Source organism: Crassostrea angulata, chromosome 4 (assembly GCF_025612915.1).
Source record: "Crassostrea angulata isolate pt1a10 chromosome 4, ASM2561291v2, whole genome shotgun sequence".
Taxonomy (NCBI): domain Eukaryota; kingdom Metazoa; phylum Mollusca; class Bivalvia; order Ostreida; family Ostreidae; genus Magallana; species Magallana angulata.
In genome coordinates, this window is record NC_069114.1 from 14,485,113 (window position 1) to 14,557,201 (window position 72,089).

The window sequence follows — 72,089 nt, forward strand, 5'->3', positions numbered from 1 at the left end:
GGGTCTTCCGTTGAAAACGGAAGACCCTAATAAAAAAACCCAATAGAATAACAAGAGGGTCTTCCGTTGAAAACGGAAGACCCTAATAATAATAATAATAATAAGAAAAGTGAAAAAAACCCGAAGAATAATAGAAGGGTCTTCCGCTGAAGACGGAAGACCCTAATAATAATAGAAAGAAACAGTAGAAAAACAAGAGGGTCTTCCGTTGGAAACGGAAGACCCTAATAAGGAAAAGAAACAATAGAATAACAAGAGGGTCTTCCGTCGGAAACGGAAACGGAAGACCCTAATACGTTTTTTTTCAATATCTAAACATACAGGAATTAACGGGGAAAGTGTCCTGGATGCGGTATGACTAAATTGCTTTTATCAGCGTTGGTGTACGCAAGTTCAATAGCATTAAGTAATTCTTCGAATTCCATGTTTGCATACATTACATTATAAGTGATCAGTAGCGCAGTAATTGAGAGTTGTACAAATTCGATATTGTTGATAAAAGCAGCTGTGTCTTTGATAGAGGTTGATTGTTTTTGTTCGATGGGGATAAGAATGTAATCACAGTATGCCCCATTTTTTTTCTTGTTGGTGTATTGTGTTGCATTATTGCATTGAGCAATAATTGGCCGTCAGGGGGGAAGCCGTTTGATGCTATTTAGAGTGCATTTCGGACGTTGTCCTGAATTTTTGTGTATTTTACGGAGCAGGTAGAAATGACCACATTCAAGTCGCAGCTTTTGTTCTTTAAGAAATCGTACACTATCTTTATCTATGGAGCCCTTTGCGTGCATTTCATCAGTTCTCTTTTGAATTAGATCGTGCAAGTGTTGTAAGTCATGTTTTGGTACTAGCATGCAATGTTTTGGGAGTAATTCACGCTCCGCCTCAGATAAATACCGACTTCTGTCTATTATAATGATAGTATTACTTATGTCAGCCTTCTTTAAGACAATATTGAAATTGATCTTAAGCGAAGGGAGTGCGTTCAATTCGCTATTTGTCAAATTTTTCGGAGTGTTTTGATTTTGATAGAAGACAATTCTAACTTCGTTTTGTCAATGTATTGTTCAAGCACATTACAAGTTGTTAGGGGTTGGTTCCTCGACGATTTTCTAAACGGTTGAAGTTATGAGACCGCACCGGTTTCAAAGTGATATTTGCATCCTAATTTTCTATCAAACTCATCAAAATCGTTCAAAATACGACTCTTTACTTTCTTTTGTTTTGGCATAGGAATACATTTGAGCCCTTTGGCAAGTAATGAATATTTTTTGTCTTTGAGCTTATGTCTGGATAGGTTTAAGACAAAGAACTAGGTACGGTTGTAATAGTATAAATGCCTAAAATTCCAACATTTTTCAAGTTGTTTATGAAAAGTAAATAAATGCATAATTACGAATATGATGTCAAGTGTAAGCTATAAATCCATAAAAATAATCGTTCAAAGCGTTGCTAAGCAACACCAGCATCCGCTAAATACACGATGTTTACCGGAAATTAACATATTCAAGTCAATTTTTACTATAAAATTTGAAAATGTATATAGAGCGCAGGCCTCGAGCAAAACGAAACATGATTCATTGAAATATAATTAAAAAGAGAAAAGATTTAAACATAATTACATTTTGCTCGAGGCCTGCGCTGATAGTTAAATTTCCCGTCTTGTGACGAGTTTTAGTGGTGGTTTCAGTCGGGTAGATGGGTTATTTACGCCGTATAATTAATTATCGATGACGACAATCAGACAAGATAAGATAAATTTATCTTCAGTAACTTTCATTACAAAAAATGATATCTTTAATAAGTTCTGGTAAATTATTATCATGAAATGAATATAGGACGTGATCATTTTTGTTTTCACTTTAGGTCTACCGTCAACTGTATTTAGGCCTACCGTATACTGTTGTTTTCCTATTGTTTTCCCCGTACTTGTAAGTTTTGTATAATTTTCCTCATTCACACTACATACTTTGAGCTTCTTGAAACGATTCTTCGATATGGCAAATGATTAAAAACAAGATAAATATTCGCCAGACTTCACTATCGAGCTCTCGAAAGGCCTTAGCTTCGGTAACAAAGTAGCACTTTTTTCCACCGCATAATATTCCTATTTGTTTACACAACACAAGAGAACATCATTACTTCAACAATAAGTCCCGTATTTTTATAGAAATGTTCGGTGAATGATCCATTCACTCCGAAAATATCAGTAAATTTAATTTGAAGCATTTCAAACGCATTTACAGAACAAGTTTGTTTACATGACGTCACATTCTTTTAATAAGGCGGGTCGTAAGTGAAAGAAATTAGGCTTAGCGATTTTTTTTACTCGACATTGTGAGTGGACTCCCGACTTCATCAAACAAAAGGTTGCTGATGTAGACTGTGATATACAATAAAATATTTAAAATAAGTTTACATGACACATCTTCAATGCTTAAATTAATTCAGCTGACAAGTACCGGTAATTGATGATAATCATATTAAGGTCCTATAGGCCTACGGTCTGACATTCACACCTTGCAGCGATCACGTCGTGCGTTAAATTTAGTCAAATATTTTCTTTTTTTGTCAGTTTTACTATTTTCTGCATCAGTGAATATAATTTTTTGCAAGCACAGGTTTATTAAGGTCTTCCGTTTTCCAACGGAAGACCTTATTGTTTTCGTACGGTTTCTTTTTCCCTATTAAGGTCTTCCGTTTTCCAACGGAAGACCTTATTGTTTTCGTTCGGTTTCTTTTTCCCTATTATTATTATTTTTTTTCTTACAAAATTTGTGCAGGCGATTTCTCGAAAATGGCTTAGCCAATTTTCGTGAAACTTTCAGATCTAATAGATATTAATCCGAACTTAATATACTTTTTTTTTATTTTGGTGACGTCATTTCCGTTCTTGAGAAAATGACGTTTTAGCGATTTTCAGAGGGTCGGCTTGTCCAGGGATCTCCTCCTAAACGGTAAAAGATATTGAGTTCAAACTTTCAGGGATTGTAGACAAGAGATTGTAGATGTGCTATTTGGCGTTCATATTTGTCATGCTCAAAAGGCGTTTAAGCTCGCCTGGTCCCGAAAATTGAGACTAAAAAAAACGTCGTAATTTTTAATGGTTTTCTTTGTTTATTTCTTTTCTTAAAAATATTTTGTTAACACTTGTAATGCAAAAAAGATTTCTATTTACAAGACCTTTCATTTGATATCAAGAAAAAGGGGCTGGCTCCTCAAATTAAAAGACCAAAGGGCTCTAAAGTCTTTCATCTGTAGCTCTTTACTGAGTGATATTTTGTGAACAGTTATAGAAGCAAATGTGTTTATCTTACAGTTATGTATCCAATAAATGTAATGATTTTATCATGTGTTACGTAATTAGGGGTTTTTAGGGGCCAAAAGTCCAGAATTTTGATCACCCATATCTCAGTAAGGAAAAATATTTTGAAATAAAGTATAGAAGTAAAGATGCTCAAAATGATGTACTAAATAAGATGCAATTTTCAAAATTTCGTTAAATGGCCCCTATAAGGAGTTATGGGATCGGCCCCTAAAACGTTCTTTCCCAATATCTCAAGAACGGTAACGAATTTCTAAACACTTGTTGAACAAAATGTGTTGAGATTTAAATGACCTTTAATTTGATATCAAGAAAAAGGGGCTGGTCCCTCAAATTAAGGTACCAAAGGGCTCTAAAGTCTTTCATATGTAGCCCTTTACTGAGGGATATTTTGTGAAAGGATATAGAAGCAAATATGTTTATCTTACAGTTATGTATCCAAGCAATGTAATGATTTTATCGTGTGTTACGTAATTAGGGGTTTTTAGGGGCGAAAAGTCCAAAATTTTGATCATCCATATCTCAGAAAGGAAATATATTTTGAAATGCAGTATAGAAGTAAAGATAGTCAAAATGATGTACTAAATATGCAATTGTCAAAATTTCGTTTAATGGCCCCTATAAGGAGTTAAGGGATCGGCCCCTTAAACGTTCTTTCCCATATATCTCAAGAACGGTAACAAATCTCTGAACACTTGTGTCACAAAATGTGTTGAAATTTAAATGACCTTTTATTTGATTTCAAGAAAAAGGGGCTGGCCCCTCAAATTAGGAGACCAAAGGGCTCTAAAGTCTTTCATCTGTACCTCTTTACTGAGGGATATTTTGTGAAAGGCTATAGAAGCAAATATGTTTATCTTACAATTATGTATCCAAGCAATGTAATGTCATGTGTTATGTAATGAGGGTTTTTAGGGGTCGAGAGTCCAAAACTATGACAACCTATATCTCAAAAAGAAAAAATATTTTGAAATGCAGTTTAGAAGAAAAGATGCTAAAAATGATGTACTTAACAACATGCAATCTTCAAAATTTGGTTCAGCGGCTCCAATAAGGAGATAAGGGACCGGCCCCTAAAACTTTTTCTTCTAAGATATCTAAAGAACAGTGACGTTTAAACACTTGTTGAACAAAGCTCTTACACCTGTAACAAAATAGTATCTGGTCCCCCAGAATGTAGACCCTGTTTTTTATTCTAAATCATGTTTAGTTATTATTTTTTTTCTTACAAATTTTGTGCACGCCATTTCTCAGCAACGGCTCATTTAATTTTTATGAAACTTTCAGATCTGATAGGTATTGATCTGAACCTTGTTGCAAATTTTTTTCATTGATGACGTCACTTCCGTTTTTGAGATATCGTCGATTTTATGATTTTTATAGGGGTATTTTGTCGGCGGAACTCCTCTTTAACTATTGCAGATATAAAGTTGAAATTTTCAGGGTTGGTAGACAAAAGACTGAAGTTGTGCATGAAGGTCTTAAATCATTTTTATCTTGAAAAGCGCCGACGCCTGGACCCGAAAATTGAGATTAAAAAAACGTCGTGAATTTTCGTGCTTTTCTTTCTTTATCTCTTTTCTGGAAAATATTCTATTAAAACATGTAATGTAAAAAAGGTTTATATTTACAAGACCTTTCATTTGATACCAAGAAAAAGGGGCTGGTCCCTTATATTAGGGACCTAGAGAGCTCTAAAATCTTTCATCTATAGCACTTTACTGAGGTATATTTTGTAATGAACTATAGAAGCAAATATGTTTTCTTACAGTTATGAAGCCCAAGAGCATAACGATTTTTTCATGTGTTACGTAATTAGGGGTTTTAAGGGGTTAAAAGTCCAAAACTTTGATCACCTATATCTCAAAAAGTAAAAATATTTTGAAATGCAGTATAGAATAAAAGATGCTCAAAATGATGAAACTAACAACATGCAACCTTCAAAAGTTGGTTCAGCGGCCCCAATAAGGAGATAAGGGACCGGCCCCTAAAACGTTTTTCTCAGATATCTCAAAAACGGTAACGAATTTCTTAACAACTGTTGAGCAAAATGTCTTTAAAATTAAATGACCATTCATTTGATACCAAGAAAAAGGGGCTGGCCCCTAATATTAGGGATCTAAAAGGGCTCTTAAGTCTTTTTCTATAACTCTTTACCGAGCTATATTTTGTAATGTATTATAGAAGCAAATATATTTATCTTACAACCTTTATCTTGCAACCTTCAAACTTTGGTACAGTGGCCCAAATAAGGAAAAATGGACCCGCCCCTAAAACGTTTTTTCTCAGATATATCAAGAATGGTGACGAATTTCTAAACACTCTAAACAGACGGAAGACCTCCTCGTTGCTCGCAACGAGATCGTGTCTAGTTATTATTATTTTTCTTTTTTTTTCTTACAAATTTTGTGCCCGCGATATCTCAAAAACGTCTCGGCTGATTTTCATGAAACTTTCAGATCTAATAGATATTGATCTTAACTTAATATACATTTTTTTATTTTGATGACGTCATTTCCGTTCTAAAGATAGTGACGTTTTAGCGATTTTCAGAGGGTCGGCTTGTCCAGGGACCTACTCCTAAACGGTAAAAGATATTGAGTTCAAACTTTCAGGGATTGTAGAGAATAAATTGTAGATGTGCCATTTGGCATTCATATTTGTCATGCTCAAAAGGCGTTAAAGCTCGCTTGGTCCCGAAAATTGAGACTAAAAAAAAGTTATAATTTTTCATGGTTTTCTTTGTTTATCTCTCTTTTGAAAAATATTTTGTTAAAACATGTATTGCAATTTTTTTTCATATTTACAAGACCTTTCATTTGATATCAAGAAAAAGGGGCTGGTTTCTCAAATTAGGGGACAAAAGGGCCCAAAAGTCTTTCATCTCTAGCTATTTACTGAGAGATATTTTGTGAAATGTTATAGAAGCAAATATGTTTGTCGCACAGTTATATATCCAAGCAATGTAATTATTTTATTATGTGTTACGTAATTAAGGGTTTATAGGAGCCAAAAGTCCAAAATTTTGATCACCCATATCTCAGAAAGGAAGAATATTTTGTAATGCAGTACAGAAGAACAGTTGTTTAAAATTATGTTCTTAACAATATGTGACCTTCAAAATTTCGTCAAACGGCCCCTATAAGGAGTTTAGGGATCTGCCCCTTAATCCTTCTCTGTCATATATCTCCAGAACGGTAACGAGTTTCTAAACACTTGTTGACAAAATGTGTTTAGAATTAAATGTCCTTTCATTTGATATAAGGAAAAAGGGACTGGCCCCTTAAATTAGGGGATCAAAGAGCTCTAAAATCTTCTATCTATAGCCCTTTAATGAGAGCCATTTTGTGAAAGGTTAATAAAGCTAGATTTGGTATAATACGTTTATATATCCTAATAATATAATGATTTTCTCTTGCGTTACCCAATTAAGGTTTTTAGGGACCAGAGGTAAAAAAGTTTAATCTTTTCTATCTTAATTGGAAGAAATGCAAGTATTTAAAAAAAGCAATGTCAGAGAACTTATAAACAGCGATACAATAAAGCCTTAGTACTTCACTCCTTTTTCCAGAACATGTTTTGTTGTCGAAAATCAAATCGATAATGTCATATTCCCTTCTAAAAATCGGACGGAAGACCTCCTCGTTGCTCGCAACGAGATCGTGTCTAGTTTACTTTATGTTCTTATATGTGCGCTGTACAAATAATATTTGTACCGATGAAGCCGATGATAGTCTACAAACGCATACTCATGTGTTGAAAGCGTTATACTTACCATTAGTATTTAAAATAAATAAAATCCATGCAAACAAGACTTTATTGCTTCTGTATTGTTGAACAAGCATACAAACATGAGAGAGAGAGAGAGAGAGAGAGAGAGAGAGAGAGAGAGAGAGAGAGAGAGAGAGAGAGAGAGAGAGAGAGAGAGAGAGTTTCTTTTAAACAACGTACACTGTAGTATAAGTAACAATTTAACTTCACAGAGGCTGTACAATCATGACATCAAACATCACAAATACTACAAAAATCGTCGTCATTATTAGAGGCATTTTTCTTGAAATGAAAAACAATTGAGCAGACTGATTTGATTGACAGGTGAAACTGTTTAGTTAGATGGATTGATGCATTATTTATGGATAATTGTAAAGATTTCAAAATATTTCATATCAATGTATTGCACATTTGAGAGTAAAATGACTATCATTTATCAAAAACTAATGCAATAGTTTGTTTCTTTCTTGGAACAAATGATACCTAAAATATTATACGGCGCGCAGTAAAAATTGTACATCACATGTAAGTAATAAAGAAAGAAAATATTTAAACTCATTCTAAATATATGAAACTTTATATTATTCTCTTGAATAAAGAACAAATGTCTGTAATCATGTCTTTATATAGTTTTGATAACTGTAAATGTTATAAAAAGAGTAAGCTATATGTATGTCTTTCGTTATGATTCTACATGCTATGTACTCGCTGTTATAACCGACCAATCTGCATGCTATTAAAGTTCGATACAATTAATTCATTGAATAAATAAACTGAATATACTACTTTTATAAATCAAGAGTATGTTTTGGACCATTTTCCCGTACATTTTATGTCACATACTGTATATTCCTTATTTTACGTGAGTACTTCATTCCGCGACTCAACTGTTTTGAATCAAATCGCAAGAATATAAAATCGCGAACACCAAACTTTTATCATAGTTTCAATTAGTTTACATCTGTCCGAAAATTAAAAGCGAGATTTTAAAACCCGCGATATGTGCTTCTTGTGATTTTACGCAAAAATTAATTCCTCGAGTTTCATTAGGAACATTATACAAAAAGTGCCTGTTTGTAAGAGTAATAGTTGAAATTGACACCCTTATAAACTATTGTCAACGCAAAGCGAGGTTGACAATGGTGTTCGAGGGGTGCCAGTTTCAACTGTTACCCTCCCAAACAGGCACTTTTTATTTTAATATACTGATAGTCTTTATTTTAGAGAAAATTTTACTACTTTTATAATAGAAATGACATGAATTCTATCGTGAATGTGCGAACCGTACGCACATAATTTACGCGCATGTAACAATTCGTTGTGTACCCGTTGCCAAGTGTGTTGCTGACGCTGAGGGTAATAGAACGGATTATCAACTGCGTCTAAATCATACAGATTTAAGTATTTAACATGAAGATATAATAAACAGTATTTAGCTACTGACTTTAATTTGAGGTTTGGTTGTTAATATCCCGAAAGGCTAGTTACATGTAAATCTGCATGCAAATGTATTTTGCAATTTTTTTTTTTACAAAAACCAATTGTTTTTTAAATATGTGTAATGGAAAAGAAAGTTCCCGCAGGTAAGTGTTGATTTAAATTATATAGAAATATCAACGGTAATTACTCATCGCAACTTTGTTTGCCTTTCGGAAATAACAAAACAAAACAAAAAATAAATAAATAAAACGTTTAAGTTAATCGATTACGGTGACGCTTTTTATTTTCTCTTTCCATGTCTCATTACAGGGGACACAAAAAATCTGAATACGAGCGATGAAAAAAGACAAACGGATTGTTTATGGCATAAATGCATTTATACTCAACGATTTTAGGCATGCATATCTCAAACAAAACTCATCGTTGATGATAGAGAATGCGAAGACGCAAACACCCAATAACAAAAACAAGCTGTTACCTTTTCAAAAAAATCCCGATTTTGTATTTTTAAACTACACTGCGAGCCTAAATCCTAACGAAACTAGTTTGGATGCAAATTGAAATAAGGAAATTAATCAGATTATGTTTAATTGTTAAAGACTTCAATAATTTACAATATTTATTATTTATTTTTTTTTTAAATATCAACCCTTTCAAAAGAGACAGTATAAATGATGTAACGTAATAGTAAAGGCAGATGTGTTAATATTGATTTAAAAATGGAGCACTATAATTTGAACTTTCCAGAAACACACGAGATATTGGACTTTTTATTTACTGTGAATAGATATGTTAATAATTATGTGTATATAATAATGGTCATTATACAACTTACCGTCTTATTGAAAGTTACCATTATAATGTGATTCATATGAATTTCATTGCTTACGTGTATAACGTTACGATGCTAAATGCGACGTCATTATAACGTGACTAAAATGACACACTACTTGAGCAGTGGCACACACAAAAACTATGAAGAAATTATCAAAACTGTTCTATTTTATGAAGTTACATATTAATGTCTACCTTTTAGTAAAATATCGTTTGATTTAGAGATAGGGCCATCTTTGGCATATACCGTACCTAGTTCTTTGCCTGACTACGCTAGATTTTAGTTTGATTTGTCAATTTTGAGGTTTCCAGCGTAAGACTTGATTAGTTGTTTTGATTTAGAATCTTTTTGTTGTTCCGGTACATACTTTCCCCGAATAGAGACCCCTTTTTCACTACATAGAATCGATTGGAAATAAATAGTCACCCTGCACGCCAGCAGAGAAAATGTCGGAAAAAATATTTTTTTACATTTATAAATGTAATGCGACCCCTTTTTTATTAGCATACATAGTACAATTCCTAAAGATGTAGCTAGATGTCGCTATACACTTGAAATATCATTCACACACACACACACACACACACATACTGGTTTATATCACATAACGAGGTATAGATTTCCATGAAAACGTTCAGAGGTATATGCTTTCTACTGAAGTTACCGATAACTGCCATAGTAGATTTAGTTCGAATCAAACATTAAATTTCATCGATCATCCATAATTTTTAGAATTCTCAACGATAACCTTGCAATACAAATAGAAATTTTCTATACAACCCGAGGTATTCCTTTAATGGTCATGCCCAAATATGGTATATACCTCAGAATGTATATATTCTGTTTCTACTTTTTTCACATTTACTCAAATTATTAACGTTGTTTTAAATAAAAGGAAGATGCTGATGTTTTAATAGTCATGGTCGACTGATATAAATCCAACAACTATAACTCTCGCGAATTATTCTTTGATTTATTTACTTTGCATGCAATATTCGCAAAATTCACAAAAACGGCATTCATGATACTCTAAAACGCATACAAGCTGAAATTTGATAGCACTGAAGAATTATAAGGGCAGCAATTTTAATGTTTTGTTCAGAATGGGTTGTAGCGACGCGAAAAGTAATAACGAAAAATGTAATAAATTCCAATTATTACATTTTGCGTTGCGATAAGCGCAAAATGTAATAAAGTTTGGGCTTCTTTTCCAGAGATACTAGTTTTCTATTTTCTATTTATAATACTATGCAATGTATTTATGAATCCATTTTGAAATGGGTATATTAGAGGTAACCACGAGTGCAATTATGTGTTGATATCGTAAAATAACAGAATATATCTGATTGGAGCTAGTCATCATTATATAGTAATGACCGTTGATTGAATGAAAATGGCAAGCAAAAGCTATTTTGATGGCATGTCAAAATTGCGATGTAACATGCACAGCAAATAAATCTTTTTTTGTGTGGTTTTTTTTTTTGCAAATATCATGATTAGGGCAATACCAAGGTTAATTTTGAGAACATGTCAGTTATGATTTAAAGATCATCGTACAATAAAAGTTACACTGATATGGAGTAAATTCAAGACCTGAAACGTTTTCAACCTACAGTAAATGTTATTTTATTCCCTAAAATATATTCAAAATGAGTATACAGTATAAAGATGGATTCAATCTAGATCAGTATGCATTCACTAAGACCAAGAGTGACACATTCGCTGTTGATATCTCCTTTGGTATCTATGATCAACATTAGCTGTAACATTATATTGTTATATTTACAAATTGCAAATTAAGCTATAGTTAGTCCACTTTCTATCATAAGATTTTGCGTTATTATATTTTGCATCGAGATCAACACAAAATGTAATATCGAAAAATGTAAATATGGGGGGGGGGGGGGTGTTTATGTATCATCTCAATCTCTTACAGAAATCATATGTATGCTAATAAACAGTTTAAGTTTTTAACGACTTGATTAATCCTACTTCATTTATTTAATGAATAAGGGATCATTCTTTGAATACTATGAGGTAATAATTTCGGTCGGGGCGTGATCAAACCCAATAATGCCCGAAGGGCTTTATGATAAATTCGATCACGCCCCGACTGAAATTATCCCTTTTATAATATTCAAAGAATGAATCATTATTGCTTATAGTTATACAATTTTTAGCCATTGTACGATTAAATGTGTGAATATAAATTAGCAATGGCGCCTCAATTTGGCGTCATTGGAAGTTATATGGGTTATATAGTAAAAATTCGATACGTAATGGTATAATAGGCAAAGACACTTGAGAATGTAAATATATACTGCAAGATGTTTACATGTGATTTATTGACCAGCGAGCCTAAATAGTACATATTTTTAAAGAGACTTTCTATCACAACCAGATGATAAATGGAGGATTTCCTGTGAAACTGCAAATGTAGACATGTCCTTTTTCATTACTAAGGTTCAGGAAAATCTCAATTGGAATATGATAATCATAGGAGTTGCTTTAATGAACTCTTTCTCTAATTTCTGCAATACTTGTCATTCTTTTTAGATTAAAAGTGCATTATTCAAAATAAAACAGAATCAGAATTTCATGTGAATATGCATTTTAACTTTACAATAACTAAACATATCTGCGAATTAAAAACAATGATTCTAGAGATCTTAACACAAACTCCTTAAAAAGTAAAATAAACAACCAGGACTGATGGACTTTTTGATAGACAAGAGTAAATCTTTTTACCCTGTAAATTCTTGCAAAAAGTATAAGGTCAAAAAATTGTCTTGAAGCAAGTATAACAATTCTTTCTTTCTTTTTTTATCTTTATTAATTCATCAAAATGACTTTGTCATTATAAACAAAATACATACGTGCAACGAAAAGAAAATCATCCAATATATTTTCACTTATTAATAAGTAAAATACAGCTTTGTTAAATGAATAAACAATATTTCAAAGGAATTAATTCCCGTTTTTTTTAATCTTTATTAATTCATTGAAATTACTTTGTCGTTATTTAGAAAAAATACATACGTGCAAAGAAAAGAAAATTATCCAATGTATTTTCACTTATCAATAAGTAAAATACAGCTTTGTTAAATGAATAAACAATCTTTCAAAGGAATTAATTCCCAGTTTAAAAACAATCAATTTTTTGAAAATTTCAATAAATTTGAACAGTGATGTTTACACACTAAAAAAGCAAGGTGATTCTTCAAGTTCTAACACAAAATCACTTCTTTGTGTATAAAATTGAATTGTTTTTAAACCAAACAGGCCAACAGGCATTAACGGTCACCTGAGTAACTAGCCCAGACACAGACCTCAATAAAGGAATATCATATATGCATGTAATTAAACTACATTCTGGAGTAAAAAAACTAATATAAAATTTACAACTGAATTCAGTTTTCTTTCAGATGTGTGGAAGTAAAGATTTTCTTTTTAGCATTTTGGCCCTGCTGACCAAGGACACAGTGTGGAAGAGAAATGAAATTACCATTTATGTTCCCCTTACCCAAATTATACATCATATCGAAAGAATTTGGAAAAATTAGGCCATGTAGTTTGAAAGAAATTAAAATTCTTAATTGTCAGCACAAAATGAACACCACATGACGACAAACAAAATCCAATTGCAAAAAGTCCTAAAAAAATGTTCCCACAATTCTTGCAAGGCTTCTTTATTGAATTTGCTTCCTCTTCCTCTCGACATACAGTTTTACCTTTAATGAAATGCAAAATCATTTTTGAATTCATTTATTCATTCAACAGTTAAAAAACAAATGAGTATAGGGTATAAGTTAAAAATGTGAACTTGTGAAAAAGTTCATAAATAAATCCAATATATATGAATTTACATGTATCTCAATTTTGAAGTGTTTCTCAAATTAAAATTTTTTACTGATACCCAAATTAGCACTTTCAGCGATTCTTTAATAAATACACATATACCTCAATTTGCATTATGGGTGTTTCCCAAATATAGACACACATATGCCTCACTTTGTATTAAGTGAATTTCCCAAATAGAGACACATATACCTCACTATGCATTATCAGTGTTTCCCAAATATATACACACATACATGTATACCTCACTATGCATTATGGATGTTTCCCCAATATAGACATATATACCTCACTATGCATTAGTGGTGTTTCCCCAATATACACACACATATACCTCACTATGCTTTGTGGGAATTTCCCAAAAAGAGACACATATACCTCACTATGCATTATCAGTGTTTCCCCAATATATACACATATACCTCACCATGCATTATGGATGTTTCCCAAATATAGACATATATACCTCACTATGCATTAGTGGTGTTTCCCCAATATACACACACATATACCTCACTATGCTTTGTGGGAATTTCCCAAAAAGAGACACATATACCTCACTATGCATTATCAGTGTTTCCCCAATATATACACACAAATACCTCACTATGCATTATGGATCTTTCCCCAATATAGACATATATATATCTCACTATGCATTATGAGTGTTTCCCCAATTTAAACACACATATTCCTCACTACGCATAATGAATGTTTCTCCAATATAAACACACATATACCTCACTATGCACTATGGATGTTTCCCCAATATAGACAAACATATACCTCACTATGCATTATGGGACAGGGTGTTTCCAAATATAAACACACATATACCTCACTATGCATTATCAGTGTTTCCAAATATAGATACGCAGACACTGCATCAGTTTTTTCTAGTATTCACACATACCTTCCTACAAATTATCAGTGATTTCTCATTATAGACACAGATGTAGACTACCTTAAATTTAAGTGTTCTTGAAACTGTTCTATTTTTAATTCTCTACAAATTGGATGCCAATGAAAATGAATAAAACCACAGTTCTTGAATGAAACTACAGTTCTAAATATTCAAGTCATATCACAAGAGTCATACTTGGGAAATGTTAAAAAAAAATCAGCATTAGAATCTTTAAATTCATGGTGTTTGTATTGACATATGCTCTGAAAAAGGACACTTGCGCTTTTACCTGTTGGGAGTTTTGAAGGCTTAGGACCAGTTTTCTATTTTCTAGCTCGTTCTTTCCCAACATGATCATCCCCATCTTCATCATTATGATCATCATTGCCATCATGTTCATCACTCACATCTTTGTCTACAACATACAGCTACGAAATATAATTGTTTTCTATTCAAAATAAACTGATACTCCACCAAGCATTATTAGTTTTTCTTAAAAATAAATACACATATACCTCACTATGCATTATGAATAATTCCTCAAAATAGACACACATATACCTCAATATGCATTCTCAGTGTTTCTCTAATATTGATACACATATACCTCACTATGCATTATGGATGTTTCCCTAATATAGACAGACATATATCTCAGTGTGTATTATAGGCGCTTCCCCAATATAAACACACATATATATCTCACTATGCATTTTGGGTGTTTCCCCAATAAAAACACATATACCTCACTATGCATTATGGGTGTTTCCCTAATATAATCACACATATATCTCACTATGCATTATCAGTATTTCCCTAAAATTAACACACATATACCTGACTACATGTATGTATTATGGATATTTATCCAATAAAGACACACACATACCTCATTGTGGGTGTTTCCCAAATATAGACATATATACTTCACTATGCATTATGTTTGTTTCCCCCATTTGAATATAAACATAGATACCTCACTATGCATTGTGGGTGTTTCCCCAATATAAACACACATATATACCTCACTATGCATTATCAGCGTTTCCAAATATAGATACGCAGACACTGCCTCAGTGTTTTCTAGTATACACACATAGGCACCTTACTACAAATTACAGATATTTCTCAATTATAGACACACATGCAGACTACCTTTAATTTAACTGTTCTTGAAGCTTTGTTTTACAATATTCTACAAAAACTGATGCCAATGACAATGAATAAAACCACAGTTCTTGAATGAAACTACAGTTCTAAACATTCCATTCATATCACAAAATCATACTTTGAAAATGTAGAAAGTTTTTCAGCATAAGGATCTTCAAATTCATTGTGTTTGTATTGTGACATATGCTTTGAAAAAGGACTCTTGTGCTTTTACCTGTTGGGAGTTTTGAAGGCTTGGGTCCAGTTTTCTTTTTTCTGGCTCTTTCTTTTCCAACATCATCATCATCATCATCATCATCATCATCATCATCATCATCATCATTTGAATATATGTCTACAATTAAAAGAAACAAATGGAGTTATGTTAATAATATCAACAAAATACAGACACTAGGTTAAAGGAATTTTCAAATGACAGTTTTTGATCATATTAGTCAACTCATTTTCTTATCTGCGACTTTTAATTTTAAAATAACACTTCTTTGTTATATTAGCCAACTAATTTTCTTATCTGACTATTATCTTTTAATTTCATTTCCTATTACAAGTTTACTTGCAATAAAAATATTAACCTTCACAGGCAATTTCATCTAAGGACTTTCCACTAAATTTAGAAATGTATCCATTGTCAAATGCAGTCAAAAATGTCCCCATTCTACATATATGTAGCAATATGTAGTGTTTCATTTGGCAGTCTATAAATAGATTTAAGATTTTGAATGTAGAATTAGATTAAACATCACAGACCCATAAAATTAGCGATTTTGCATGACATCAACTTATACAAGATGGCAATACCTTCTTCTTATTGTGTCCTCCTATAATGTGGATTTAAACAAGTACATACTTTGAGAAATGAAATCCCATTAAATTACAAAAATATATACATGCATTGAATTCAGCTGCAGAGAAAAAGCAAAGAAATTTTTTTCCATTAATAAAAAGCTCCAACACATCAAGAGAAAAATCTGCACAGAAAGAACAAGATTCTGAATATTCAAAATCTGAATCAAATGCTAAAAGCCCAATTGGAAATTCATCATCCATGCTAGCTATATTTACTCATTATACATGGTTGCTCTTGATCATTTTATCTACAAACAAGAAATTAAACCATCTGTTGAATATTATAACAATTAAAACATTTAAGTATGTATCAAATAAAATGTTACAAATGTGAGGTGCATAGCTCACTTCTCTTCAATAAAAATGGCTTTAATAAGAGGCAAATTTCAAATTTCTGCCTATCTACCATCAACAAACCTACATGTAGTACTTAACAAACAAAAGGCCCACAGGTCTTGACAGCCACATGAACACCATAGCCTTTAGATTGATCTGCCAGAGGGTCTAATATTTATGCATGTTAAATTTCATTTTGAATTCTAAAAGTCTTTGATGTTTGAAAAACATTTCCTAATCCTTAAAAAGGAGCGGGAAGTTGGAAGAGTCTCAAACTATTCATATCCTAGCAAAATACGCCAAAAATTGTAAACTTTTGGTACAAAGAGGCTTTTAATGGCCAATCTTTCTTATATTCAGTATTATTTCAATATACATGTTACATGCATTTTTTATTAACAATGCATTTAGTTTATTTCCAAAGACTGTAAAAGTAAAAAATAATATACCAGTACTTTGAAATTCAATGCATTTTCACTCTCTGGCCAATTAACATATGCTACAAAATGGAAGTTGAAAAAATCGCAATACATGACGGTGTTTTCGGAGTCCGCCTGTTTAAGCTAACTTTGCATGCAAGTACAGTAAACTTAGGGAGGAAATTAAAAATATATATTATTGTTATAAAAATTACAGCCTGATTATTTTGAACCAAATCTGAAAAGAATAATGAGAAAAAAAAACTCTGTAGATATTGCATATTGTCACCCCATTAAGTTTTAAAATGGGAAAACACACTGGTCAACAAACAGGGACCGTGTTAGGGGGGAAGATACAGCCTAGTATATGTGTTTTGACATTTCTTTTAAACTTAGAAATACATAACTCTCTCTCTCTCTCTCTCTCTCTCTCTCTCTCTCTCTCTCTCTCTCTCAATCTCTCTCTCTCTCTCAATCTCTCAAAACTCTTTGATGTTAGTTGATAATTGTCAAAATATCACTTAATTGACAAGGTAACATGTTGTGTGTAATTTTTGCTGAGCTGCTCTCGCCACAACGGTCCGTAAAACATATTATGCATCTAAATGCATTCGTCTATTAAAGCTTTGCAATGTGGGGAGGAGCTTAAAATCAACAGGGATCGAATGTAATCAGTAAAGTCGTACCATATATTCTGCTGTGTATCTATCAATAAGTCAGACTCCGCCACTACATCTTGGGGCTATCCCGTAATTTATTGTAAATAATTGTAATCCCGATCCCGTTTCAAAATAAAATAAAGACAATTTATCGCGAAGGGGGGGGGGGGGGGGAATTATCATCTGAAATCTTGACAAGCTAAAAAAAGTTATTTCCCAAAATCATGAAATCCTTAATCCGTGTGAGAGGGGGGGGGGGGGGGGGGGGTGTTGTATATCAATAACTCAAAAAAATCTTACCTACAAAAACATTTTCACAAGATAATGAAATTCCTAATCCGGTAATTATTAATTTTTCCTTATATTCATTTCAATTCCTTACATTCTACCGGAAGCTTCCTGGTAATTTCTTTAAGAAAAATTATGTTTGCTGAGAGAAAAAAGTGGGGGAGGGGTTGGACTAGCCCCTCCTTGATGCAATGTGCGTTATGGTTAGATCTAACTTTGCAAAAAACATTGAGTTACTTTTTTGTAATTTTTCAAATAGTGCCACACAAAAGAAAACCAGTCACCTTTTATATTTGCATAACAAGTGATTAGTACCAGGAATCTTAACAAGCAAAAAAAAAAAGGTATCCTTATGGTTCCGACGCCTATGGTTAAAACATCTTAATGACAAAATTTATGCCTTTTTCATACATCATCCGAATAATGAAAGTGTTCATTGTTATTTACATGTATCATTAACTTGATTTGATCAATATGAAGCATTTCCAAATGTAGGAATATACTATTATTTGTTTGCGACAAAATATTCTCTGGTTGAATTCACCTGGTAGGGATGGTTTTGAGGTTTTTCACATTCCAACATTCTACTTACCACGCATTCATCGTTTGATAAAAATATCCCATATCTTCTAAAACCAGTTTAGCAACAATAAAGGAAACGTAACTTTCGAAAAGGATTAAAAATCCATTATCATAACTGTAAACATCACAACCATCAATAATATCAAAATCCTTTAAAACTAAAAAACACGATGATTGCAAAACGAATATACCAAACATGCACATCATTTGTTTGTGAATCTGAAAATTAATAGTTAAAAGGATGGAATTAGTTTTGTGAACACTGTTTGCATTTGGTAGAGAGAGAGAAAGAGAGAGAGAGAGAGAGAGAGAGAGAGAGAGAGAGAGTTTGTAAAATATCAAAATCGTTAAAATGCCAGGAAAACTAAAGATATATCGAACTATATTCTATGTTGAAATACTCTTATCATATCCATGTAAATTCTTACTTCTTTCTTTTATATTCATATCTTTCCTTACAATATAATTATATCATTATACTTAATCATCACATGCATGGATCACTATTTGAGTCTCATGAGAGAGAGAGAGAGAGAGAGAGAGAGAGAGAAAGAGAGAGAGAGATTAAGCTGCCTTGCAATTTTGTTAAATTCTATCATTATGTTGCTGGGTTTTTTGCTGTTGTTATCTTCAATTTAACACAATATCTGCTGATATATATCCTCGCTTAATAATTCAAACATCATTTCTGCATTGTAGAAGAACTTATAAAGTAATTTTGGTTATTCACAACTTAAGTTTTATTTATCAAACTTAAGATTTTTTTTAAAATCAAGATGAATCAATTAAAAACTCACAGCCATGTCCATTTTCATCAATAATGTTTTTGTTTCATTGTATGCAATGACTGTTTAGTACTGTGAATGTCATCTGCGTTCATTAGTTAAAAAAGCACGTTTATCTATTTATCATGAGAAGAAAATCGCTTTCATGATGCAAGTTAAATCAATGTCATGTAGAGGCAATTCGAATTTTCTCATACGCGCAATTCATGAAAACTACTATATATTGTAATGTATAGAACTATATATCTTGAAAACTTTAAAATTAAACCAATTTTTCATAAATTCATATTGCTTTAACCCCTTTTTGTAATGAAGAACATGAAATATGTTTTAAATCTTACCTAAGTTTTAACAACGGACATGATAGAGAAATAGACGTGTTTGTTGCTTTTCAAAAATCGTTCCTGTTTTATTTTAATTATCTTATAGCATTTTGCACCTAAGCATTTTTAACATTAAATACGTTTCTTGTTAGAAAAAGAATAAGAGATAGAATCTTTCACATGTACTTACCTATTTATCTGAATTTGTGCCACGATGTAATCCAATCAAAATGTCCGAGACTCTCGAATGTAGTGTTTTGATTTCCGAGTAATGTTAAACAGCCAATCAAATTTTCAGCCAATCAGAGGCCTTGTTTGACAAAGTGTGTGCTCAAAGTTGAAAATGACAAAATACGACCCGATGTTGATGGAACACACACCTACCAACCATTTGACGTCCTACCGAGGTTATTGCTTAATTTAAACCACGTAATCCCTGCATGCTGTACACGCATAAAATGAGGTATACATTCCGAGGTTACGGGAAAAGTACCTCGGTATTTAACACATACCTCAATACGTTGGTGTGTAAACAGAAACAATACCTCGGAAGTGTACATAGACAAACACACACACACACACACACACACACACACACACACACACACACACACACACACACACACACACACACACACACACATATATATATATATATATATATATATATATATCACGAGTATCCCGACAAAACACCGACCACCGTGTTTGAAAGTCCACGCTGAGCGTGGAAGTGTCGGTACCTTTGATCTATTGTTCTCTGTAACGGCCACAGAACGAGAAAAAACACGGTGCAACGCGATGCAACACGGACAATAACACGGTGTAACACGCGGTATTTACCTGTGAAAAAAGGAGAATTTAGGAATAAAACTTATAAAGAATAAAATAGTTATTGATGTACGTAAGAGAATCAAAGAAAAAGACAGAAATAGAAAGAAATAAAAATTTTATGCACGCAATTTTCAGACGTATGCGATTGACACGGTTGATTTTTGTTAATATCAAAAATCGATATCGCCCACATAAAGGTTTTTATCAATTAAAACATCAACACTTTCTTTTCCTTTTTAAAATTCAAATAAACGGTTCTATAAGTTTTTGTTTCAGTCCGTTTTTAAATCGTGGTTACTGTAGATTGGCAGTTTCAATAGTGCATAGAACCATAACTGTGATCTATTCTCATTTATACTCTATTCAACGATAACAAATCTACCGGCTTGTTAAAAACAAATGCACTTTCTCAAAATAATATAACTATACAGCTTTATATCTAATATATTTTCAAATTTTCTTTCTTTTATACACATGTATGCATGATGTACTTGTACATTTAGTACCGCACGGTACATATTCATAGCGCTAAGAATGTGTGGATCGGTTCTTGATTTTTTAAAATTTTATCTTTATAGCAACTTGAGTTTAGAAATTATTTGTGATCCAAGAAACTACTCAGTTTTGCAATAATTACAGTTTGATTGTTTAATGATCGTCATATAAGAGAGAGAGAGAGAGAGAGAGAGAGAGAGAGAGAGAGAGAGAGAGAGAGAGAGAGAGAGAGAGAGAGAGAATACCAGTATGAGTTTAATTTGAGTACATTTTACTTGTAATTCGGTGTAATAAGTTAGATTTATAGTGTCCATTATAATGAACCCTTTTCCCTAAAATTGCGATAGAATATATGCAGTCAGGGTCCACATGCTATCCCTGTCAATCAAATCAGCCCGCGAGATAGACCACGTGTTCCTTCCATGATATGGAAAACAAGTCGTTCTATTGTTTTTTTAAGTCCGCAAAATAGAAAAATGTTTAACAATGACGTGTTCAGTGTTTGAAATGTTTAGTTTCTTCATTCCTATACTGCATGCATGAGTGTTGGAATATTACGTTGTAAAATCCCCCCCCTCTCTCTCTCTCTCTCTCTCTCTCTCTCTCTCTCTCTCTCTCTCTCTCTCTGTACTTTTGTGCAACTTTTTTTGAATTATATTTTTTTTTAGTTTTATTTGTATGAATTTAATTCATTTATTTTAGATCCATGGTTTTAATAACGATTTCAACACAATGACTAAAAGTTTGTAAAGTTCACGCTGTAATAAGAGTTTTCGTTAGAATTTCGACGCTATTTCTCATCAATAAAGTTGTGTTTATTATAAATGCTTGCAAAAAGTTACCGGTATTATCTCATTCATCTTTCTAATCAATCAGGTTTTTTTTGTACATACATGTATGTGTACCCGGTAAATACTTTCTTATCGCAAGTTAATACTTTATAAAATTCCCGCATTTATAGAGTTGCTGAATTGTTCCCCGGATCCACGCGCCGATAGTCTTACGTGTAATTGTTTGTGTACATATCTACAGACAATTTTTTTGTTTGTTAGAGAGGAAAAATCATTGAACTAACAAAGTAGAAGTAAGATATATTCAGACCATACACACGACGGGTTGTGATGAGTTACCAAAACAGGTGTTCGCGGAAAGGTGTGAATAACGGCATCTCGAGCACACCTGTTCAGACGTCCAAATATACACACAGTTAGTTGTAAATTCCAATGACACCTAATAAGACAGACAATAACACCTGTTGTGTATAGAACCCAAGATGAAAGTCGATGCTGTGTATCTGATCAGCTCACGTACATCACACGAGTGATTTTTTCATGTGAAATCACGAGGCCATTACGAGCTATACGGAAATAAAGTTGCAAATTATTTTATGAAATGCGGGTTTATTTTTAATACTTGTACAATGCTTAAATATAATTTAAAAAGAGTTTTTACATGTACTTATCTATAATCTATAATATAAAAGTGATTTTTTGTTTATTTATTGCTACATGAATAGCTGAAGTCCAAATTATTCGAGTAACCCGTAATATGGGGTTGTTATTTACTACAGCACATCAACAGCACATGTTTTTAGAAAAACATGATCTGAAATGTTTTCAGTTCTCATTTTTAATTGGTTAAAAGTAAGGCTGTAAATTAATTAATAAATCAGAAAGTGTTTACAGATAACAGAAATAAGACGTTTAAGCTCCCGACATTTTAATAGGATCGTCAGTTAAAACATCACATGTGTTTAGAAAAAAAACCAGATGAATTAAATTGATTTGAATTTTGATTATATATTAATTGATTGCTAAATATTTTTGGTGAATTCCTTTCAATTTGTTTAAGAACAAATGAATTAAAAGGTATCCATTTATGTCGAGTTTTCAGATCACAAAAAATTACTTCACGTTAACAGCCCGACAATTTTCTGGGTCCGTGCAACTTAAGTCGACATTCTTTTTTTTTAATATGAAAAGGATATATATGTTTTAACCCTTGTTTAGCCATAATTTCTTTATTTCTAAACATACGCTATTTCTATCAACGTCTCAGGTAACTATATCCACGATGTAACACAGTGGCCACGGAGTTACACAGGCTGCCACGGTGCGACACGGTGCTTTTTCTTGAATTTTCCAATACACATACACGATGTCACACCGTGTGCACGGTGCGACACAGACCGTTTTCCACCGTGTTTTTTACACGGTGGGTGTCGGGATACTCGTGAGCTGTACTGTGTATATATATATATATATTTATATATATATATATATATATTTATATATATATTTACTATGGGCAGGTATATGTCAATTTGAGAGTAACTGCAATGTTTGTGATATATATATATATATATATATATATATATATATATATATATATATATATATATATATATATATATATATATATATATATATATATATATATATCACAAACATTGCAGTTACTCTCAAATTGACATATACCTGCCCATAGTAAATGATCTATATATACATAAAACACATGGACATTCACATTTTCGGAGCTCCACCTAGATGGCCGAGTGGTTAGCGCGGTGACCGCTCACTGCTAAGAGAGTGGGTTCCAGGGGCCATGGTGCTTCGAAAAAGTAAATTTACCTTTGCTTTATATATATATAAATTTACCTTTGCTTTATATATATATATATATATATATATATATATATATATATATATATATATATATATATATATATATATATATATATATATATATATATATATATATATAAAGCAAAGGTAAATTTACTTTTTCGAAGCACCATGACCCCTGGAACCCACTCTCTTAGCAGTGAGCGGTCACCGCTATATATATATATTAAAGCACTAAAAATAACCAACGACACGAACGATAAAGTAAAATATTTTATATTTTATATTTTATATCTCATCTTGACTTCTTCACAGACCGTCCGCTGCGGGATTTTTGTGTCTCGGGCTCAAATTCTTAAATATAAAGATGTAGCTGCCACGTTTTGATCCGGTGTTTAAACATTATCTAGTTTTTTAGATATTATTTAGTTTAGTTTAGTGCTAGTTTTGTAGATGTTTTTTCTTCTTTCTTATGTAATTTTTATTTTGTTGTCCTGAAGAAGGGACGGGTTGTCCCGAAAAATTGACAATATTTTACTTTATTGTTCGTGTCGTTGGTTATTTTTAGTGCTTTTTTATATCTCATCTTATAACCGTGTATCTTTTGATCTGACACTTTGAACAACGAGTGTTGTTGGTTTGCTAGTGCTTCTTATATATATATATATATATATAGATTTGTTTATGTAACGACAGAACATTTTGTATAAAGAGTACTAAACATTCACTTTTGATTATATTTTATTTCAGTGTAAGGATCAATAACCGACAACAGTTGTGTTGCTTTTAATTCTATATTGCACCCAGTAGTTATGAACAATCTTACACTGTAAATGAAAATGATGTTGTTTCATATTGTTCAATTTTTAAAAGTAATTGTGACCTTGTTTTTTTACTTATAGAGAAAAATCAGTAACAATAAAACTTAGGATTCAAATGAAGAAGACGACAGTTTTAACAAAGCAAGGATTTGAAATAACAGGCTATATGAATTAAGCTTACTCATTGAATAATGACATCGACGACTCTTTCACAGACACAATTGAATTTTGCGCGTTTTTCAATTGTTAGCATTGATATCAATAAACTTACTCTCCAAGACATTTTGACCATATTTATACAGCCTATAGATCTAGACCAAGAGATACAAAATTGCGATCCTTTAGTTAAAGGCAAATACAAACTTAATCCAGATCAAAGGAATACGTGTTGCAATCCTCCCGATTACAGCAAGTTTGATATTACTTTGCTGTACAGACTAATCAGAAATCTTTGCCCTTCACTTGAACCAACAAACAAGTGGGGAAACAAACCAGCAAGTAACGACTTGGAAGTTGGAGACGACATCGAACGAATCAGGTATCTCAGAAACTCAATCGTTGCACACTCTGCATCGGCAGAAATATCCGACGACAAATTCAAGGACCTCTGGAGTGATGTAAAATGTATTATCCAACGGTGTCAACAATATACATCAAGCAATGGATGTACAACTGACTACAATAAAATGTTACAAGATTTAGAGAGGAAAACGTTTACTTTTGATGAGTATACTTTTCGGAAAGGATGTTCCGGAGGTAAATATTACAGTTTACATTCTTTTATGTCAAACATGAATACACATAAAAATAACGCGGTTAAAACAAATTCTAACTTGAAATAACAATTGATGATTTTTTTTTTGATTTTTTTTTTTTTGGTTTTAGCAATTTGTGTATTTGGAGAACCAGAAATATTTTGTGGAAAAACAGCTTGCTTTGAAGCTGAAATTACACTAGAAGACGATGTCTTTTTACCAGTCAGCTGGGATAGAGTAGACGGAATGCTTAGTAAACAATTAGACGTAACAGATGAGAAGTATAGGGGAAGTGACAATAGACGGCTCCTTATCCACAACGTTTGTAAAGATGATGAAGCAGGATACCAAGCTGTTCTCTCAAGAAATTACGATGTCAAAATATTAAGCAACAAAGTTTATCTCCGTCCAAAGGGAGGTATTTACAAAAGAAAATGTGTTCAGTGATCCCTATTTATGCGATGTAGTAAAAAACAATTACAGTTAAAATTTACAAACGTTTGAGGTTTTAACTCTTTTTTTAAGTATTGATGGAACAGTTTATCTTGAATATCTTGTACTCCATAAAAAATCCATCACTTTTTTGTATTTTTCTTTCGCTTAGACCTTCCATGTTTAGAGGATTTGAATGCTACTTCAAAGGAAGGAAAAATATACATTCACTATGTGTTTAAAGTCTCTGAAAACTCACCCATCAAGGATATAAGATGGACAAAAAATAATTCGGAGCTTCAAGTGCCATGCGACAAATATCGTGGAGGAGAAAAAGCGGACAGTTGTTTTACAATTTTAATGGCAGGTGAAGATGACATGGGATTATATACATGTACAGTTTGGAATGCTGTTGGATCCGTTTCAAAAAACATAAAGTTAGGTACGACATCATTGGCGAAATATATCTTTCATTTTATATTTATAAAATTTTGACGAAATTTGTTTTTAAAATAAAGTTGGTTAGATGACTCAGAATTTCTTATAACAGTGTAGCTTTGAAAATATCTAATAGCATTAAAAGCATTATTTTTACCATTGATCGCAATTTTTTGATTGAAAGTTATGATATTGCAACTGTCAAATGTTAACCAGAACTGTGTTTTTGTCATTCATACTGAATCATATTGCGAGGTAATTATTTTATATAAAAAAAACCTGATAAAATACGGGAAAGTAAAACACTGACAACCCTCAAACATTACATGTATTTTTATCACATGTATGTGTATATATGTACATAATTTTTAGCCGGGCTCTGCTGAAAGCAGACTCCTGGCTATAGGCAGGCAAATCGCCAATGTTACTATAAATAGCACAAATAAACAAAAAACCAAACAGCGTCAAGGTAAAGCTTCCGCTATACCAAATAGTTACACAAAGAGTCACGTTTTGTCAAAAGTGTTGGCATTTTGTTTCTTTTTTTTTAAATTTTGAATGAATTGTCTATCTTTTTTAGTTTTCTTATTAATAACGTGTTTTTAAAACATTACTATGCATTTTGGACACACACAATGCGCATGAATTTCCATGAACTACTTTGCTGCGCGATGAAGAAACGGGGATTGAATATATAATGCTTGTTGCAAAATTCAAGGCAGCAACTGTTAAACTGTTTAACTTCTACTAGACAGACATTTTTTGTGTTTATAGCCGCTTACAAAATTTGGTCGCTCTCTGATGCTTTGCATCATTAAAAGCATGAGAGAGAGAGAGAAATAGAGAGAGAGAGAGAGAGAGAGAGAGAGAGAGAGAGAGAGAGATTTTCAGTCTTTACTACACACTATGCATAAAGACACACCAAAAGAGCCCGGCTTTCAGTACTTCAGTACTTTGATTTTTATAGGCATACCAAGTGCAGATATAGTATCAACATCGAACTCGAAGGTTGTTTGCGGATCAGATACTACATTCGACTGCACTGTATCTGGAAACCCTTCTCCTGATGAAGTGAAATGGCAACATAGTCCTGACGGAAAAAAAATTATTGATCTTGATACTGATACGGATAAATATTTACGAAGCAGAAGTGATAAATGTTCACATTCTCTCCTTGTACGGAAGGCTACTTTGAAACAACAAGGATACTACCAAGTCGTTGTATCAAATAGCATTGGAAAGTGCACAAGCAACAAACTTTTCTTACAAGTTACAGGAAGTATGTTTATTTACTTTTTAAATGATAAGTTATCAATCTAAAGACTGCTAAATTAGAAATATTATTTTAGATGAAGTATTATTTTTCAAAATCTCTTTTAGGTAAGCCAAATTTATCTGAAGTGACATGCTCTTTACATGGCAACTCAGTGAAACTGAAATGTGATGTATTCCTATATGACGAATCACCTCCACTCAACTATGTTTATTGGACTAAGGGCGTTGAACATAAAGTCATTGCAACAAACGATGAAAAATATTCGGGGGCGGACATAAAAGACCCGTCACTGACTATTTATAACGTGAATAATGATGATGCTGGCGAGTACCAACTTATTGCTGCCAACCCTGTTGGTGAGACGTGCAGCACAGTAATATTACTAGGTAACAATTATATAATAACTCCTCTAAATGTCTAAAAAAAGAAATGAAGCTACGATTGGGTTTGTTTAATCCATTTTAATAGGAAATGTCTCAATCTAAAATACACTATTTATCGAATATCATTTTTTTCCCTGGAAGACGTATGCTCAAATAGCAGTATGTAAAATAACACTTTTATCTTATCGTTTTTGAAACAAAAATAGCTTACATAACTACGAGATCCATACTACATGTGTTTTAAACGTTTTGATTTTAAATACGAATTGGCTTTATATGTATACATCTCGTATTTGTTTTTTTCTTTATAAGAACGAATGAAGATTACAAATTACATCAAATGTATATGAATCACTTGATATTTTTAGGGTTTAATTTCTTATTCTATTGTTACAATGATAATTAAATATAAAATTGATCTAAAAGAGAACAACTTTGCAAAATGTAACAGCTAAATGAGGTACAAATGTTAACTCAGATCATCAGATAATACCAGTAAAAATTAAAGTCTAAATGGCAACGAATTCAACAGCAAAAATATGGGGTTTATTTTCTGTGAGCAAGCACCCATAATCAATTTGTCAACCCTGAATTGATTAACACTTCATTTATGAAATACTTTGCCAAAACGAAAAGATGATAATGGTATTTTTTGATAAATCATCACAAATCAAAATCTCAAGAAGCACAACAATAAGTTCCTATCTTGAAAACAGTACGGGGAGTGCCTTATGATTTAGGCCCGAATGTTTCCATTAAGTTAATAATGGGTAAGAGTTTGATTAAAAAGAAAAAAAAAGAAAAATAAGGAAATTATAAAATAGTTATTTACAAATAAAAGGCAAAAGGGAGACTGATAACTGAAAGAGGCGCCGTTGACAGATTTGATGAAATTACTATTTGGGTTTCAGGTGATGTAAGGCTATGAAACGTTCATTTTAGGGAAGTCCATTTGTTTGTTCATGCCATCAGGTCTGAATGAATTGAATATGTGCATCCATAACTTTTCTTTGCTTTTCCTCTCCGCGTCTGTCCAATGAGGATAATGGTCAAAAACCAATACTGTCATGTCTTCCCATTTGAAAGAAGAAGTGATTAGAGTAATTTATAGCTGATGTAGATCGATTAACAAAATAATTAGTTACATGTATAAGCTGACAAGTATAATAAGGTTCATTATATCCTTATCAATGTAACCTTTATTTTTTAATCATTAATTAGCCAATTAAGCAAGCTCTGCTCATCTAGATTGTATGTATATATAATTATATATGTTTTGTACCCCATTTATTTGGTGATGAGAGAATAAAAAAATGAATTTTATTAAATCTTTGGCCAGTGACAACGATATCTATATGTATATACATGCATGTAGATAAAGCAATATCGAAATATTTGAATCTAAACTTACCTAGTTTTTTTTAAGAAACTGAACGAAGTCTTTATTATCTACAACAACGATCTCATTTGACTAGGGTTACTAGTCAAATTGTCATTTTATCATATTAACGTGTTCAACGTTAACGAATTATCAATTGAATATTTCACATTGTCCCCAATTAACAATTATTTCACTAGGTGTTCCAGAGGTTCTTTTGAAGGAATGTATCAAAAAAGAGGATGGTAGCTTGCAGTTCACGATGACAATAAAATCGGTACCAGTTCCGCATTCTGTGAAATGGACTATTAAGGAAAAAAATACCGACACTTTTGAACCCATTAATGTCAGTGCTGCAGAGTATATAGGGACATCAAATACTTTCCCTCACCCTGTGTTGGTTATAAAACAATTAGAAAAACTCGATAATTGCGTCTTCGAAATAGAGGTTAAAAATCGAATTGGAGAGAACAAACGGGAGATTTCAGGTAATACGGTTTTGGTTTTTTTAAATATACGTTTTATAATTGTTTACATTTTTACTCCACCGCATGTGCCATACTATTAATGTTATATAAATAGGCAATTATCGGGAAGATATTTGTTTGCATCGTCAATCATTATTCGTAAATTTTAAAGTAGCTCAAAAAAGCGACACCAAACAGACACTTAAAAAGGCGACATGTTTCAGCGAAAATCTGTTTTAAAATGCACGCAAATCATGGAACTAAACATTATTTAACATGATTTTGCGAAAAAGTTATTTAATTATTAATTTTCAATACAACGTATAGTTTTAATGAATATTTTTTTGTTTTTTGTTTTACGTACGTGAAATACAGTAATCAATTTTCCATATAATTAGTACGAATACGGATATAGCGAATTCTTGGAAATAGCGAAGTATTTTTTAATCCCCGGTAAAATTCTTAACAAATCTTTGCAAAAATTTACGGTTAAAACAAATTCGGATATAACAAATTTACGGATATAGCGAACTCATTTTGAGTCTTATAGTCTTTTATAGAAGTGAATAATAACGAATTTTAACACTTGTATAATGAATTTCTTTACAGTTAAAAAAGTTTGCACAACCATTTTACATAAAAGGTTGAATGAATGTGAACCTGACAAAAACAAGTTTATTGCGCAAAGCGAACTGTCGTCTGGCGATGAGATGTCGTATTTCCATAGCGACATTTTATTTGCGTAATTAACTTCCATAAAGTATCATTTATATCAACATTAGTATCAAAACATTTTTTTTGTTTTACGTACGTGTAATATAGTAATTAATTTTCCATATAATTAGTACGAATACGGATATAGCGAATTCTTGGAAATAGCGAAGTGTTTTTGAATCCCCGGTAAAATTCTTAACTAATCTTTGCAAAAATTTACGGTTAAAACAAATTCGGATATAACGAATTTACGGATATAGCGAACTCATTTTGAGTCTTATAGTCTTATATTGAAGTGAATAATAACGAATTTTAACACTTTTATAATGAATTTCTTTACAGTTAAAAAAGTTTGCACAACCATTTTACATAAAAGGATGAATGAATGTGAACCTGACAAAAACAAGTTTATTGCGCAAAGCGAACTGTCGTCTGGCGATGAGATGTCGTATTTCCACAGCGACAGTTTATTTGCGTAATTAACTTCCATAAAGTATCATTTATATCAACATTAATATCAAAACGATTAACAAACTTAAAATTAGCGACAAACTTGCGCCGATTTCCGGTTATTTCCCAAATCTCGATATAAACAACAAGTCGGAATGGCAAAAACTGATTGATATTATTAGTGTACGACGAATATTGCAAACACAAACCGATGTCGGGTGTCATAAAAAGGGAGTGAAAAAAAGGACGAGACAATACACCAGTTCCCTGTGATCTAAAGCTGTCATTTGCGAGCATTAAGCATGGTAGGTGTGTTATCATGACATGTGCTATTGCATTATGTTAACGTTACAGATTATTATGCTCGTATATTATCGACGTGAAAAAATATCGCCTAGCCTATATCAAGAATAGCTAAACAATAATCCTAATTTGTTCAAAAATGAAAAAAAAAATATTCATTGTTAATTTAGTCAGTGTTTGTATATAAAATAATCACAATTTTAGTTCGAATTTTCTCAAATAAAATTAACCATGATCAATGGTAAGGTTAAGCAGGCGTATATACACATCTGTTAGCGTAGAGGGCCCTGAGCTAACTCTAGCATATGGCAAGCTTATTTACCAACAATTACTCACAAAGTGATTTTAGTGTAACACTTACATGCACATCAGCTTGAACAGTATATGTGTAAGGAAATAGGATTTATGTTTGTATTGATAATTTTTTAGCACATATAGTTCCCAACATTTAGAATTAATCTTTTATTCACTATCAATAACTGATAATGTTTATTCTCTGTACTGTGAAACCATTTGAACAGCTGACTGATATTCACCTCTTTTGAATTGTAAAAGCAAAGTGCAGTTGAGGAAAAATTAGTATATCATCATACTATCATATCGGTTGATATACATTGTAATTGCTCACATCATATTTAGAGTTCATGTGATGTGTTCATTATTGTTACAAATTCTTATTATTTTTTAAATCATGAAAACATAAGATTTCTAAATACACACAGTCATATAAGATTTGAAATTGTCAAGTTAAGTAACATTAATTTAAATTTTGAAGATTACAATCAAATGTTGACAAGTTTCACCTGGTATCAATTTTTTAGGTAAAATTACCCATTTATATAAGGCTCTGTCTGTCTATGTTGCGTACACTTTCATAATATGCCTATATGGATTTTCATTCTCTACACGTAGCTTCTTAAAATCATCCTTTCATATGAGTCCTTCTTATATGTTAAAAGTAATTGTAACAGTAATATCATTTTGTTTTTTTATACCGATTTTTCAAACCTCCAAGATATGGAAACATCATTGGTATGTGTTAACGAGGTCATTCCTAATACAAGACACAATGCGGAAAAAATATAAAAAGTAAAGAACTGAAACCATGAGTGATGAAGAGAAGTGCTGATAATCAGATTATTGTTTCTCTTTTGTTCATCCTGATAAAGCCTTTCCAGATTGATGGCTTGGATCATTTATTGGCAATTTAAGGATGACAATATTTATTTAAACATTTATGATATAATATTAAGACAATTATTAAGCAACACAACATACATGTATCTTGATATATTAAGCTCGACCAAACCAGTGATAATCTACCATTAATGATTTACTACATTTACTTGGATCTGAAAACCATTTCTTAAACTCCAAAAGTTATGAATTATGTGGTCATAAAATGCATACAATTAGGAATTATTATTGTAAAAGATTATATATTATGATACATGCATATATGCTATAAGAAATACAATTGATAGATATCCACAGTTGTTAAAACTGACCAAGTGCAGTAATGAAGTTTGTGATGGATACTGTTTACTGTTCATGTGGAGAAACTGATTTTTAAAATATATGTCTTATGTTTATAATTATGTTTAATTTTGTGATGGCACAGTATATCAAATAATCCTTTCTATCTATCAGTGTCTTTCTGTCCATCCATTAATCAGTCTGAAGTCTATTTTATTTTATAACAGTCAACGTATAATTTTTTATGAAACCTGTAATTTATTTGGTTTAATTGTATTTTAAATCTCTCAACAAAGGCTTAATAAAAGTTGTGTGTATTAAAGTTTCCTTGCATGTTTTTCTTTTTTTTTCAGAGACCAGAAATTCTTGATTATATCAGATGCACAACTTTGACACTCAGTTGGTTAATTGCCTTTAAAATAAACTCTTTAATATAAATTTGAAGTGAAAAAAATGTCAAATCAAAGAATCCTCTTTAATATGTTTGGTTTTTAGAAATACAACCATTTATGGCAGTATTGACTTTCATGAGGCGTGCAGTGGAAATTCGAATGTTCAGCCTTTCTTTATTCAATGTCTGTAGTATTTGCAACACAACTCAATCATTTTTTTTCTGCAAGAACTTATGCAAGTTCACAGTATAACTAGTTGAAAGAAATTTCCATTTAAACTGAATTTTACGTCTTTTCTAACAGATGAGTAGGGTTTGTAGCATCTATTTTAATAGAGGTCAGAGGAAATTCAGACGTTATTATTTTTTTTTTCTAATTCACCAACATACCAATTATTCATTATCAATTTGTTGCTTTTTATCATTTTTTCAAAATAACATTAAAAAAGAGCCTTAATATACGAAACAGTATTTTTTGCAATTTTTCTAGCTCTGGCTCCTGGATCATGAAACTGTCTTAAATCTTAAGTCAAACTTAAGTTAATAAATTTGCACTCAAATTAAGATTGTTCTTAAAGTGGATCACAAAAAAATGACTTAGGGTTAAGTCTGAAATATTGTTTTAAATCTTAAGACTGCTATTAGGCAGACTTAAGTATAATAACGATTGTTACTAAGTAACTTCAACATGGCGGCACTTGTTAGATTTTTAAGAAGAAATGATCAGAGAAGGCGGCTCCCTCGTCCTCGTGTGTTTCGAGACCGTCCATTAGATTAGACCAATCCACATTTTGCAAAAGTTGTTCCCCTTTGCGGGGTCAACCGAAAGGTCAAAAGGGAAAAAGCAACTTTTCCCTTCTTTAAGCAACTAAATATTTGGGCGTCCTATGAATAAATCTCTTGGAATTTGATTTATTCCTTTCATGTGTGGGTTGCCCCAACTTGGGGCAATTAAAATTCACAGCGGAAACGAATTTTTAATGTCAAATGACGACGTCACAACCCTCTAAACTACAAAGGCTACTTTGGGAAATATATGGGTTTTCCCCAAAGATGTCGGCCAAGGGACATAACTTTTGTAAAGTGTAGATTGGTCTATTGCGGACAGACGACAAACTCGTTGAGAGGTAACGTGTTCGTCGACCCACTATAATATATATCTGTGATATGATTGCCGACACGGTGAGTCATGGAACGTGGAGGTCCATGGCTCTTCCACCAATGCTTCAACTTTTGGTGTTCCTGAGGTTTGTGGCGACTGGGGCTTTCCACCAGCTCGGTGGAGATGCCGTGTATGTGTCAAAGGCCTGGGCTGGACGATGTATCCGGAGAGTTAGCTCGGCCATCGCCATACTGCCGGAAGATTCATCCGCTTTCCGACGGGTCAGGAGGCATTAAACGTGAAAAGGAAGTTCCATACCATCGCAGGTAAGAATTCTCCCGACTTCCTCAACGATCCACTGTAAATAAGATGTGACCGTCACATCGTAGACAAACAATAGCGCCCCCTTTCGATAAGGTCCATACCTTTCAGCCCATAGGCATTTCGGTCCATACTTAACGTCCCAGCCTTTTTTTTTTAAAGATTTTAATGTAAGCGTTTTAAAAAATCAATCCTATAAAAATATTTTATATTTTTTTATCAACCATATTATTTGTAAGCATATTATAGATGTGTGTGCATAATTTTTTCTTCAATGGAGTGGAAAAGGGGGGGGGGGGTAAACAGCAAAAATATCTTTCGGATCATCTTTTGTCTTTTGTTCAAATTAAACGTATCATATGTGCCAAATAGATGCATACATATAGTTGCAATCTTAGGAAATATAATAAATGACTACTAATCAGAAATTTAAGTTCTAATACTGGTATTTACAATGATTTTTTGAAATATTGTAGGATTTCCAAATGTGCTAGGTTGTGTGGATGGCACATTCATCAGGATTCAAACGCCCACTGAAAATGAGCCGGATTATGTCAATAGAAAGGGATACCACTCCCTAAATGCCATGGTAAATGTTAATTCTGGTTCCAGGCATTAAATTTAAAATGATTATATATTGATGAAAATACAAGACCACTAACCAGTGACATATATGTCTATTTTGATGATAAGTGTATTGATCTCTCTTTTTGCTTTGGACAACATATGACAAATCAGGTGCTAAATTATAATTCAAATCCATAGGACAAGGCTAAATATAGGCTGTGTTGGCTACCTTATCATACTCAATAACTTATACTGAATAAAATTGTTTAGAAATGGAATAAAAACAAATCAGTATTTGATTTTGTTTTCAGATGACATGTGACACCAATTTTTTGGTAACCACCTGTGTGGCAAAATGGCCAGGATCTTGTCATGACTTAAGGGTCTTCAGAGAGAGTACTTTATGCCATCAGTTTGAAAATGGTAGGTGCCTAAACATAAATAATATTATAATACCTCAGTGTATCCCATATAACAAGTTTCATATAGGAGGGGTTATAATGTTTTGACCCATTCTAGCTAGTCCAGCTTTAATATCAGTCAAACACTCAATGTCAGCTAGTCCTCATGCAGTTCTTTTTGTCAAATTGCTTGACAGCTTTCAGAAATCTTTGTAGTTATTCAAAATTAAATACAAATGTATATTTCATGTATATGTGCTTAATTAAAGGAAGTTTTGATGTGCATGATGACCAAAATGACTTAATTACATAACCAACATGCAGCAGAGAGATATATTATATATATAATTAACTTCCTCACAAGTCACAACATAATCATTCTTGGATTTGATTGATGAAATTGTGGCATGATGAATAAAAAGCTTAAACCAAGCATGCAGTACATGTTTTATGAAATTTTTGTTAGTTTAATTTGATATTCAAATAATTTCAGGTCAGCATGATAGATTACTCCTGGGTGACGTCGGATATCCCTGCAGGACATACCTGATGACCCCATTCAACACCACCAACAATATGAGGTATCGGGAGAGGTACAACACAGCCTTATGCCGTACCTGCGTACTCATAGAGCAAACATACGGAATTCTCAAGAGGAGGTTCCCCTGTTTAGCAGTTGGGTTGGGGACAGACCCAGGTAGAGCCTGCCAGTATGTTGTCGCTTGTGTGGTTTTGCATTATGTCGGCATCCTGCGACAAGACATTGTAACTCTCAGTCTAGATGACCTGACAATAGCTGGACCAGACATCCAGAAGATAGGAGACCCAGCGAACAACAACGGCTTTGGTTACCGTGAGTTCATTGCCAGGCAATGTTTCGATCATTAATTTAACTACCAGTATTTCTGACTAAACATTTATCAGTGACAAATTAGATATAATTAATTAGTCTTATTTTCATTTTTAGTTTATTCCGAATTGAAAGATCTACACTCTCTCTGACCACTCCTCTCTCTCTTTACTCCTCTCTCTCTTTATACATGTACCCTTTCTCTATCTTCTCATTCTCTTAAATTTCATTATACTTTTTTCTGTTTATCTATAGTACTCTCTCTATCTACTCTTCTCTCTCAAACACACACACACTCTCTCTCTCTCTCTCTCTCTCTCTCTCTCTCTACCCCCTCTTTATCTACTCTTTCTCTCCAGCTCTCTCTCTCTCTCTCTCTCTCTCTCTCTCTCTCTCTCTCTTTACACTCTTTCTCTATCTATTCCCCTTTCTCCTAAATTTCTTTATACTTTTTCTCTTTATCTATTATACTCTCTGTTTACTCGATTTACTCTTCTCACTCTTGAATTCTCTTTCTCTCTCTCCCTCTCGCTCTCTCTATCGTTTCCATAACAATATAAATAAATCACCCATCTTCCTGTTTTTCAGTAATGTGAAAGCTGTAGAAATTAATTACTATCAGATCAATCATTGTGGTCATCCTCTAGCTGACTTTTACTGATGTTGTAAATTAATTATCACTTATGAGTTGTACTTGTCTTTTTTAAACATGTACATTATAACTTTCAATATCTTCATTTTTAATTTAATAATTAGTACTTGGTAATTTGATTCCATAAAAAACAGAAAATAAGAGAATTAATTGATAACAATGCTTGTAATTTATTGTATTAACATTGTGTCATTTAAATTTCATTTGAAAGCAAATGTATTGAAATGTAACATTGAATAATTTATACGTATACATGTATATAGTTCACAGTAATGTATATACGAGGGTTGTTCGGAAATTTTTGAGACAACTCGAATATTTGCTTTTCTAATTGACGAATTTTGGTGAAAATTGGCATAGACACCGAAGAAACGCCATCAAACAATAAAACAAAGTAATATTCAAAGAATATTTAATATTTTGTTTACGACAGTAGATAAACAAATCGGTGGTCGGGGTACCCGGCGCAGCCATGAATTTAACAACTTAAACATCTACTTTATAAGTGTCTGTAGAATTACAGTTAATGATAAAAGAAATCAAATTAAATATGTTCATTTTGCTTTTCTTTGCGACTAACTTTTGATTAAGTTTCACTGATGTTCGAGTTGAAATACGGATATGGTACACATATATTTATCAAACAATATAAATCCGACAACGACTTTACATTGAATTTTGACGTCAAGGCGGCGCATTGAAAACCGTCAAACCATTGGAAATCTTAGAAGAAAACCTTTTAAGGCCAATCAATTGCTTAAAAAAACTATACGATTACAAGACAAGGTATAAAGCTTCAGTTCATCACATTTTTTCACCGATTGTTTAACTAGAATTAGGCCAAAGGGATTAATTATCGAGTACTTTTGACACACTAACTGTTGTTAACAGTTCTAAAATATATATAAAAAAATGACAGAAGGAGACATTCACAGTAATTAGACTTTCGGGAAAAATAACTCGACTCATCCCCTAAAAATAACAAGAATGAGAGAAAATATAAATGAAAACATCTTAAAATGAAAATTAAAGATGAGAAATAAAGAATGATTCTTATTTTCGTTCGTTTGTAAGGTGTTTAAAACACAGGAGCACTAAGAAGCGTTAAAATGACGTTGCGAAAAGTTTGCGGTTTCGCCGGGTCACTGGACGAAGGCACGTTGGTCAGCTTACCAGGAATGATCTATTAGTGCCATTGGCAAGAAACTTTTCACATTGATAATCTCTATCCTGATTAACGTTATGGTGAAATTTCAAGGGTTTATCTGTTTTACTAAAAGAATAAGAGAAAATGTCTCAATAATTTCCGAACAACCCTCGTATATATATATATATATATATATATATATATATATATATATATATATATATATATATATATATATATATATATATATATATATCACAACAAATTAGTTTAATTATTGTATTAATCTGTTGAATTGTGGAATATTATACATGTCCTTAATAATCTATGAAGTTTAATCAAATTCAGTTTCAAGTTCATTTCTTCTCACAGGAAAAAACTTCTTTTTGTATGAACAATTACAAAAGTGTACATATAGGATTAGGAACTAATTTGACTTTTTATTGAAATCTTGTCTTATTTTCGAACTAAAGTGAATTAATTTACCCAAATTACATATACCGTAGGCTTTTTTTTACATTTTCAACATTAAAAATCTGCAAAAGTTTACACATAAAAGGTTTATTCTAGTAACAAGGCTTAATGTATTTTTGCGATTGACACAAATATAAGATATAATAGAACTAGATATCATTGAGATGGTGTCCATCTCAAAGGGCCCTGCTTTTAGAAGTATGAGCCTGATGGAGCAAAGGGGAAAGAATGTACATGTATGCTCCGGACAAGAAATGTCGGAAGGACAGATGGATGGATGGAAGGATAGATGGATGGACAAACGGACTGATCACTTATATAGGGCATCCGCTGAGCTGGGGCCTAATAAAATGCAATTCACCTTCAATAGAATAGAATATAAAAAAAATCTTCCTAATTCGTCTATCAAACAAATGAGAGAGAGAGAGAGAGAGAGAGAGAGAGAGAGAGAGGTAGATAATAAATGCCCCAACAGCATCTGGCCCTGCACATATATTTTAAAATAAAAAATAGGGAAATATCAGTAAGTCAATCAACATTAACTAAGGAACTGCATGAATCTTGAAGATTAAGTATCAATGGTATATAGGTAAATTAAATATACATGTAATTAAATTCAAAACGAGAAGTTCATAGCTCAAAGGAGAATTAAGTCAAATTGAACAGCTGAAATATTGATAAACAAAATGCTAAACTCGGGACATAAATATAAGTCAATACATATACAATATGCTTAAATTACCCTTAAAAATTAGATTTCATTTAAGAAATCTACATCAAAAAATGGGTCTCTCTCTTTGATCTTCAACAGAAGGTAATGTTTCTGAAGAAGAACTAGTTGCTGCTGATCTTTGATCAATTTTCTTCTCTCTCTGATGTTCTCAAGTTCTTCATGTAGCAGCGTCTCCGTTGTAATTTTCTGGGATGGTGGTGATGTCTAGTTGGTAGAGAGGGCAGACTGGATGCTGACGATGGCCCAGGTTGCTGATATACTGAGCTGGTAGGATGTTGTGTAGGACATTATACCGGGTGACAGTTGTGGTGTCAGACAAAGTAAACTAGCTGGCTATAAAAAACATAAAACATATGATACTGATTTATCCTTTTAGCTTTTCAGATTTGTACATTCTTTCCATAAATTTCAACCACTATCAGTCATAATCATGAAATGTGTGTGTGTGTGTGTGTGTGTGTGTGTGTGTGTGTGTGTGTGTGTGTCCTAAGGACCCTTGACTGGTGTATAAACAAATTAAACACAGTTATGAATCTGATGCATGTATCATCAATTATATATATTTACCACTTGCAGTGTCTATTCCACACGGAAGACCACATAAACTTGGTCTGCCTTCCAAGTTATCCAACAAAAGTTGTTCATTTAGGTTGGGAGAGGAGGGCTTCTTCCCATCCCAAGTCCTTAGATGCAAGATGGCGCTTCTCTTTTGTTTTGCTGCAATTAAGATCATAACAATTGATGCAATTTATTCATTTAAAACAATATAAAATAAACCTACCTAAGTAATGTTTGGATTATTTGATATAATTTAATCATTATTTTGTGTAAGCAATATCCTGTATAAATAATGTAAATAAAACTTTCAATTGAATTAAGCAAGATATACTAGTATTTTACCTTTCTGCTTGATGTTCTGATACTTTTTTTTAATATTTCTGGTACTGTTCTTTGAGAATTTACATTTCCGCTAAGAAAAAAGAGCAATTAATTTATCTTAAACATTCATACACTACATTTAACAGCAATTTTATGAAGAAAATATATTTATGCGAATCAAATCAATCTATTTCCCAAAATTAGGGGCCCTAATTTATTTATTCTTTATTCACATCTGGTTTAATAAATTAATTTACAGTCTTTATGTATGTATAAAAAAATATACATGTCAAATTACAAACAAATCTTAAATGATTTATCACAATGATGAGAAACTATTATATTTGAAATAAAAATTATGGCATAGTATGTTGTGAAGAAAAGTTAAGTTTATAAATCTTGATTTTAAAATCCTTCAAATAAATATCGTTTTGGGTTGCAAATTTTCTAATTGAAGTGCTACAGCCATATACTTATGCATATATCAATTTATATATGAATGGCATGAAAATTGACGAGTTATAAAATTATATGAGTTTGGCCATGTGAAAAAGCGATATACATGTATTTCTATTTATAGTCTAGGTTTTTCCCTTTGTGGACTTGCTATTGAAGTTATTTCCCTTTATAAAAGTGAAAGTGTGTAAACAAGTCTATATAACTGTCATGTCATCCAGTAGGAAACTATACTAATATTTGTTTGAAGTATCTTATAAATATGATTTTATAACTTTATAACGTATCTAATTTATTCGATATGCATGATGAGAAGGAAAACAAACTTACGCATTCAATAAATCCATAACCTCCTTCCAGGCGTTTGTCTTATCGATCGTGGTTCTCCCTGGCCCGTCCAGCTTCCCGAACAACAACTGTTCCCGCTTGGACATCTCCTCCACTAAAACTACCTCCTCCTTTGGGTCCCAGTTCATCTTCCGCTGTCGTTTTGTTTTATCGTTATCGCTAATGCTATCCATGATTATGATGCTGTTTACAATGCAGACGATAGGAATCTTCAAACAAAGAAGAGTTCCACTTTTAACAATTCGGTCGAAAAATCGCATGAGTTACTATGACGTCTAAGCTAACACAAATCTTAGCTAAGTTTTTTCTTAGATCATTTTGTGATCCACTTAAGTAAGCAATCTTAAGTAAGTCTAAATCTTAGATTTAAGACAAAATTCGACATTAAATATAAGGCAGTTTCATGATCCCGGAGCCTGGTCACGTAAAAAAAATGTCTCTTTTTTAGTGGTCAGAGGAAATCCAAGCTAGAAAGACAGATTGAATAAAAAGAATTCCAATAATCTTATTATCAGATAAAGAAAATATTCATTAATCTGTTTTAATTTGTTGGTAAGAAAAGTGTTCTAGTTAATTGTAAATATGTCTTTTATGACATTTTTAATTTGCATTTAAGTTTTTTTTTCTCGTTCTAATTATTTTGAACATTGGTAATTTTGAAGGTCGTTGTCAATGAAACGAACTCATTTACATACGTTTAAAATGTATTTTTGGACAAAAGCGAATTGATTAGAGTCTGTTAAAATATTTTTGTTCAATTGTTCAATTAGTTTCATGTCAGGTTTACATTTCCTTAATTAGCATTTTCATCCAATATTTCTATTATGTGTAATGACATCTTGGCTGTATTTCATTTTTTCTCCACTATTGCTTATTTTTTTAAAAAACAATTTGGTGCATGTAATTATTGGGAACGGGGGGGGGGGGGGGGGGTTGTGAATGTTTATTATTCAATTATATTAAAGAACACATTTTGGATGCACAATGTAAATTACAAACATATTGCTAGTTCTACTCATTTTTAGTACTTATAGTTTTTATGTATAAACATAAGACATGTAGCTGAACAACAAGTACAATTACACTGTAATATTTGTTTATATTTTATTCTTAGTCACATTTAACTGCTTCTTTACCAAGATCGACAGGTAAAACCCCCGCCCGGAATAAAGTTTAATAAACGTTAAAGGACCTAATACACGCATTATTAAAAAAGTTGGAAAGTCAAACATCTAATGGTTTTTTTCCTTAAATAAAACGTCCAATGGTTTTGAAACTGTCTAAATTAAAACTAAATTCCAGACATATTTTTTTTTTCAAACAAATCGTTACGCAGATTATAATTATTGTTTGTGTTTACTATCCGGTGTTGTAATAAAAACACGAATCTAAATAGTAAATGTAATGTTTACAAGAAAAAATGCTTTTAAAATGTTTGGAAGTTCTATATACTTACGTTTACTTTGTTATAAAATTAAAAACATTAAATAGTTTTTATATTGTTCAAATAATTACAATTACAAAACTCAACCTTTAGTTATGTAGGTCTTAAGCTGATATGGTGATCTTAGTAACTTTCATGATTTTCTATGCATTCAGTATCAAATATCATATCTTAAATGTTATTGTGAAAATCAAAATGAAAAAAAAATATGAAAACAGATTTGCCAGTTATTGCAAATGTTTAAAAACCCTGTTATGTTGTGGGTTTTTTTTTTCAAATAATAGTTTTATTTTCGAAACGACAACTATATTCATATGTTGTTTAAGGTAAAAATATTCAAGAAGAACAAATGAGAGAAAAGAAGACGCTCGGTAAGAATCACATTAAACACCTACTATACATTATTACTACAGCCAACTGATACTATTTCAAATTAATTTTGTTTTTTAATAGTTCTTTTTAATGAAAAACAACTCAATTTGCAACTTTTATGTTTCTTCCACGTTGGTTTTATAACTTTTATATGTCATTTATAGGAAAGTTTTATGCTGAAGGTGGAATTCGTATTCCGTTTAGCATTTGGCTCAGTGAATTGGCAGAGAAATTTCCTAAAGAAAAAAATGATCAACTTAAATTCCTCATTCAAAGTAAGTTTTTTTTTATTTTATTCTTGTCTGAAATCATAGAAAAAATGGCTGTAAACTTCTTGTAATTCATGTATTGTACATGCAGCATCTTACAATATTAAAGACGTCACAGAACTAGAGAAAGCAAAGAATGCACAAGATTGCTTCAAAATTCTTTTAAGAGAAAACATACTGAGTCCGACTGACGTTATTCCAATGCAGTTTTTGCTCAAAAGGACAAACTGTGAAGAACTAGAAAAGGAATGCATTGAATATGCAAAAGAGCGAAAGGCAATGCATTTTTACGAAAAACCACCAGGTAATATAGATGTACTGTACAATTAACTGATTAGTTAACTTTTTCTACTATGATTAAGATAACATATTTGTTTCGCATATGTTTTGTTATAAACAAAAACCTTTGTAGTTTTTGCTATCAATAAGTCAAAAGAATTGACTTTTTTTTCTTTGAATTATATATCTATTTTTAGGCTGCACATATTTCGAACGAGTATGTTTTAAAATGGCCGTTTTTAGTAAAAAGTAACGCCATAAAATTTATAACAAAAAAAATCTTCTTCATTAAAAATGTAAAATAAACATAATAATAAAGAAATAGTATAGGGATCATGTTTTGCCCACTCTGCAGATTCATTCTTTTTTTTACCATAAGTAGTATTGACCCCTGCACTAAATATGAAAATATATTTTTCATGGTAACGCTCCGGTGTAGTTGTCCAACAACATATCAAACATGACAATGGCTTCAGTCTAAAATTGGTGCAAAAAAACCATGTAATACAGTACCTTACGCTCAAAAATACATTGCCGGTTTTATATTTAGTAATATAATAAGGCTAAAGATGCTCTTTAAAATATATCTCAATATGTTTAAAGTAATTGAATGGCAACAATAAAATATCTCGGCATCATACAAAATATTTAGTATTTTAAGTCAAATTTCACTAATTCACCGAATATTTTCTTAGCAACACCATTACAATCATGTTTGATATGCTTAATATTGTTTAAAGTTTTTTGAGATTAGTTCTACACAAAAATACAGTTATCTATATTATGTACATATTAGAAACACATCAAATAAAACCTTTTGTTCCCAACAGGAATTGTAACGATGACAAAAATATGTACTGCACTAATTATGCAAAAATGAATATTTTGCTATGTTTATTCTATTTCCCTGTTAAGGTGTAGTTTTTATTAGGGTCTTCCGTTTTCAACGGAAGACCCTCTTGTTATTCTATTGTTTTTTTTAGGGTCTTCCGTCTTCAGCGGAAGACCCTTCTATTATTGTAATGTTTCTTTTTCACTTTTTTTTAAATTCTTTTTTTTTTCTTTACAATTTTTGTGCAGAAGATTTCTCGGAGATGGGTGGTCCGATTTTTGTCAAATTTTCAGCATCGATCTATTATCATCTAAACTTGATACGCTTTTTTTTATTTTGTAAAAATCACTTCCGGTTCGGACTTATCCGCCATTTTGTCATTTTTTAAAAAGTTCTTGTCCACACATTTTCTCAAAAACGAGCAAAGATAGGAAGCTGAAATTTTTAGGAATGATAGATAACATGAACATCTAGCCTCACGAGGAAAATCATTGTCCGGAAACTCCGAGTACGGAAGCTAGCTTGGGTCAAAATATAGGACACATTTTTGACGAATACTCCTTGTCCACACATTTCCTCAAAAACGAGCAAAGATAGAAAGCTGAAATATTCAGGAATGATAAATAACATGAACATCTAGCCTCACGAGGAAAATCATTTTCCGGAAACTCCGAGTACGGAAGCTAGCTGGGGTCAAAATATAGGACACATTTTTGACGAATACTCCTTGTCCACACATTTCCTCAAAAACGAGAAAAGAAAGGAAGCTGACATTTTCAGAAATGATAGATAACATGAACATCTAGCCTCACGAGGAAAATCATTGTCCGGAAATTCCGAGTACGGAAGCTAGCTGTGGTCAAAATATAGGACACATTTTTGACGAATACTCCTTGTCCACACATTTCCTCAAAAACGAGCAAAGATAGAAAGCTGAAATATTCAGGAATGATAAATAACATGAACATCTAGCCTCACGAGGAAAATCATTGTCCGGAAACTCCGAGTACGGAAGCTAGCTGGGGTCAAAATATAGGACACATTTTTGACGAATACTCCTTGTCCACACATTTCCTCAAAAACGAGAAAAGATAAGAAGCTGACATTTTCAGAAATGATAGATAACATGAACATCTAGCCTCACGAGGAAAATCATTGTCCGGAAATTCCGAGTACGGAAGCTAGCTGGGGTCAAAATATAGGACACGTTTTTTACGAATTCTCCTTGTCCACGCATTTCTTCAAAAACAAGCAAAGATAAGAAGCTGATATTTTCATAATTGATAGATGACATGAACATCTAGCCTCACGAGGAAAATCATTGTCCGGAAATTCCGAGTACGGAAGCTAAATTTTAAAACACAATGGATGTGTAATAATGACCTCAGACTAATTTTAAAACATATTATCTAAGTTGCACTTTAATTCTGCGTCTAATAAAATCGTTTTCAAAATGATGGGATGAAATTTAATTTTTTTGAAAATTTTAAATTTAATTAAATCGTAATAAAATGACCTCAGACTAATTTTAAAACATAATATCTAAGTTGCGCTTACAATTTTGTGTCCAATGAAGTCTTTCTCGAATAAATAAGATGAAATTTAATTTTTTTAAAAATTTTAAATTTAATTAAATCGTGTTAAAATGATCTCAGACTAATTTTAAAACATGATATCCAGGTTGCGCTTACAATTCTGCGTCTGATGACATCTTTTTCGAATTGATCGAACGAATTTTAAATTTTTTAAAAATTTTAAACTCATTTAAATCGCGTTAAAATGACCTCAGACTAATTTTAAAACATGATATCTAAGTTGTGCTTAGAATTCTGCGTCTAATGACATCCTTCTCGAATTGATTGGGTGAATTTAAAAATTTTCAAAAATGTTAATTTTATTTAAATCGCGTTAAATAACCTCAAACTAGTTTTGAAACATGATTACTAAGTTGCGCTTACAATTCTGCGTCTAATGACATATTTGTTGAATTGATTGGATGATTTTTTCAATTTTTTGAAAATTTTAAATTTAATTAAATCGTGTTTAAATTACCTCTGACTAATTTTTAAACATAATATCTAAGTTGCGCTTACAATTCTGCGTCTAATGACATCTTTCTCGAATTAATTAGATGAATTTTCAATTTTTTGAAAATTTTAAATTTAATTTAATCATGTTAAAATGAGCTGAGACTAAAGCTGAGACTAATTTAAAAACAAAATATTTAAGTTACGCTTCTTATTCTGTGTCTGATGACATCTTTTTTGAATTGATCGAATGAATTTTAAATTTTTTAAAAAATGTAAACTCATTTAAATCGCGTTAAAATGACCTCAGACTAATTTTAAAACATGATATCTAAGTTGTGCTTAAAATTCTGCGTCTGACGACATCCTTCTCGAATTGATTGGATGAATTTAAAAAATTTCAAAAATTTTAATTTTATTTAAATCGCGTTAAAATGACCTCAGACTAGTTTTGAAACATGATTACAAAGTTGCGCTTACAATTCTGCGTCTAATGACATCTTTTTTGAATTGATTGGATGGTTTTTAAATTTTTTGAAAATTTTAAATTTAATTAAATCGTGTTTAAATTACCTAAGACTAATTTTTAAACATAATATCTAAGTTGCGCTTACAATTCTGCGTCTGATGACATCTTTTTCGAATTGATCGAATGAATTTTAAATTTTTAAAAAAAATTAAACTCATTTAAATCGCGTTAAAATGACCTCAGACTAATTTTAAAACATGATATCTAAGCTGGGCTTAAAATTCTGCGTCTGACGACAACCTTCTCGAATTGATTGGATGAATTTAAAAAATTTCAAAAATTTTAATTTTATTTAAATCGCGTTAAAATGACCTCAGACTAGTTTTGAAACATGATTACGAAGTTGCGCTTACAATTCTGCGTCTAATGACATCCTTGTTGAATTGATTGGATGGTTTTTAAACTTTTTAAAAATTTTAAATTTAATTAAATCGTGTTTAAATTACCTCAGACTAATTTTTAAACATAATATCTAAGTTGCGCATAGAATTCTGCGTCTAATGACATCTTTCTCGTTATTATTATTTTTCTTTTTCTTTATTTTTCTGACTTTTTTAAAGCTTAATATCTCAAAAAGTTTTCAACAGATTTACAAAAAACTTTCAGGGATTATGTTGCATTATCGTGCCTCAAAGATGTTAAATTTTTAATTACAACGTCACTTCTGTTTTTACGTTACGTCAATTTTTAAATTTTAAAAAAGTGATTTTGTCCAGGGCGTTTTTCAAATATGCTTCAAGATAGAGACTTGGAATTTTCTGTGTTGAAGCTTTGATTGTTTTTATTTAGACATAAGGCTGGAATTTAGTTTCCGTCACTTCCGGTCCAAACTGGAAGTGTTTTAAAATTTTCGAATTTTCGAATTTTTCGTTTCAATTTCAAATGTTTATGAGGTTTGTAGAGTTGGTTATGCTGAATACGAAACTGAAATCCGTTTGAAAATCGGACGATGCGTTACAGAGATATCGGGGTTTAAAAATTGATTTTTCCGGAAATTTTGATCCGCGTCCTTGGTTTAAAAAATAGCGTTATGTACAAAGTAAAATTAACTCGTACCAAAAATAATTGCTAAGTCGTACCTGAACACATTCGGAATTTTTTTGTTCAGTCGTTCTTAAAATCGGAAAGGTTTTTGTTAAGTCGTACTTAAAATCATTCGTATTTTGTTAAGTCGTACCAGGAATAATTCGATTTTTTCCATCTTTTTATTTTAGTTACTCTTGTTATTGGTTTAAGAGCTCTGCTTCTTACAAGAACTTCCAACTTTACTTCCAACATTATCGGAAGACCTACTCGTTGCTTTGCAACGACATTTGCTCTAGTTTATTATTATTAGGGTCTTCCGTTTTCAACGGAAGACCCTCTTGTTATTCTATTGTTTTTTAGGGTCTTCCGTTTTCAACGGAAGACCCTCTTGTTATTCTATTGTTTTTTTTTATTATTATTATTCTTCTTGTTTTTCCTTCTGACTTCTTTTTTGCTTTATATCTCAAAAACTATTCAACCAATTTGCAAGAAATTTTCAGGGATTATTTTAATTTCTTGTCCCTTGAAGCCTTCAAACTTTTAGTCATTAAGTCACTTCCGGTTTCTAGTTACATCATTTTAAAAATTTTCAAAAAGTGATTTTGTCCAGCACTTTTCTCGTAAACGGTTGTTTATAAAGACTTGAAATTTTCTGTGATTGTAAATCTGCGGATTGACTTATGGCAAATGTACAGAAAAAATTATTTTGTTACTTCCGGTCGAAACCGGAAGTGAAACAAATTTTTCGAAAAAATGAATTTTCTGATCAAATCAAAAACGAATATGTGTTTTGTAGAGCTTATTAAGCTGAATCTAACACTGAAAGCCGTTTTAAAATCGGACGATGCATAACAGAGATATCGGGGTTTAAAAATTGATTTTTCCGGAAATTTTGATTCCGCTTCCTTGGTTTAAAAAATAGCGTAATATTCAAAGTAAAATTAACTCGTACCAAAAATAATTGTTAAGTCGTACTTGAACACATTCGGATTTTTTTTGTTAAGTCGTTCTTGAAATCGGAAATGTTTTTGTTAAGTCGTACTTAAAATCATTCGTATTTTGTTAAGTCGTACCAGGAATAATTCGATTTTTTCATCTTTTTATTTTCGTTACTCTTGTTGTTGGTTTAAGAGCTCTGCTTCTGACAGGAACTTCCAGCTTTACTTCTGACATTAACGGAAGACCCACTCGTTGCTTTGCAACGAGCTTTGCTCTAGTTTTTATTATTATTATTCTTCTTGTTTTTCCTTCTGACTTCTTTTTTGCTTTATATCTCAAAAACTATTCAACCAATTAGCAAGAAATTTTCAGGGATTATTTTAATTTTATGTCCCTTGAAGCCTTCAAACTTTTAGTCATTAAGTCACTTCCGGTTTCTAGTTACGTCATTTTAAAAATTTTCAAAAAGTGATTTTGTCCAGCACTTTTCTCGTAAACGGTTGTTTATAAAGACTTGAAATTTTCTGTGATTGTAAATCTGCGGTTTGACTTATGGCAAATGTACAGAAAAATTTATTTTGTCACTTCCGGTCGAACCCGGAAGTGAAACAATTTTTTCGAAAAAATGAATTTTCTGATCAAATCAAAAACGAATATGTGTTTTGTAGAGCTTATTAAGCTGAATCTAACACTGAAAGCCGTTTTAAAATCGGACGATGCATTACAGAGATATCGGGGTTTAAAAATTGATTTTTCCGGAAATTTTGATTCCGCTTCCTTGGTTTAAAAAATAGCCTAATATTCAGAGTAAAATTAACTCGTACCAAAAATAATTGTTAAGTCGTACTTAAACACATTCGGATTTTTTTTGTTAAGTCGTTCTTGAAATCGGAAATGTTTTTGTTAAGTCGTACTTAAAATCATTCGTATTTTGTTAAGTCGTACCAGGAATAATTCGATTTTTTCATCTTTTTATTTTCGTTACTCTTTTTGTTGGTTTTAGAGCTCTGCTTCTGACAGGAACTTCCAGCTTTACTTCTGACATTAACGGAAGACCCACTCGTTGCTTTGCAACGAGCTTTGCTCTAGTTATTCTTCTTGTTTTTCCTTCTGACTTCTTTTTTGCTTTATATCTCAAAAACTATTCAACCAATTTGCAAGAAATTTTCAGGGATTAATTTAATTTCTTGTCCCTTGAAGCCTTCAAACTTTTAGTCATTAAGTCACTTCCCGTTTCTAGTTACGTCATTTTAAAAATTTTCAAAAAGTGATTTTGTCCAGCACTTTTCTCGTAAACGGTTGTTTATAAAGACTTGAAATTTTCTGTGATTGTAAATCTGCGGATTGACTTATGGCAAATGTACAGAAAAAATTATTTTGTCACTTCCGGTCGAACCCGGAAGTGAAACAATTTTTTCGAAAAAATGAATTTTCTGATCAAATCTAAAACGAATATGTGTTTTGTAGAGCTTATTAAGCTGAATCTAACACTGAAAACCGTTTCAAAATCGGACGATGCATAACAGAGATATCGGGGTTTAAAAATGGATTTTTCCGGAAATTTTGATTCCGCTTCCTTAATTTAAAAAATAGCGTAATATTCAGAGTAAAATTAACTCGTACCAAAAATAATTGTTAAGTCGTACTTGAACACATTCGGATTTTTTTTGTTAAGTCGTTCTTGAAATCGGAAATGTTTTTGTTAAGTCGTACTTAAAATCATTCGTATTTTGTTAAGTCGTACCAGGAATAATTCGATTTTTTCATCTTTATATTTTCGTTAATCTTGTTGTTGGTTTAAGAGCTCTGCTTCTGACAGGAACTTCCAGCTTTACTTCTGACATTAACAAAAGACCCACTCGTTGCTTTGCAACGAGCTTTGCTCTAGTTACATGAAGACTTTGTCTATCGTATTGATTATTATCGCGAATCTTGCTTGTTTCAAAGATTTGTAAAATCATGGTTTTAGCAAAAATTAAATTAAATGTCACTTTTTCCTACCAGGTATTTTGTTACCAATTTTCTACTGTAACTTTAATAATAAGCTTTATTACCACAAAGGAACTTTGAACGTATAATATAAATAAAAAATATACAATACATTAGTTACCAATAACGCTAATAAAAAGTTATAAAATACAAACTTTTTTAAGGATTATATTGATACAGTTTTTTAATGATTGACAGAAAATGGATATCGAAACGTTCGTTTCCACGTGGTAAGATATCTACAACAATTTAGCACAGAAGATGAAACTAAAATTAGAGAAACCGTCTCTAGAATAGTTGGTTGTAGTATAGAAGACGTCCGTGTTAATGGATATCTCTACTCGTCCAGTTTTTTCATAGTCCTATCTATCAAAGAAATTTACATTGAGCGACTTTTTGATATGAAGCAACATGACAAAGAGCAACTAAGCACACTAGGCATCGACTATTTCAAAGATGACTTCAAAACTGTGCAATTGCACACAGCAGGTACATGTAAAATATATGTTATCTTTTAGTAAAGAGCTACAATGGTTTTGTCTTAGGTTTGGTTAGAATCAATACGAAAACAATGGTTATTAAACTCAAAATGATATTGATTTATAACAGAAAAAGAAAGAAAGAACAAACATTTTCACATTTGTTAAGATTAAATATTATTCATTGACAAGAAGTTAAGGACAAAGACAATGTTATGGTTGATCCAACAAAAAGTACGACTAAATCATCCAAAGAATACTGCTACGGTGACAACGGTGAGGATAAACTAAAACAAGCTGGTGAGTGTATTTCTATCATTATCATTGTTTCAAACTAAAATGACCAACATTGTATTCAAATTGATACACGTTATCATACAATTACTCGACATACACGACTGTATTGAATATTTGTAATAGATGTATAGATGGGAGTAATATAAAAGTATTTACTAAAATAATAAAATATCATAAATATTCATAAAATACTGGTTTATGTTGTTTGAGGAATATTTACTCATATAAACGGTAGGAGCAGTTTATTTTTTAAAGCGTCAACTCAATTGTAATTTAAAAATAATGAACGGGAACATTTTTATGTTTACTTATTAATTTAAGAACTCTGCTTCTTAGAGATACTTCTAGCTTTACTTTGGACTTTAACGGAAGACCCACTCATCGCTTTGGAACGCGCTCTGCTCTAGTTTACTTTAATTATTATCAATCAATAATTTGTTTTCATTTTCGTTCATAATACATATTATTGATTTTTAAAGCATTATTTGATTAATATAAACATATACATTAATTAAATTGTTTAAGGTAGTTTTAAGTGATATAATGAGCTTTTGTTATTATCTTTGTTTATCATTGATTTTAGAAAGAATAGTTGTTTTGGAAAAAACAATAGTGCCTTTACATGTGAAAGGTAAGCTTTTTAATCGTTACAACTAATTTTTTTAAGAATTGCGAACAAAAAATCCAGGTGAGAAGTACCATATACATGTATGCTGACACTGACAAAACTCTTAGGCCAGCTGGCAACGTGGTTGTGTAGATAAGGAAGCTGTACTCCAAATATGTAAATTCCAGGGTAGGGAGTTAATCGTGGTTGTGCAGTTTTAATGTACAGACGGTTGATAAATAGTTTTGTCTGTTGAGTAAATACTTACTGCATATATAGTGGGAAAACCCAGATAACTGTTTATATAATGTCAACATGTAGTTTATGATACTGGATCATATTATATTTTGTGCTGACTTCGTTATCACTTCACAATTAATTTAAGTCATCTTTCCCTGTACGTTTTAGGGTTTGCGTTGAAAAGAAAATATTGACATTTATAACAAGAAATAATTTTAAAAGTAATTCTGACACATTTTTTTAACCATTCATTAATCCCCGTTTCAAGATGAACTACTGGCACTCCTGACACAGCCAATTCGTCGAACAAGGAAGAACTGAGACAAATTATCTAAGGAAATGGCATTATAAACATTGCAGTTAACGGGAAATTGATCTCATGAATGCTTCATTGTTCCATGCTTTTATAATGAAACAACAATAGAAGAAACAATATTTAAGATTTTATAATAATTAGATGATATCCAACTCAAGCGCGGGGATTAACACTTAACACATTCATATGATACAATGCTTAATATGTTGAACCATATTTTCAGCCTTGATAAATCCCTGAGACTGCTGTTCAAATTTGGATGATTTTTAAATTTACACACATAGATGATCGGTCATCAGAATAAGCATCGTAAAGCAAAGCTATGAGTAATGCATCAACTCCTTCGGCGCATTCCAAACGGCAGATATACCATTTACTGATTTAAGTACATCACTGGCTATCTAGTTACCATAACATTTACAAAAGTCGCTTATACATATATTCTGTGTCGACATATCAACTATTTTCGTCCACGATCGCCTCTCCTTGGATGGTTATGTCCAGTTGCATATTCCAGCGATCTCACATAAAAACTAGATTTATTAGGAGTTTTTCTGCACAGTGAATAATATCACAAGCTATTGCATGTATTTTCCTTTCGTTTTCAATTCAGCCGGTTTTGATTTTAACACACTATTTGTGTTTAATCCATTAAGTTTAGCTGAATAGCTCTGCGTCAGCTGTAGGCGCATCCATTTTGAATACTGTTGCTGTTGTTGTCTTGTATTCATACGCAACGCTTCATTTACATTATTTACAAAAGTTTTTCGGTCATTTTTTTTCTTTGATGCGTCGATCAATAGAAAAATTGTTATCTTCATTTCTTAAATCAATATATTAAACTCCTAAGGCTACATGTGCAGAAAACACTAGTACTACAATTACATGTATGTTGGGTATGTTCTGACCAGGGCCACGGAATGATAAAAATTGGTAATTTTTTTAAACTTATTAGGAAACTTATTTCCGGGTAAATTATATAATTAGTAAATTCAATTCAAAATCAACGCAAACTCTCTCTCTCTCTCTCTCTCTCTCTCTCTCTCTCTCTCTCTCTCTTAGTCTCTATCTCATTATCATTTTGTTTTTATTTCTCAATATCTATATAACCTCCTACATCGATAGAAAACATATTTACATGTTCTGACCATGGCGGCGGTTTTTTGTTCACTAGCAATTGATAAAATTATCGTTCATTTTCTCAACTTTGCAGTAAAAAGGGGTTATGAAAATCAGATATCACTGAAATTGATTATGAAAATTAACCATCAGTTTAAATTCAATTTAAGAGCCCACCCTTTTTAAACCTTTATTTTGCTATTAATGGGAAATTAAAAAAGGTATAACCAAGAACTGGGTTAAAAACAAAAACGTGCTCTATCCTAACATGGCTGCTTATAAATTCTACATTCTGACTGATTTACTGGTTTAAGTGTGCACCTATATGTTTAGATATGTAAAATAAAATGCTTAACATCATGGACCGCGTTTGATCTTAGTTTGTATTATATTGTTAGTTTTTTTTGTTTTTCACTAAGAATCATACGATTCATATATTAAAGATAGAGTACATATATATGTAGACAATTTTACTCTATAAATCACTCTATATTGTATGTTTTATATCTGTTTTTGAAACATTAGGGAGTAGCGATGTTCCCTAACTCTAAAAGACTACATGCACTGAAGGCTTTCACAAAGTGTCCGCTCTCACCTGAGATTTACTACCCAGTGAATCTCGAGTCTGCAGTTGTTAGGATAATTATTTAAGTATCCATAAATTATTAACTAAAACACATGATTTCTAAAGTTACAATAACAGTGTGTCTTGAAATTTAGCTCTGTTGAGTGGAAAGATTGATTATAGTTCAAAATATAACACATGTGATTTCAATTGTCGAACTAAGAAAATAATATTGAACAAGGGCACCGCTTAGCGACATGAGTTAATGTGTGAGGCATGCATTTTTTAGGAATATATAGTTATGTAAATAAGGAGACAACATTCTACAAACCCCCCATTACTACAAAAACTACTTTTCTTTACCAATACTAGATCTAAATCCAAAGCAAAATATCAAGTTGTTGATTTTAACTGCTTACTTTCACTTTGGTTCCGCAGAAAAGAAGCGGAATAAGTAATTGTCAAGCCGTACATAAAATATGTTTAGCTGTCTTTTAACGAAAAAAAGCTCAACTAATTGACTTGAAAATAAATAGGATTTGTCCTTTTACCATGACAAATAAGTGTACGAAGTTTTATAAATATCCGTGCAAGTGTTTTCTTTTAAACGTGCTTCCCAGCTGAACACACTGTATACACAAGCACACGCACAGCAGCAATGTTACAAGTTGCGCGATGGGATAAAAAAACACCCAGTCAAATCTTACACAGGGGATTTTGGGGGCATACACAGGGGGGTACAGTGGCTTACAGGGCATGACAGGGGGTGACAGTGGCACACATGGGATGTGTACTAAGGCTGACAGGGGATTACAGGGTGTACACGGGCAAACATTGGGTGCACAGGAGATGACAGGGAAAACACAGGGGGTGACAGGGGAAGACATTTTCATACGGACAGGTTTTTTTAGAGCCAGTAGTAGATTGTATATCAATTTGTTTAAGCAAGTAACAGTTTATTAGCATTTTTTATCCAAAAAAAAAATATTTACAATTTTCGTTTTGAATTTCATATGTTTTTTTTTTTACCAAAAATATTACTAAGTTTATATGGTCATCTTTGACATGTATTTATAGATAACTGATAATTGTATTATGCATAATTAATACCAAATACTTAGCCTGTTCAAAGCTTAAACGGTGTTTCTTGTTTCTATAAAAAAATACAAAAATGATATAAAAAATTTTTTAACCGAACTGAACTGAATAACTATAGGTGTCATTTTTGTATAATCATATCTAAAAAATGATTCTTCATCAATTCCTTAAATAGTGCATAGGTGTGTCAAGCCACATTAACCCTTCTACAAATAATTTAAAAATTTATGGCTCAAGAGATAAACTAAATACATGGGTACGATATGCATAAAGCTTTCTACCTAACTTGTGAAAGTCATGGCTTGGTGAGGGGTTCAGCCGCTAGTCCTGGACTAATACGACCTTATAGTGAAAATGTATTAAATCTTAGAATATCTTGTTCTCTTTATCCACAACAGGGATTGATAAAGTACATGTATAGTCATGCGCGAATTTAGAGTGGGGTTGGGGGGGGGGTCCGGACTCCCCTGTAAAATTCAAATTTCTTTAAATTAAATAAAAATAATAAAAATATGCCTCGGATACCCCATGGCAAACTGAAATAACCGTCGGAATCCCCCGCCTCCTGGAAAAATTTTCTGGATCCGCGCATGATGGTTAAAATATTCATAAAACCTTCTACCTAAATTGTGAAATCCATGACCACTGGCTCAGGGGTTCAATGTGCATGTGGCCAATATGACCACAAAGTGAAACTACTGCATTTTTCAACAATTTTCTTTGTAATTTCACAGTCGTGCGAGATAAACTGTATTGTTATTTGTTCATTTTAGAGTATTTGTTTACTGTTTTTAAATTGCACATGTATAATTAACTACTGACGAAGGTATACAAGTTGTTTTTTTTTCTATCAAACGGTCACAATGTTTGGTACCTGGAGCGAGAATAAAACTATTTTATCTTCTTCCGATTCTTGCCCTTCGAATGCCCAAAAAAAGACCAATTGACAGGGGGATTTAAGGGATGTGTTACTCAGGTGGCCGCCAGGGCATGTAGGCCTCTTGTGTTATTCTTTACAACTTTTTTCAGACATGATCATATTCTATCTTGATTCATACAAACTCGTTACTCATGCGTTGCTACCAAAGCGACTGTTTGTCGTAACTATCAGTATAATCAAGAGTAAACTCATTCTGCCCTACATTGCTTTCTTTTTTATTAATTTTTCGTTAACCTTGCATTTCACCTTAAACATATTTTTATCTATTTTTTTTTAAACTCAAGATTTACAATTTGATAACTCGTAATTAAAACAAAACAAATATTATTTTAAGGGATATGGAACACGCAAATTTCTGAATGGAAAGATGAGGACAAAATGTTTTTAGAAACGCATAACTTTACAGCAATGCTAAAACAAGTTAGAGACCAACCGTACGTGACATTCGTTGGAGCTCCGGGTTCAGGTAAAACGGCAACAGCTCGTCACATCGCTATAATACTGCAACGGGAAGGGTACCAATGCTTACCAATAAACAAATTAAGCAAAATTGAGGAATATTGTGATCCAGAAAAACTACAAGTGTTTGTTATAGATGATGTGGTAGGCGTTTGGGGGTTTGATTTGGGTTCTTTTTCTACTTTGACAAAATATAAAGAAACACTTATCAATCCGTCAATGCCAAAAACAAAAGTTCTTATGACGTGTCGAGAAGTCGTGTATAGAAATAAACAAGCATCAAACTCTTTTTTAACTAAAGAGGAAAATGTGGTTTTACTACAAAGTACGGAAAATGCCTTAAATGAAAACGATAAACGTGAATTACTGTCACGGTATCAGTTAGGAAAATACATATGCAAAGTTGAGCTGGGATCAACATCACCTATGTTTCCATTGTTATGCAAGCTCTTTTCAACAAAGGACACATTTAATGGATACGGTCCATCATTTTTTACATCACCCGTTCCTTGTATTTTAGAAGCTTTAGATATAATGAAAGTAACAAACAATGTCCATTATGCGTCATTGGTTTTGTTGATGGCCTGGCAAAGCCCACTCTCGATAGATTCGTTAAAAGATTCAAAAAGTTCTGATTTTGAGGAGAAAAAATGTAAATTTCTAAAGGCATGTAAAGTTAGCAGTTTGACAGAGAACTTTGTATTCGTCGATGCTTTGTCAGAAATGAAAGGAACATACACCGTAGAGAATGACAAACAAATCAATTTTATTCACGATTCCATGTTTAAAATTATAGCATATCATTTCGGTCGACATTTTCCAGAGGTGATTTTGGAGAACTTGAATAATGATTATATTGCAAATTATATCCAGATAGACACGAGCAACAGTAGAAAAAGGAAAAGAGATAGCGAAGAAGAAACAGATCAAACCGTTGCAGACAACGATTCAGTTACGGAACAAAAATCTGTTATTGATTTGTGTATAAAGTTGAAGGAGTCACAATGCCCAATGCTTGCTAAACATTGGTATAGTGCCGCATTAGCGAGGGATTTGTCTGCAGCTTTTGGAAATGTATCTCTGAAACACCCATATGTATTTCAGCCTTTCATAAGGATGATTGAAGACCATCCGTATGGCATGCTTCATTACATATTTTTTGAGAGCTTGGGCAATGATAATTTTGTGTATATCACAGTATTTGGTTCCCTTTTAAAGAATCTGAAACCGAATCATGCACATGCTTTGTTAACTGGGTCCATGAGGATTAATAAAGGTGTTCTTTTCGGCGTTAAGGGGATCAGCTTTGTTATTTACTATGGACATCACCAAATTCTTCAGTGCATAATAGATCGAGTTATCAGAGAGAAAGGAAACCTCGATGATCTATTTGAAAATGAATATACAGCAGGATTTGAAATGGATGATAATGATGAAGATTGTGAAGATCCAGACAGTAACACAAATGTAACAGACAAAGATTGTGATACCGATAGCAATTTAGAAACTACCTTTTACTTGAAACAAGTGTCAATGGAACAAATCCGGCTGGTTTGTCTTGGATGTCATAGCGGTGATCTAACCACTGTGCAGATATTGCTAAGACATGTTGATATAAATGCACTAAACATTACAGACAATACATATAAAGAAAACAATCCATTGGCTATAGCAATAAAGCTTGGTCATTTGAAAATCGCAATGGAATTACTAAAAATTAAGGCTGATGTTGATTCGAACATTTTCGAATATTCACCACTTATTGGTGCTTGCAAATATGGACACATTAGTATAGTTGAGGAATTGATAAAGAATGAAACTGATGTTAATTTAAAATGTAAGAGTCTGAAAGGAGGTTGCATAACACCACTTATAATGGCATGTCAAAGAGGACAACTTCGTGTAGTTGAAGAGCTAATAAAATCAGGAGCCGATGTCAATCTAGCTGGAAAAGAAACACCTCTTACAGCCGCATGTCTGAACGGAAATTTAGATATTGTTGAAATCCTTCTTGCAGCGAAAGCTGATATTAATTTAGGAAATGAAGAGAAGAAAACACCCCTTGAAATAGCGCGTGAAAGAGGACATTTAGACGTAATAAACAGGTTAACAGAAGTACACTAACTTAATCACGGGTAATTGTGTACATAATCGCAAATATTACCCGTTTATGTAAAGTTTTGTGATGTGCTACATTCAGACGCTAAAAGCAAATAATATCGAACTTAATGGACGATAAAATTTACAAGTCACGGTTACAAATAATGGGAATGAGACGTGATTCTATGAATGTAAGCTGTAGTTTAAGGAACGTTTTTTTTTAACAAAGGTGTGTCTTGTTACGTAACTTTTCAAATGTACACGTTAAAAAACGTGGTAGGTTTAAGAACAAGCGTTATATTTTTAGTCAATAATGTTTGTTCTGTTATATATATTAGCATTTTTTCGAACATGGAAATCTATTTTTGGTCAGATTTTGTTAAAAAAAAAAAACTTACCTGCACAACAATTTTTACATTATTTATATTCAATGTCTATTTAACCGGATTTTTCAACTGAAAAAATCGGTTATTAAAATGGCAGGCGGGTGGATAACTACTCCTACAGTTTTCAAGAAAGAATGTTGTTCTTTTGCAGATATTTGTACACATATCAATGTATAATTGTGCATATATTTCTAGGATTTAGATTTTTGATAATTTATTAAAAAAAAAAAAAAAATACCAGCTTTTAAACTTTAAAAATATTGCATACACAGTACCTCTATTGTACGAATAACTTCTACAGTTTTCAAGATAGGAAGCTGTTCTTTTGCAGAGCAATTGTACATATTTCAAAGTTGTGCATATTGCTAGGATTTTTATTTCTGATAATTTATGTAAAATATACCACCTGTTTAACTTAGTCGTTTTCTCGCAGAATATTACATATATGGTATCCATATTGTACGGATAACTCCTCCTACATTGTTTAAGATAGGAGAGTGTTGTTTTGCAAATCAATTGAACAAATATTACAAATGTGCATATTGCTATGATTTGTGATAATTCATGAAAAAAATACCAACTGTTGAACTTACTAAATTTTTGGCAAAATATTGCATACATGTTTATTTTAAGACAAAAGTTCATTTTCTATTATACAAATTAGCATTTCTTCAAACTTAGAAAATATATTTTTTGTGTCAACTTTTATTAGAAAGAACCCCACATGCACAACAGTTTTTACATGTATTTACATTCAATATACCGTATACCAGATTTTTTCCGCGTCATGATTTTTCCGCGAGTCAGACCCTAAAACGGTATATAACATTTACGCGAATCAAATATTCACTATTTCAAAGTCACATTGTAAATATAATTCAGAATTGTTTAAACCTGTGAGGTAAGAGTTGAAAAGTATCTAAATTGTCGCCTTTTGTAATGAAAAATTCGGACAATGAAACCATTTACACGATTTCCTTAATGTGAAATAATTACCGATATTTTTTTTCAGAGACGCAAACGGTCATAAATAAATAGATCCTGTACCTTAAGATATACCTGTAGCTCAGATATGATTAGAGATCGGTTTACACAAGGAGAGCGACCGTTTTAAATAGCTTATCAATAGATTATTAGATAAACAACAAGGCTTACAAATCTATTACCTAGCGCATGTCCTTCGATCCCGCAATTTGTACCTCTTACTAAACTAAACTAACGAAACATAGTTCACCGGACTTTTACTTACCTGTTTACTTTAACAGGAAAAAGAGAAATCTATTACAAAAACAAAACTCTGATCAAATTTACGCTGATTTATTTTCCGCGATTCGGAAATCGTCGCGTACACGCGGAAAAAACCTGATATACGGTATTTTCAAATAATATTTTCACTGAAAATCTCGACGTTCAATGTTCAATAAAACAAGTCAAATTAAATCAGACGTATGAGTACATTATAAATTCATACAGCGATTACTATTGTGAGATTAAATCAGACCGTCAAATTAACCAGCTGTTTAGATATGTATTTTTAACAAACCATTATTTTATATATTCTATCCAGGCTGTGTATGGACACTACATATTAAACGGCACAAGCGCACTAGATAGCATATTGTATAGCTGTCTAAACAACGAGGGTTGTTCGGAAATTATTGAAACATTTACTTTTTACTTGAAATTTTACCAAATCAGAATGAACGTAAAGAAAGAAATATTTTGTGATATTACTTTGCTCAATTATTTGTTTAGGTTTCTTCAATGCTGATGCCAAGTTCTACGCAAACTTGTCAGTGAGAAAGAGAAATATTTGTGTTGTCGCAATAGTTTCTGAACAACCCTCGTAATATTCAAATCCATGACAAAGACAGTCTATGATCGCGTTTAAGCGACAAATGAATACAATAATACTCGATACTCATAAATGAATAAATATCCATTGATTGATTGTTTTTCGATATTAATGCTCAATATTTTTTTAATACACAGTCCGGTGTGTTAAAGAACATACAGTATCCAAAAGATAAACAATTACTACCTAAATATATAATGACCATACCAGTTAATATATGTATAAAATATGTTTTGAAATAGTTTCCAACATTGCAATTGCAGGTGGAAAAATTTCAAACGCATATTTTAAATCTAAAATTAATAAATTAATGACGTTATTCACATGCATTAACGTTAATTCAAAACTGTTTACTAACACTTAATAAAATACGATATAAGTTATATATCAACATTTTTTTATATTCGAGAAAATAACTATGCTTATGTAATGCTATAGATAAGAAAAGAGGACACACATATATAACTCAAAAAGAGATTGAACATTTTATTTTCACATGTGTCTTGTTATTGTTTTATAATAATTGTGTTTTGTGTAAACGATAGTCTTAGTTTTATTTTATCTTATTTTATCACAATGGTTGAATTTTTGAAAGCACTAAATGTATTTTTCTTATCATAATCTCTTGTTATTATATGAAAATATTTTACTTAGTTATTTAAATCTGAACAGCTAAATGTCACTGCTTGTGAGAAGATTGTTTTATCTTTTAGAACCGTGAACTGTGTAAAATCAAATGACTTTTTCCCTTTCTTTTCAATTTTTCATTCCAAGGAATCATTATTACATCGCATATGACACAACTTAGTGTAAAAATATACTTAATCATCAAATGCGAAAATGAAGTGTTTATATTTACATATAAGCGATTGATTTTAAAAAGAGTGACAAATAAGGATTGCATTTCTATTTCTTACGGAAACATATAGTTAATTCATAGCTCTATAGAAACAGCCAGACTGAAATCTACACCCACCGTTTATCGATTGGTCGAATTCTACAACGGCTGAAACTGACAAGATACTGACACGAATAAAATGGACACGCCCTGTTTATCGATTGGTCGAAGCCACCAGCAACCTACGAAAAATCACGAACTGCACAAAATATTCATGATGATGACCGACTCAAAGTGTCACAGGACACGATTTAACTGTTTCTTTTAGCTAACGTACTTGTGTACATTAACAGTAATTTAGTGAATTTTACTAACTTTTTATAATCAATTTATTAATTAGTTAAGAGAAAGATGTTAATATAAATAATAAAATGCTTTCTGCGGGTTTAGGCCCTGTCACAACACACTGCGTCCCCACGGCGTGTTCACGGCGTTGTAAAATTCATGGAATCGTCATAGGGTCGCAAGGAAAATTAAGAAAAAATGTACAGTTATATTTGAAAATTTTACAAGCGGAGATGTCACGGCGTCCTGACGGCGACCGAAGCGTTCTTAAGGAGCTCCCACCGCGTGTAACTGCGTTCCACGGAGTTCTACTTGGCTATTAACTGCGTTCTCGCTGAGTCTCCGCTGAGCGCTTATGACATGCTAAGAGTTGTAGCGAGCGTCCACGGCGTGGTCTTCGCGCTGACTGAGCTCAAAAGACGTACTTTACTTCTTGATAGGTTAATATTTTGTACAATTGTATGGGAAACAAACAAGAATTTACAAGTAGTAAATAAATGATTAAAAAATTGTTTTGATTTTATGAAAAGATACATTGTAATTGAAACATAGTTACTTCAAAACTTCAAAATTTGTGAAGGACTGAATTAAACTCTTAGTAGTCAGGTCTACACAAAAGATCCGTTATTTATTATTTTAGTTGTTAGAAAACATAGAAAAGATGTGAAACATCAGAATCAAATGGCATGAATTCCATCAACATGTGTACGTCTATTGATTGGTCTTGGAATATTAGCAAATGCTACTTTTTACATAGTCATTTACATCCAGTTTGATAATCATTAGATAGCTTGCTATTGTACAACAGCCATGTTTTGAGTTTTCGTGGTCTTGATGAAAACGCACTAGAAACGCCGTTGGTATAAACGCAGAAGAAACGTAACGAGAGCGCGATAAACGCAGCAACAATTCTTTGGGGTCGCTGTGTGAACGCAACTACATGAAAAACAACTTGTTCCAACGTTGTGGATGCGCACTGCGAGCGCGATGGAGATGCAGCGAGATCCAAAAGAACTCCGTGAGGTCTCCGTGCAAGCGCAATTGACTTATCACTGCGTCTACACTGCGTTCCTTGAGCGCGCCGATGGAGCTCTCGTGTCGCTGTTGGAGATCTTACGGCGCTGTCACGGCGACCTCTCTACGCTTTTAAGGCGTGTTTATCAGAACGCCGAGCCACGGCGCGTACTTTGTGCATGTTCAAAGTGTGTGCCGTCGCATGGCGTTCTTAAATGTTCAAGGCGATCCCACCGCGACGGACGAAGAAGCCGTTGAGTTGTTACGGCGCTGTAGGAGACTCTACTGCGTTTACCTTGGTGTTTTACATTATTTAAGGACGCAGCGGGATCGCCGTGAGATCGCAGCTCCGGTGTGACAGGGGTTTTATGAAGGTAGCGATCATTGCGTAAAAAAGGTCTGCAATGTCGCAACCCTCATATGCCGAATGAATCCCCAAAGAAAGCATTTTATTGTTTAAATAGGTTTCCTATATAATATATGATATAATCGTTGTTAACAAACTATGATGCAAAAATACACTATTTGTTCTTCTTTGTGTTATATTTTATTTGAAATATTTTAAGAGAATATGCATAACACTTGCTTTTTAATCCTAATTAATTTACGGGAAAATATTTTTTTTTATTGTGCATCTATTATATGAACTAATGTTATTCAATCAATAAACGCAAAAACATGTTTAGTTGTAGTTCGCTGTATATTTTAATTCGATTCATGCATTTTACAGGGGAAGAATGTGCATAGCAAAACCGAAGAAAGCAAGATTTAGTTCTTACATAATGACTCTCATTGCTAAAGGTGAATGGTCACGATTTTGGTCACCGTTTTTTTTTATTATAGAATCATTGTAAAACATTAAAAAACGAAACAGAAAACTATTGACCAAAATTGTGACCATGCCCTTTAAGCTGACATCAATTCACGAAAGCAAGGCTCTCAATATTACTTCCAGTCGCTCGTCAATCGCAACTGTTATAGGGTTAAAATGTATAAATAAAAATAGAAAAAGTTGCATTCGGTTCTAGTGTAGTCAATCTATCAAAATGTTCCCCAAAACTCAAGAAAACTACTAGGCATCTTATTACCATTGAAAAGAAAGGTATTATAATGTACAATATATATGTAAATGATATACATTTCTAAAATTTGCGGAAAATATTTTTTTGGAGTTAAAATCTATTTTCGAGTTGAAGTCTATATTGAAGGATTTTTGGAGTAAAAGAGAGTTTTCATTTAAAAGATCACGGAATTCTTGAAAAATTATACTAAGTGAAATTAAATGGCTGTCAATTTATTATGATTTTTCCGTAAAGGATTGGATACATACAACTGATTAAAAGACTTTAACAAGAAATATTGAAACAAATTTGTTATAAAATAAAGTGTTTTTATTGAAAAATTTCGGAAGACTGGAAACATGTAAGGGGCATGGTCACGATTTGGACTAAATTTTAATCTTCCGTTTTAATGGATAATAGTAATTTGCATAACAAAGTTATTCTAAATGTCAACCAAAATTTGAATGTCAGTCGTCTTGGTTAGAGTGAGATTCAGTGTAAACAAAGCTCGTACCATATTTTGTTCACATTTAGGTTCCGGGATGAACATTAAAGTGACAAACAGTAGAAATTGCATTGTTGTGTACATAGTTATCAAGCAAATAGAAAAAACAATCTTATTTAAATGAATTTTTTACAACTATGCAACGGGTGTACATATATAAGCTACACAAAAGTTAATACAGCTGTTCCAGATTTAAAGTCAGCACATGTACAGATTTACACAAAAACAACATTCTCGGGATGGTAATGCAGTGTCTTTGCATATGAAGACCGTGCAGTAATCTGGTCATATGTTAGCCTCTTGGATGGCCTATGTAGCCGTCAAGACTGTCGTTTAGATAGATAGGTTCCAATTCCACTGTCATTGAACTTTAATCTATGACGTTACACCTTCTATTCCGATTGTTTTTATCAGCATAGTATATTAACAAATTGTGATATTCGCTCTAAATAACAAATTCTTGAAAATTTGAAAAAATATTGATTTGAGACCGTTCTTTTACCTTTGACTTTCCACGAAATTACAATCTAACCTCAAACACAGCATGTCTGTTGAATTTTTAAAGCGGAGATTAGTGTCGGAGACGGTGGAATCTCCGCCTACATAGATGCCAAGTATCGTAAGAAATGTCTGCAAAAGTTATTTCGAGATGGAAGTTTCGACTTAAGTGAGAGTATTTAAACATTCTGATTAATATTATTCATACTTATTTATTTAACGAAAACTTATATTGGAATAAAAAAATAATCGAGGTTTTTAACCGGGTTTTCCAACGGAAAAATCCAGTTATTAAAATGGTGAAAATGGCGGGCGGGCGGCTGCCAAAAGGGTACCCTCATTGTACGGGTAACTCCTCCTACAGTTTTCAAGATAGGAAGTTGTTCTTTTGCAGATCAGTTGTACATATATCAGAGGTGTGCATATTGCTAGGATTTTGATTTCTGATAATTTATCGAAAAAATACCAGCTTTTGAACTTAGTCATTGTTTGGCAAAATATTGCATATAGGGAACCCTCATTGTACGGATTACTCCTCCTACAGTTCTAAAGATAGGAAGTTGTTCTTTTGCAGATCAATTGTACATATATCAGAGGTGTGCATATTGCTAGGATTTTGATTTCCAATAATTTATGAAAAAAATACTAGCTTTTGAACTTAGTCATTTTTTGGCAAACTGTTGCATATACATGTAGGGTACTCCATTTCACTGGATAAGGGTTGACATGGATTATGGATACAGTTTACATAAAAGAAAACCCGGTTTGCTGTCACATTGACAGCTTTTCACTTGTTTTCAACTTTGAATGACAGGAGATCAACAGCTTTCACATATTTCATGAAAATGCATATATATTCAAGCATACATGTATGTATCCTTTAGATTGACGTGTGAATCTAAACATGTATTAATCTTCAGTCTATTAATTGAGTAACAGAAAGGCACAAGTTGGCGTTTTATTTAGAGCACTGTGTACATTGTATTTGTAAACCAAACCGGTGTTATATAGTGCCTTTTCCCCCTAGCCATCTTCCCCCCCGGAAAAATGGCTATATAGCAGTTTTCCCCCCCGGAAAAATGGCTATATAGCAGTTTTTCCCACCGGAAAAATGGCTATATAGCAGTTTTTCCCCCACGGAAAGCTGACTATATAGTGGGCTTTCCCACTTTTTATAGCCAGATTACCCCCACGGAAAACCTACTATATAGTGGACTTTCCCCCATTTTTACTTTTCGGCCATGTTTATGGCGGACCATTCGTGACAATAATTTGCAATAAGTGATATGATATTAATTTCTCATAAAAAAGGATAATTATGGCATTTATTAATACACAGAATAAAATACATGGTTTTTCAACCCCAAATATGAACTAAGGCATGCGCCTTCATAACATTCATGTGTCATCATCGTTTATTTTACCTGTTCTCACGCCTTTTTGGAACACCTTTTACACGGATTTCGGAATACCTCGAATATTTTTCATCTAATCGATGCTTACAGTTTTGACCTCGACGTTATGAACACGTGAGAACACATTTGAGTGAAAATACGCCGGTTTGGAACTTTAATATTCCAATGTATTACCATCAATGTATAAGCTTCTCCCAGGGAACTAACTGACCAATCTTGACTTAATTTTGTAGAATAAGGGAATAAAAAGTGGAAATGTATTACTCCCTTCCTCCGAAAGGCTATCAATTTTAAATTAATACCGTTAGAATTGACGATCTTAAAAAATATTATATATATCTTCTTCTAAATATCAAATGGGAGACGGGGCGCAATGATATGATGAGAAACTGAAATGTTTTAGTTTTACTTTGATTGATGGGGTTCTAAATCATGGGTAAGGGGTATTTTAATTATGTATTAAAAGCATGTGTAAAGTTAGTGTTTACCATTTCGTTTTAAAGTTACGCATATTAATATTTTTAAGCACATTTTTACGCAACGCGAGATGTTATGATGTAAACATTTTTTTAAAAAAATGAAATGTCTTCACAACCAGAACAATGTCGGTATCTTTGCTGGTTACTTTGGAAAATGTGAAATGGATCCTGAACTAACCTTACGTATATATTGTCACTCACTATTTGTTAATGTTTCCACTTTTAAGTTGCAACGTGATTTATAAATATACAATTTTGAAAACAATGCCATATAAATCAAGATATACGATTCAATTACCTAAAAATCTTATACTATTTGTTTCATATTTTTGCAATAAAGATTTACTTGTGTACCATATTATTTCTTCGAACAATGAAACAAGGGTAATTAAAAAAAAACAACAACAACAACCAACATATCTATTGTGATGAGCTGACTTTATTAAATATAAGCTTGTTCTTCTAATCAACTAAGAAGTAAAAACTGTCGTATATGCGCTTAGGTTGGTTATTTATTTTTGATTTTCGGTTTCTCCTTTTATGAATAAAACTTTATTGATTTATCTATCTAGTTATTTATTATATCATAAGTCATCTTATGAATTGATTAAATGTTTTGAAGAATAATGAATTTACCCGCGTACCTTTTTAAACATTTTTGTTTATAAATTTAAAAAGAAAAGCAGGATTAAACGTAATGTTCGATCATTTTGATAAAGAAATATATGAGTGATTGTGTATTTTTAATTGATGTTTTTATTTTTAAATGACCATAAAAATATGTTTATGTGGTCATCTATAGTTTTTGAAATATGGGGCCCTAAAAAATACATATTCTTTATACCTGGATTTCAAACATCGGGCTCGAAAACAACAAAAGGCCCCTACCCTGCATGGGGGCTAAAATTTTCGGTGTCATCTACTAGTGGTATACCACTATCACTGTGAAAATATTGTTGAGTGGTCATCTCTAGAATTTGTGATTCGGGTCCCCACTTATAGAACACTATTCAATCATTATAATGGGGTTTTAATCATCGGGCCCTGAAACATCAAGGGCCCCTACCCTGAGGACTGAAATTTTCAGAGTCATCTTCAAGTGGTAAAACACTGCCACTATAAAAATATGGTGATATGGTCATCTCTAGTTTATGAGACATTGGACCCTAAAGAATATGCACTATAATAATTATAATAGGATTTTAAAAATCGGGCTCTGAAACATCAGAAACAAAATTTCTCTAAAACAGAGTTTTAGCCTGGATGATATTTTCACAAACAGACAATCTGATAGATATATCAAAGAATTCTTAAACCATTCTCGCTTAATACAATTTCAGAACACAGAATTATAAGTGTATAACTTGTAAAACCAAGTACTTTTTTCAATAAATTACCTAAGTTAAGTTCTATGTGTAATTCTATTACACACATGTTCAATTTTCAGCATTGTCTATAGAAATAATAAATCGGCAAAACGAAACTTAACCTGAACAGATGAATGCAGATATACATGTATGCAACCTGGGAGTGTAGAAACAATGATTTTAATCCTTACTGGATTTCCATAAATATTTTTTATAAAATCTGAACCAAAAACGTGATGGAGAAACCCTCTTATGGGGGGAAAGCTACTATATAGTAGCTTTTCCCCCCGGGGAGAAAGGCTACTATATAGTAGGTTTTCCGGGGGGGGGGGGGGAAGCTACTATGGGGGAAAAACTGCTATACAACACCAAAAAAGATGGAGTTATTTTATTTATTTTTAAATTTAATACAAAAGAGTTCTACATTATGTCAGCCGTGCATTAAAGCCTAATTATGTAGTTTATTTTTAAAACAACATGACTACATGTGATAATTATTTAAACTACTTTATTAAAAAATAAAAATATGGGGTTTTTTTCCCCTTTGAAAAGTTTTTTTTTCATTGGCTGATATCAATTCATTTATCTAATCAGAGAGGTCCTAACATACATAAATAGTAAAGGCTATTTACTCCGCCAAAATATTAACACCGTCACAATTGGAGAGTTGTGAATATTACATTATAAATATAGTCACTATTAATGGTGAATCATTAAAGTCATCGATAGGAGAGATAGCTTAACTATTAATGATGTAGTTAATGAAATAGTCGACACTGCTATTCAGTGTAATGCAGAGGGCCATGTAGCAATTGGCGACTCTAAAAATGTCCACGTCTTGAAAGACATTGGGTATTTATCATCTTTAAAAATATATATTTTATTAATGCAGTCTGGTAAAAAAGAAATTTGAGCTAAACACAAATTGTTTCATTAAAATGATTGAGCTGTGCTGAGTAGCAACTTTTGTCTTGAAATTAAAATAAATTGTTGTAATTAACAGTTATATATCAATCATATACCGCTTCACACATGCCCCAAGGTGTAATCTCAATAATTAGGTCACACATTCCACACCTACCACTTCACACATGTCCTTAATGTGGTTCAATGCTAGCAAAATCATACTACTAATATGAATAGTACCAGCATCCTAAATTCCATATTTATCAACATCAATTTCATCAAAATGAGAATATTGGTGTGTATGTTGTTTCCTTACGTATACGATATCGTGAAGAACGAATATGTATAGTGGCAATATATGACAGTACTAAAATTTTCCGTTGTAGCCCAGGGAAAAAAAAGCAGAAATTAGAAAACAAGTCCAACACTACCGATCTTTTTTTTATATATCCTATTCAAGAATACAACATTAGGCAAGTAAACTTTTTGATCTGAACAAGATAGATATTTCGCTCATCGTCGTGATAAGTGTGAATATTTACGAAACAGATTATCAAGTGATAGAAAATGTTTCCTTGTCGCAAAATTGGTTTTATAGTGGCTAATTGATCTTAGTTACTTTTTGAGCATTTTGTTCCAGAAATAGTTTAAAACACAATTACAATATAAAGATACAATATGTAGAAAATAGGAACAATTTCTATATTAAAATATTCTGATTAGGGGTCAAAAGTACCTTATGATACTTGTACAATTATTTCAAATCACCCCATGTTCCATGTTTTGAAAGTTTGATTTATTGCTCTCCAATGTACAAAACCTTAACAAATGAATTTAGCAAAAGTCATCACTAGTAATTTATTACAAGTTATTAATGTACATACTTTGAAAAAGAAATATATATTAATAAAAAAATTCATGATTTAGATTATGTACTCACTATCCACAATAAAGGGAATGTGTGTGATGAAAAAGAAAATGCAAAAATGAAATAAAAATGAAATTATGTTATTGTTTTATTGAGCGAAGAAAATTGAAAGAGTGTATGATTGGTAGCCGCATACACTTGTATGCGCTATCCGAGAAAAAATATAAGGGGATATCCAAAAGATATTTTTGTTCCAGGAACGGTGAATGGGGGTCCGATGCCCATTTTGGGAAGTTTACTTTCCTTTGATAATTTGAATTTTCTTGGAGCGAGAGAGAGTGTCCAGTTGAAAAAGGGGGTTTCAGAATACGAAAGACCTACGAAAAATTAACGATATAAACATAGATCACCATTATACGATCAATTGTTTTGCCTAGTCATTGGATGAATCGCGTCACGTGATTGCCTTTTAAATTTCTTTACACGGCGGGTGTCCGCCTCGCCTTCTATGGACTTTACCGACCCCACAAATACCTGTAAACAGTCAGTAACAAACCTAACTAGATGCTGTCATTAGACAGTAATACCCGCACCATGTGTTTGCCCCTAAATAACACTGTTTTATACCAGTTTAATTAAAAATGAAGGCTACATGCAAACTCCGGTAATACATTTAAAAATTATAATTTTCATAACTGAAGGATGAGATCCCTGCCCATATGATAATACACATCGTGACATGAGCAGCACTTTATGTGCAATTTGGGGTAGAACTGTTTGCAGTGAATTTTCAGTTAATCAATAATCTTAACATTTTATGTCATAGGAAGTATAATGGTCTATATAATTATTACAAACAAAATTAAAAATTAAATTATGCCCCCTCCCCGTGGCGGTTGCCGGTTTTAGATTTGCTTCTGTGTGCCTACATGAACATCATCGTGTGCACAGATTTAGAGAAGGGGTGGGAGTGAGGGGTCCAGACCCCCCCTCCCCATGAAAATTCGTAAATTACCTAAAATACACCTTGGACCCCAATGCTCTTACAGACATGTAAACGCTCTAACCCATTGCGCTTCAATGTTAGGTAACATTATTTGGGGGGTAAATATTTAATCAATAGTCAATATACTTTATTGTTTATCTCAATAGGAAGTATACATGTACATCACAATATGCAGGTGTCCTGCACCACCTTAAAGCTGTTATTTACCTAATAAAATAGTGCAAGTGGATTTGAAGAATAGGTCATAAAAATACATGCATGTTACAAATGACTGATCTTTGTCTGAAGTTACGTACACAACACAGGTTTGCATGTCTCATTAGCGGGTACTAGTTTTACCCAGCTCTTCGATTAGATGGGTTCACGTGTATACATACATGGGTGTTGCTAAAACGCGGAACGGAAAACGGAACGGAAGGAAAACGGAAAATCTTATCTAATGTTTTTTACCTCATAGATTTGTTAAGTATGCTAAAACGATATACTTTATGTACCTTTTTAATTTTTTTTGAAAGATTAGCAATATTAGATTATTTATTCAAGAATATTTATTTCCTCAAAATTAACAGTACATGCATTGACCACTATATTCTGTCCCAAAATATCCTCGATTCACTTTTTGCTGTATATTTATATATACCTCAGGGTTCAAGCGATTCTCTTTTAGAAGCATTAAACATTCTCATTATTCTTTCTTTAAAACGTCCTCTCTAGTTTATCAGCTGGTATAAATACACGGCTAAAAATAAAGAAGTCTACGGGGTTTTGCATTTTAACAGACCCAGATGATGGTGTTGAAAAATTGTGCAAGGTCTTCTGAGTGACTTCCAAATGGAGAAAAGATGTCAACATTTTCCATTATAAATCGTCCAAATGTGCTGCATGAATATTTTGGGATCGACAGACTATAGT

General features: G+C 32.3%; 2 protein-coding genes and 2 pseudogenes across 2 annotated transcripts; 2 read left to right on the forward strand and 2 right to left on the reverse strand.

Annotated features, from left to right (window-relative positions):
- Window positions 1-12,974: 12,974 nt before the first annotated feature.
- On the reverse strand, window positions 12,975-16,026 carry LOC128179908 (trigger factor-like; the record flags this gene model as incomplete). Its single annotated transcript, XM_052847589.1, has 4 exons — window positions 12,975-13,102; window positions 14,423-14,548; window positions 15,518-15,637; window positions 15,876-16,026. Coding segments are annotated over 3 exons (363 nt in total), but the record flags the coding sequence as incomplete, so codon positions are not given.
- An 8,375-nt stretch (window positions 16,027-24,401) lies between these two features.
- LOC128182087 (uncharacterized) lies at window positions 24,402-52,358 on the forward strand. Its single transcript, XM_052850701.1, has 12 exons — window positions 24,402-25,071; window positions 25,201-25,488; window positions 25,675-25,944; window positions 26,908-27,219; window positions 27,321-27,602; window positions 29,178-29,465; window positions 42,479-42,523; window positions 42,689-42,799; window positions 42,885-43,097; window positions 50,613-50,903; window positions 51,086-51,193; window positions 52,306-52,358. The coding sequence occupies exons 1-12, from the start codon at window positions 24,507-24,509 to the stop codon at window positions 52,356-52,358; spliced, it is 2,826 nt and encodes a 941-aa protein (XP_052706661.1). The 5' UTR covers window positions 24,402-24,506.
- On the forward strand, window positions 33,298-36,057 carry LOC128179894 (putative nuclease HARBI1; annotated as a pseudogene).
- LOC128179899 (uncharacterized) lies at window positions 39,044-40,881 on the reverse strand (annotated as a pseudogene).
- Window positions 52,359-72,089: the final 19,731 nt, after the last annotated feature.

Excerpts from the sequence above, each read along its gene's own strand:
- LOC128182087 (XM_052850701.1), top strand. The coding sequence starts at position 24,507 with ATGACATCGACGACTCTTTCACAGACACAATTGAATTTTGCGCGTTTT. Across the intron at positions 27,220-27,320 it reads TTTCTTACAAGTTACAGGAA|GTAAGCCAAATTTATCTGAA; the intron begins GTATGTTTATTT and ends AATCTCTTTTAG. Across the intron at positions 27,603-29,177 it reads CAGCACAGTAATATTACTAG|GTGTTCCAGAGGTTCTTTTG; the intron begins GTAACAATTATA and ends TTATTTCACTAG.